This window comes from Eleutherodactylus coqui, chromosome 10 (assembly GCF_035609145.1).
Source record: "Eleutherodactylus coqui strain aEleCoq1 chromosome 10, aEleCoq1.hap1, whole genome shotgun sequence".
Classification (NCBI taxonomy): domain Eukaryota; kingdom Metazoa; phylum Chordata; class Amphibia; order Anura; family Eleutherodactylidae; genus Eleutherodactylus; species Eleutherodactylus coqui.
Genome location: NC_089846.1, coordinates 57,556,926 through 57,620,104, shown reverse-complemented (window position 1 = coordinate 57,620,104; position 63,179 = coordinate 57,556,926). Strand labels below are relative to the sequence as shown.

The 63,179-nt window shown below is 44.1% G+C and overlaps 2 protein-coding genes across 2 annotated transcripts in view; both read left to right on the top strand.

The window, feature by feature from the left end:
- The first annotated feature begins 21,908 nt into the window (after nucleotides 1-21,908).
- SKIC2 (SKI2 subunit of superkiller complex) lies at nucleotides 21,909-49,154 on the top strand. Its single transcript, XM_066581070.1, has 31 exons — nucleotides 21,909-22,004; nucleotides 22,401-22,464; nucleotides 23,970-24,091; nucleotides 24,444-24,553; nucleotides 24,839-24,956; nucleotides 26,459-26,573; nucleotides 26,668-26,742; nucleotides 30,093-30,146; nucleotides 30,438-30,613; nucleotides 31,300-31,434; nucleotides 31,584-31,729; nucleotides 31,865-32,011; nucleotides 33,063-33,147; nucleotides 33,228-33,334; nucleotides 35,517-35,663; nucleotides 36,630-36,723; nucleotides 36,854-37,066; nucleotides 37,202-37,312; nucleotides 38,013-38,124; nucleotides 38,252-38,370; nucleotides 39,971-40,108; nucleotides 41,585-41,722; nucleotides 42,252-42,356; nucleotides 42,439-42,595; nucleotides 45,094-45,220; nucleotides 45,332-45,542; nucleotides 45,650-45,760; nucleotides 45,866-46,084; nucleotides 47,637-47,777; nucleotides 48,089-48,301; nucleotides 48,825-49,154. The coding sequence occupies exons 2-30, from the start codon at nucleotides 22,452-22,454 to the stop codon at nucleotides 48,287-48,289; spliced, it is 3,747 nt and encodes a 1,248-aa protein (XP_066437167.1). The 5' UTR covers nucleotides 21,909-22,004; nucleotides 22,401-22,451; the 3' UTR covers nucleotides 48,290-48,301; nucleotides 48,825-49,154.
- A 7,733-nt stretch (nucleotides 49,155-56,887) lies between these two features.
- NELFE (negative elongation factor complex member E) overlaps nucleotides 56,888-63,179 on the top strand; it is an 11,293-nt gene continuing 5,001 nt past the window's right edge. The window contains exons 1-9 of the mRNA XM_066581069.1: nucleotides 56,888-56,968; nucleotides 59,004-59,101; nucleotides 59,776-59,845; nucleotides 60,417-60,562; nucleotides 62,001-62,075; nucleotides 62,167-62,204; nucleotides 62,349-62,557; nucleotides 62,952-63,096; nucleotides 63,178-63,179. The exon at nucleotides 63,178-63,179 is cut by the window's right edge and continues 53 nt beyond it. Of these exons, the coding sequence (XP_066437166.1) occupies nucleotides 59,027-59,101; nucleotides 59,776-59,845; nucleotides 60,417-60,562; nucleotides 62,001-62,075; nucleotides 62,167-62,204; nucleotides 62,349-62,557; nucleotides 62,952-63,096; nucleotides 63,178-63,179 (760 nt within the window). The 5' untranslated portion in view covers nucleotides 56,888-56,968; nucleotides 59,004-59,026. The remainder of the gene's footprint in view (nucleotides 56,969-59,003; nucleotides 59,102-59,775; nucleotides 59,846-60,416; nucleotides 60,563-62,000; nucleotides 62,076-62,166; nucleotides 62,205-62,348; nucleotides 62,558-62,951; nucleotides 63,097-63,177) is intronic.

Below are 63,179 nucleotides of genomic sequence, written 5' to 3'. Positions count from 1 at the left end.
CTGCAGCGTGCTGGAGGGCACTACGGATTGTGAAAGTGGCAGAAGGTAACTTAGATCATGGTGGTTATCACCAACACTTTCCTCAACCAATAGCACCTGCAGCCGTTGTGTAACATAATAATGGAATTAATGACAATAATGCAGAAGCAGAGTGTAAGGGTCCCTTTTACTAGTACTTGTAGATACCCACTGATTTACAACTTTCATAATAACACATCTGCATGTAAACAGGTAAATAGCAGTATATTTGTATATAAGCAGAAATGTCGGAAGTCTGCAGAGAGATTTAGTAGGAATCTACTGGCTGAACTGACTGCGAGCCCAATTGGATTTATCAGATTGGGGAGAACAGTGTTGAAACGTAGAAATGGCCTTAGTGCCGGGGACTGACCTGTGAGGGGCTATCCAGCCCTGTTATTTGAGTACAGTGACTGACCCCACTTTCCTAGGCTTGGCCCTGAGGTGCTAAGTAGCACTTTCACAGTTCCGGATTTAGATTTGCTTGCTCCAGGTCCTGAGGTGCGGCTGAGGACTCCGGATACATTCTGATACACTCTACACACTTCTCCTCCACTTTTCCCACTTTGTTCTGGGATTATAGTCTTTCCCGCCAAAACTCTCCAATAATAAGATGGCTTACGGGATGTTCTGTTGCCGCTCACTCTCTGGCACTAGCGGGCATCTTAGCAATCACTTGCTTGTAGTTTAGGCTGCTCACAGGATTCACTTTAAGTCTCTCTGCTCGGCTGCTGTATCATCAGCAACTTCGGCAGACTCCTCACGCATGTCCTACCCCTGTGGGTCTTCCTTAACCGGCTCTAGTAGACTCACTGTCTCTCTCAACAGGACCTTCTGTCGCTTAGCCAACCGATCCACTAATCCCAGACTCTGTATTGTTCTCAAACCACTGTCTTCTGACCAATTCTGTTATTTCTCTCATCTGGCAGACTGGCCAACGAGAAAAATCCCTGCCTGCAACCAATGGCAAGGCTCTCTCACACCCAATTGCTAGAAGACTTCCTTACTCATCACGGACACTGCTTAAACCCATTTCTGAGCCTGGGGTAAGTGCCAAAACTCCCTCAGTTTCTTATTAGAGATTTGTAATACCCTTCTGGGTCACTCCTTCGTACCAGAATATGTTATAATGAATGTCAAGAACTCTGTCACTTCTTAAAAACTTTATTGAGGATATGCTACATTTGCACTTCACTATACTTTATGACAGCCTGGTGGAGAACATTTTTTACACTGTATATTCTCATGCACCTGTCCAGCCCCTGAGCTTTATGCACATGGGAGGACCGAGAGTCCATATATACACCCGCCCATTTCGGGACAGTTCAGTTATTAGTAACCCTGTTAAGAAGATAGTACAGTGGTGAAGAAGAGGTGTAGCTGAAAAAGAAAGAAGAAACAAAATAAGGAAAAGACAGATAGTTAATTCTCTAAGATCCAAGAAAAGAGGAAAAAGGTGACAGATGCAACACCCCAGAGGGGTGACCCTGGGCACCTGGCTAATGTGAAGAGCTGGGAGGAATAAGTGCTGTTTCGTCATGGTGGCACTTACCAGGCTCTGGTCCCTGAGGGATGACACGCGGCCAAGGCCAGATCAGGATCGCAGCCCAGCTTCGACACTCCTTTGGCAGGGAGTGCCAATAAAGGGGATGGGGGGAGTAGTAATATGTATCACTCATGACGCCACCGTTCCCACACACTGTCTATGCGGCGGAGTAATAAATACAGAGACTTGTGTGCAGTACCTCCGGTCCCTAGGAACGGTTAGGGCCCTATATAACTTTTACTTGGTAATAACTTGGTATAACAGGTAATACAGGTACAATTCACTTTAAGACATTTACAGGCTACAGTTCAGAGGTACGGAGGATACACAGGATGAATATGCCCCTACAGTCCACGTTATCAGTATGACACCGCTCCTGGACTGGGAACACTCCGGAGGAGGAAGGGGGGTAGGGGTCACTCCACATACACTCTGGCAGAGCAAATACTAAAGGAAAGCTTAGCCAATATACATACACCCCACACAGCAGATGCATGGGTGTCTCACTAGAGTACCTCTGTGCGGTGATCCTTATGATGGACGGCCATACAGGAAAGCCTGTGGTGTGAAGGGGTACCTGTTTTAGCAACAGGGGTAGTGTGCTCTCTCTCTTTCTCTGTTGAAGGGACTCACTCCTCTCATATCCACATTACAGACGCTACAGGATGTCGCTCATCTTCCTCCATCTTCACCTACATGGAAGCTGAAGGTGCTTCCATGCAGCTCTGTGTTAGCACTCTGTAGCAGGCAAGATGGAAGACCTCTTCTCGCTTTCAAACACTCATATTCATACCTTCACTTGTACCACATGACAAAGTAAAATAGCTACATTCAGCAGACAGAGCTGACAGGCAATGATTTTATTACAATTAACCCTTCAGACGCTGCAGCTGTGCAACACACATACAAAAAATGACATGACAGGTTTGCACAGTGCACCCACATAAGACAATACATGTATGACATTTATGGAGGGGACCAGGATGGTGTTCTGGGTCACTACACAGATATGATGCATAAGTGTTTCACAGAAATACTAATAATAGGGGCAGTATCTAGGGTTTCCCCCTTTGTTACGAAAAAATATCGGCCATGGTTTTAAAAGGGGCGTGGCTTATTACGGCATATTATTTGACCTCTGGGCAGCCGGTGGTCTCTAGTGATCGCAGCCTTGCTGGCTGCTGCATCACTTGACACATTGGCCCCAGTTGAAATGGTAATCCCCACAGTGGCCCCAGTAGAAATAGCGACTCCCCACAGTGGTATCTTCAGTCACCAAAAGTCTGGATTTTGGATGTAAAGAAGAATTGGACTGTATTTAGACGTTACTTTGTTTTGCCTCAAAATCTCTGAATAACCACAGGTTCCTTCCCACTAGCAACATCTGCATTAAGCTACAGTAAATCACCTGAGAGGGACAGCATCACCATTATCTTTATTTGTAGCATGACTGGGTGGAAGTCAGAGTGCGTTGCTGCCCCTCACTTTGGCATACCAGAAATTGGTGTCACGAACTACAACCCCCATTACTTTCACTTGCAACATAGCACCGATTTCTGCCAAAACCCAGAGTGCAAAGTATGCTGCAGATTTTGGTGTGAAATACCCAAATCACCAAAATATGAAATGTGTGAACAAACCCTTAGGCATTAAGAAATGAGTGACATTAATGCTCATGCAATAGCATTAATTGGCACGCTGCACCTGCATGTTTAACCCTGCAATTGTAGGGAAAAACAGGAACTCTAGTGGCTACCACTAGCAAGCGTGCATTCCCACGTAACAGCTAAGATCCTTTTGCAGCCAGGGCTGGGCAGAGTCTCAGCCACAAGCAAAACTTATTAAATGGGAACACATCCTAATAGCACTCTAACCAGTAAGGGTGGGCTAATTAGTACAGTGCTGGCCACTAATCAATGCAGCTGTCCATTAGTTCACTAGTCTGCACTGGTGCATGGATCACTGGACTACTGGCCACTTAACTCTAATTACTGGCCAGCAGCCCAATAAATAATAGTGATCAGCAGCCCTTCATGGACTAAGCTGTGATTCACCCACACCAGACTCAATCACCCAGTAGCACAAGAATTGCAAGCAGGAGGCACAGTGCTTGCTGCTCAGGATGAAAGCAAGGGTTTCTGTTGAGATGAGCCTCAGCTTGGTTGACTGTGGGCTACTTTTTTGAGGAACAATTTGTGTTTTTCAGTGCTAAATTTTAATGTCCCACATAACGTACTGATAAACCTTAAAAAAAACTCTAAATGAAGTGAGATGGAAGAAAATTGCAATTGCACTTTTTTAAGGGATGGGGTCTTGTTTTAATGGCTTACTCACAGCAGCAAAAATAACATAACCTTAGTTTTTTGGTCAGTATAATTATGACAATACCAAATTCATATGTTTTTTGTTGTACTACTTTTAAAAAATTAAACTCTTAAAAAATACAGATTTTCGGCCACCATCCTTACTACTACAACTTGTTTTCTTTTTCCCTCGCTATAGCTGTATGAAGTCTCGTTTTTGCTAGATAACTGGTAGAATTTTTGGAGTACATAAGACTTTTTGATCATTTATTACATTTTTTCTCTCTGTGATAAATTTATATTAGCACTAGCTGATATACCCAGCTTCGCCCGAGTTAATTTGGTACTGGTGTTTATATGGTGTTCACACGGAAAATCTTATGAAGTCGTGGTTACTTTAGAGATACCGGGAAAAAAATATGTTCACCATTTTGCATAGTTCTCTGCATTACCCAGGAAACACCATGTGGAGGCAACCATGCAACATTTCCTTTATATAAAATGACATTGGGAAGTGAGAGAATTAGATTTTGTATGTAAAATTTGGACGCTAATTCTTTTGCGCTTAGAATTGAAAAATCGAGTTGGGACCCATTAGCTTTTCATATTTATGACACAATCAATGGCCGTGCCAAATTTCAAGTTTCTATGACATCGGGAAGTGAGAGAATTAGATTTCGTACGTAAAATGTGGACACTAGTTCTTTTGCGCTTAGAATTGAATAATCGAGTTGGGACCCATTAACTTTTCATATTTATGACACAATCAATGCCCGTGCCAAATTGCAAGTTTCCATTACACCAAGAAGTGAGAGAATTAGATTTCGTACGTAAAATGTGGACGCTAAATGTTTTGCGCTTAGAATTGAACAATCAAGTTGGGACCCATCAACTTTTCCTATTTATGACACAATCAATGCTCGTGCCAAATTTCATGTTTCTATGACATTGGGAAGTGAGAGTTAGATTATGTACGTAAAAATTTCAATGCTAATTCTTTTGCGCTTAGAATTAAATAATCAAGTTGGGACCCATTAGCTTTTCCTATTTATGACATAATCAATGCTCGTGCCAAATTTCAAGTTTCTATTACACCAGTGTTTCTCAACTCCAGTCCTCAGGACCCCCAACAGGTCATGTTTTCAAGATGGCCTATAGTAAGAACACTGGTAGCAATGTCTGAGGCACTGACAATAATTACATCATCTGTGCAATACTAAGGAAATCCTGAAGACATGGCCTGTTTTGGGGTCCTGAGGACTGGAGTTGAGAAACACTGTATTACACCAAGAAGTGAGAGAATTAGATTCCGTACGTAAAATTTGGACGCTAATTCTTTTGCGCTTAGAATTGAATAATTGAGTTGGGATCCATTAACTTTTCCTATTTATGACATAATCAATGCTCATGCCAAATTTCATGTTTCTACGACATCGAGAAGTGAGAGAATTAGATTTCGTACGTAAAATTTGGATGCTAGTTCTTTTGCACTAGAATTGAATATTCGAGTTGAAACCCATTTATTTTTCCTATTTTGGATATAATCTATGCTCGCGCCAAATTTCATGTTTCTACGACATCGGGAAGTTGGAGAATTTTTGGCGAGTCAGTCAATCAATGAGTGAGGGCTTTCGTCTTTATATATATAGATAGGGACTCACAAGATGTGAGGAGCCTTGACTATCAGCTTGTGGGCTAGGGTTTTTGGCCAGGGTCCAACTAGTGCCTCGCATTTATTACATATTATTCACATGCAGTGCAGCTTCTGGGCGCTGGGGAAGCCTAGGGTGGCAGTGCCAATGTGGTCCACTTTTTGAGGTGCAGAGCAGCCTGCCAAACTATTATGGCGTTATTAATAGGTTGCTAGCCTGCATGGTAGACTACATGTATCAGAAGATCTTGTACTTTGTATCTACTCTGTGAAGGAGTATACACCAAGCCACCCCCCCCCCCCCCCATATTAAGAGGCTGTGTGAGTGGCTGTTTCATTGGTGTCCAGCATCGGTATAATTGGCTCCCTCATTTGGCAGTTTAGATGCCTGCATGTTGACGGTATGCAGTGTCTGTCCTCTTGTATCAGTAAGAATCTGTCCGTTTTCAGTGATTGCAAAATAAAATAAACACACACTGATAAATGCAGGTGTTCGTTAGTATTTTGGCCGAAAGACACAGTCAAAGTTTACCTTGTTTAGAAAGTTAAAAGTACAAATGAAAATACTGAATACGTTTTTGGAATGTTTGATAGTGTTTAACAGATTAGCATTAATTGTGAAGACACGTCTCTAAGAATTACCAAAGTATTTTAGTCAGCTACATTTAGCTGCTATAATGTAGGATCTAAATATTTAATACCAGGTTAATTGTGGATACAATAATAAATAGGTTTTATTGCAGAAGATAATTTTTTGGAGGAAGCAAGCAATAATACCATCTGTAATTATCATTCAATAGAAACGTACAACATATTAGGAAAATGCAAGATACACCTTAATCCTTAACGGTAAGAAGACTAATTAAAATGCAAGAACAATGAAATTTGACAAAAAAATAATAATAATGTTTGCCACAATCAATCTGTGTTATTAATGGCTGCCTTGGGCATGATAAGCGGACGCCAATTTCGCGATATCGGGTTCTATCTTCGTTAACCGCAGTCTGAAGTCGGCCCTTAGACATATCTGAAGTTTGACAGTCGGTTTTGTCAGGAGCTGCTGAACCGCGCTGAAGCCCCTCTCCACTAAGTACGTAGACAGAAAAGCTAACACAAGCAGCTTAGTTTCCTGCCACAGGATTGGATAAGAATTCTTCACTTTCACCCAAAAACATTCATAGCCACATTGTTAAAAAAGTGCTTGGGCTTCGCTATTGTGTTTCAAGTCGATCAACTGCTCTTGTAATCTGGGATGAAATTCTCCTGTGTCTGCTGAAAATGGACCCATATTGGTATTTCAAGGGTATGCAGACGATGAAACCTAGTTTGCATGTCTTCTTTGTATTGTTTGAGCAAAAAAACTCTAAGTCTGCATCTTGAAGTTTGTCTCCATCCTCATGTGCAATTTCTTGAAGACTCGGAAACTGACAGAGCTTGCGTCAACTCAGGTTATTGGTATGAAGGTCGAATTTGGCTATAAAGGAAGAGATTGTACCTTTAGCCTTAATAAAAAAAATTCATTTTGTCTCCTTGTAGCTTTGTGTTGACCTCATTGAGTTTGTCAAATATGTCTGCGAGATGGGCAACGTCAAGACGTAGTTCGATTGCATCACAAAGGCTTGGGTAAATCGGCCAAAGAAACTTGACTGACTACTGTGTCAAAAAGTTTGTGGAAGCGTCGTAAGCACTTTGCTCTTGACAGCCACCTTACTTCAGAGTGTATTGAGAAGCTTACTTGGTTGGACCTTAAAGAATCCTAAAATATAACTTTTATTCTAATTAATTAAAAAGGTATAGAAGGACAAACATATACAAGTATTTACAAAAAGAAAAAGGATTGTTGAAAATAATCCGTTTAGAGCCACTAAAGCACTAAGATAACGAATGATTTGGTTAAGTTCCAACGGTGGGCGCTCAACCAACTAGTTCAATCAGTCCAGAATGTAACAGATATCTTGGTTGTTTACAGTGATTACAGCGCAGGTGTCTACCCGATAGCTGGGTGACTACTACAAAGAGACCTGGACGGTAAGTTTATCCCTACGCGTTTCCCCCATTAAAGGGTTCCTCAGGGGCAAAAAAATTGGATGATTCCAGTCGTAATGAACCGGATAGTGGCTTAGAAGATTAATATATAGAGAGATTGGCTTTAGTTAGACCAGATAGTGGCTAAAAAAGTTGCACATCTGAGTAAGAGCATAATAGCAATCCAAAAGACATAAGTCCAGATGAACTGGACGATGGTTAAAGATATATATATATATATATATATATATATATATATATCAGTTGGTAGATCCTAAAACAGACTGCAATTTCGTGCAGCTAAACGCTGAAAGGAATAGAGGATAGGCAATCAATCCCCCTCGTTGATAAGGACTAGTATGATAGAATAACAAGTCCTAATCTCAGTCATGCCGTTATATTCTAATGCATGTGATCCAAACTGAACCCTCCACTAAGATATCTGGAGTAAGTATGATGCCAGCTGGTCACTGAAATAAAGCTCAGCCAGAAACTAGATATAACCCAAACTGGATAATAACTTCTAGTACAGCTAAATAGCTAACGGCGCAAGCTAGATCCAAAATGAAAACAAAATAAATGAAAAAAACGGCGGCATGTCAGCCCTGGGGGTGGACTGACATTTTTTTTTTACTTCAGAGTGTAGGAGTAGACATTCGAATTTTTCATCATGGTCTTGACAGAGCTTGCGGAAAAGACGTTTGTTCAAAAAGCACACTTTTATCTTGTTAACAGCATTAATTACATAGTGCAGAGAATCATGCAATCTCTCACATGTTTAGCAACAAGGTGCTGGCGATGGATCACACAGTGGATTGTTATTATGTCAGATATAGCAGATTTTAAATGGGCTATAAATCCATGATATCGACCAATCATGGACACAGCTCCGTCAGTTGCACAAGCAAGTACATTTGTTAAAGGGATTTTTTTTTCTTGGAAAAAGTTTTCCAATTTTTTTGTATATAGAGGAGCCTTTCATGTTGGTGGTTAAATTTCTGGAAACAACAGTTCCTCCACTACCTCTTCATTCCAATTAATGAAACGAACGTAAACTAGCAGCAATTCTTCACTGTCTCTAACCATTGACATGTCAATTTACATTAAACTTCTGTGTTCTTTAAGATGTCCTAAAGTGTTTTTTCCACATCAGCAGCCATCTCGCCAATTCTTCTTGAAACAATGTAATTACTCAAAGGAATCGATTTAACCATGGCGATACACACTTCAGGCCCTAGCATAGCACTGACAATCTCTTTAACTGCGGGTAACACAAGTGTTTCCCCAATAGTATGTGATTTGCCACATTGTGCTATTAATACAGAGACTTTATAGGAAACAAGGAGGCCTTTGTCAGCATTGAAAGCAGATATTCCAAATAGCTTGCCTACAGTGCTGCGGTTCTCAAACTTTGAATTTAAACCTTGGAAAAATGAAATAGGCTTACGCATTTTTTCTGAATGAATTTTTGCAAGGTGATCACTCAGTCTGGAAAGCTTCATAGCTTAATTCAAAAATGCCTTTTCACAAACGAGGCACAAGGGAAGCTGTCCATTTGTAGGAGAAGGGATGAATCCGTATTTCATGTATTCATTCGAATATTGACAGCATTTCTTGTTCTCAGCCATTTTTATAAAGTATGCTTCAAGAATGCACTGCTTATGTCACTCTGTCATATAATGATGTATGTATGACTTTTATAATTCCATGACTCCGCTACAGATCAATCACACTAGATAACCTAAAGAACAACCTAACCCGCTGTATTCCATAATGCCGCTGATTGGCTGGAACTTTCAGTTGTGTGGGTCTCTGGGAGTTGTAGTTTATATCAGAGTTCTGAAAAGACACTTGGCGTCCACTAAGACTACAACTCCCAGAGACCCACACAAGTGAAAGTTTGAAGCGATTCTAGCCAATCAGCGGCATTATGGAATACAGCGGGTTAGGTTGTGCTGTAGGTTATTCAGTGTTATGAAGTGTGATTGATCTGTAGCAGAGTCATGGAGTTATAAAAGTCATACATTATATGATAGAGGTGCGTAGGGTGCACACAACTCTCATTACATGGAAGTGATTCATATGGAAATAATTGCCTCGGTTTTCATCGGTTTTGGATTTCACCGATTGTTTTTGGACAAATTATCGAGGCAAACCAAGGTATCACTTATAATTTTTAGAAAAATGCAGTTACTAGACGAAAAAAAATCAACAAAGCAAACACAGAACGCCCCCCTGCCGCCCCTTTTCGTTTAACCCCCCTCTTGAGAAGTAAAAATGCCCCCCCAGGGGGCAATAATGACCTCTTTGAGAACCACTGGTGTAGGAGATAAATACAGACCATCAATCAGCGGCTTATTAAGATGATTAATGGGTGGATGATAAGTTTTCTTTACTCTGCATTTTTTTGTTAGCTCAGTTTTTAAATACAGTCTTCAATAAAGCTTGCACCAGGATCTTCAGAGTGCTAGACTTTCTACATTTTCAACGTGCCCAGCTGAAGGTGAGCCTGTACACCAGAAGTATTCTGTGACTTGGACATCTGTCTTTCCACCTAGGGATGTGCCTGGTTCTTTGCGCTTTCCACTATCCTCTGGTATCTACAGGCTCACTTTGTTCCTCCAGTCCTGGTCATCGGTCAAACATCCTGGAAGGATCACCCTTTTTGGGGCAGGTGCTCTGCTGTCTGGTGAAGTGGTCGTGACAAGCAGTAAAACAATGCCATAAATAAACGCAAAGTTATGTGATCTTCTAATAATTTATAACCAGATAAAGAAAAAAATCCATTCACTGCGCTTCAAATGGAGATACCTTGAATGAAGTTCCAACAAAGGCTGTATTCCATTCAGGATACATTTAATTGGCTAAAACCAATATTATAAAACAGACCCTTAATGCGGTCCAACTAACAAAACAAAATAAAATCAATACAAATATATGCAACGCATTTCGGCGAAAAAGACCACCTTTCTCAAGCATCCTTCTCAAGCATTAATTTATGGCAAATGTGGATGGAATGCCAGAAGGGCACAACAAGTGTTTGGAAAAAAGTTAACCAACTTATTGAAAGAGTCAACCTGACAGGACAATTGTTGTTCATTACTGTGCCGGAAACCTTCCAAGATAGCGATGTCAACAATGCGGCTATGTAGTAGCAGAGTCAGCAGTTTTGACTTTCTTTGAGCAAAATCCCACATCCAATGTTCAGGCGGCAGCACAACACACCGGTTTTCCAAAATGCATCAGATTCTGAGGAGGAACAATTTGTTATCAGACTCAAAAAACTGACACCAGCAACTTTATTCTGGAGATATGGAATATCACATTATTTCTATGACTGACTGTTATGGCAGACAGAAAAACAACTGAATTTAAACAAACTTCATCATATGCACTGATGAGTCCATATTCAACCAAGATATAGTATTCAATAAGAATAATCAACATATTTAGGCAAGAAAGAACTCATGTGTTGTTAGGGCATAGTGCAACCAGTAACAAGTCAGCATTAACATCTTGCTAGGCATGCTTGGCCAACCACTAATCGTTCTTGTCCTTTATGAGGAAAGCCTCAACGGCGAACGATCTACAGTTCATTCAGCTAAACCTTGATGCCTTTATTGAAGAATTACCCCTTGTATAGTTTTGTAGGACATACTTTCAGCAAGATGGTGCAGCAACCTAATTGAGAATAACTAAATGGTGCTTTTATGGGCAGCATCATCGAGTGGCATGGGGGCAAAACTGCATGACCCCCTTATGCACCAGATCACACATCACTTGATTTTTATGCTTGTGGGACACTAAAGGGGATAGTTTATGCTACAACTGTGAAAATCATTGTCACCCTGCATCAAGGAATAATGGGTGCAGTTAGATGCCCACTGAATTAATTGCCACACAGTGCCAAAGCATTTGTGCACAGCTTTGCATTGCAGCAGCAGGACACATCAAATACTTGTTGACGTAAACTATTTGCTCTTCCTACACTTAAATCATGGAAATAGAAATTAAAACGTATTTTACGATTAGTTTTCACCTTGCTTTCATACATATAGTTTCCTAGCATAACACAACAGCAATGTGGTGAAGCCGACCTATTTGCCCCATCACAACATTAAAGGAGTTATCTGAGTTATGTAACAGCCTCTCACCGGGTCCCTCAATAACATATCAGCTCATACTTGCCCCTTTCCGCTTCCCTGCTGACGTCATCTTTAGGCCTCCTTCCCACGGACGGATTTCCGCCGCGTTGCCCGCAGCTATTAGGTTCTATTAAACCTAATAGCTCAATGCTCACGGTGCAGAATTCCATCACGGAATTCCGCACCGTGAAATCTCCCGACCTCACCCGCGGCATGCTCTATTTGCCGCGGGTGTACGCGTGGCTGGCTTCCATTGCAGTCAATGGAAGCCGTCTGCTCACGCTATCTTCCGCTGTAGCACAGCAGAAGATAGCGTGAAATCGCCTCTCTGCCCACCGCCGCCGCGTCATGTGACGCTGTGGGCGTGTCTTGTGACGTGGCCGGCGTGTCACATGATGCTGCGGCGCGTCACGCCGAAGCGTCGTGCAGGAGCGAGGACGCCGGATCCGCTGGTAAGAATGGGGTCTCTGAGGGGCGCCGTGACGGGCTTCGCCGCGGAATATTCCACGGCGGAGCCCATCACATTTGTGTGCAGCCGGCCTTACAGTCTACAGTCAGCCTAAGCCATCTCCAAACAAGCCGCTGCAGCCAATGACAGCTATATTCTATACATACTTTCATTTTATCCCTGCGCACAGTTTGTAAGCAAACTCTTACCACTACATTTACCTCGTCTTTACTGAAAGTTGTTAGAAGGTTTTTGCATTTTTGCAACAAATTTTTTAATAGTTTCAAAGCATACATAAAAATGTACGGATCCTACTATTTCATGCATACAGCTCCTCCTGTGTGTCCCCTTAATTACAGACTACAAACCATGTTGTCTGGTCCTGCAGTCCTCCATTGCCCCACTTCCTTGGCCCCCTCTAGTCTGTAGCCATGGAGGCACATAAGTCTGCATAGAAGCTATATACAGACTAAAAGAAGATGCATTTATAGTGTAACTATCATTTAATTATTTTTTTGTTTTAATCTAAAGAACAGACAATTTTAACCCTTTGCAATCCAATTTTGGATTCAGGGTTTCCTAGGGGATTTTCTCTTTCTGCCATTATACAATGGTGCCATCTGCTGGCTAGAGCCAGTACTGCGGTATGGGACATGCTGGAGAGGCCCCTGACAACAGAGCGGCCAGTAATATGCAGTAAGATTACCCTGCCAGACGTCTTCCGATATCGGAGCTCTACAGCCTTCAATCAGAATGTCTTTAAATGTCAGACAGTGGATTCGAAAGGGTTAAGACTTTTTCTAATATATTTAACAGATTTAGGCTGATCTTAATAGAAAAATATTCTTGAACTGCTGACCCCTCCTATGCAGCTAAAGGCTGTTGCCAACAACTTTGAAGGGAAGTTTGTGCTTGTTTAGCATGCGTCCCCCACCAAACACTGATTGGCTCCTTCCATTTTTTTTACATTTTTTAACAAAATGCCATCTGGTACCACCAGCACTTTTGGGTACATCCTCCAGCTCCAAGAGTTATGTCTCACCCAGCCTGACTGATGAAGGGGCCTACCCCGAAAAGTGTATCTGCTGGTTTTAATTGATCTAATAAATGGAGAAGTTGGATACATTTTATCCCACTGTCTGTCAGAATTTATTGGAGAGCAGCGCCTAAATACCAGTATTGCATCTCCACTCACTCTGGTCAGCAAGACACCACAGCAGCAAGTGTTCACTTGAAGACCGCTAGCACATATTTATGTGCGTTCAGTGGATTCAGCAACCAATAAGCTTGCATTGGAGAAGGGTTGAAATTTCATATACATAAAGTGAGGGAAATTATATCTTTTATGATTTAATTTGTATTTCAGTCTATTTTCGGCTATGTCTGCAAGCAGAATGTTCTGCAGCGTAAATTCCTCACACAATGTTAATGCAAATTTTAACGTTGTTTACTATCACCTGAGAAAAAGACAGAAAGCCACCAAAAAGCAAGAAACACGAGATTAATATCAGCACAATGGAGCCAGCCGAGAGATGTGTCATCAGAATGTGATCATTCGTTACACTTCAAGGGAAAATCAGTTTAAACCAAATAAATGGATGTCACTGAGTTTGGCTTTGTAACACCCCTTTCTTTATCAACTTGAAACCTACCCATTTGTCTATAAAAAGCTGTGTTATAATACAATAAAACAGAGAATCGCTTGGGTAACACATCGCTTTATGTTGTGAGATGGTTTTTTGTCAAGTGTGTACCAACCACTTCTAATATGGCACCCACAGTATATCAAACAGCACAATTGCGCTAACAACGCTGGCCAAAAAACTTTATGTAATCTTACTTGTCAACAAACAATATTTCAGCCATGGTAAATGCTCCTAATAACTCATTCAACAAGTGAACAACAATTACTGGACGTAAAAGCACACAGTCGTTCATATGCTTTAGCGACCATTTCAAGCAACCATTCAGGCGATAGTTATCTCATGTAAAGAAACCCTGATAAAACATTCTTATATCCAGACAAGTGCCCCAAAGTTGTAAAAGGCTGTAGACACATAGAGAAGAGCCCTCACTACCCCAATACAGACTTTCCCCAGCAACAGCCTTCAGCTGCAAAAGATGGAGCAACAGTTCCAGAGTGATTTTCCATTAAAAGCAGCCTGAATCTGTTAAGCAAATATATTAGAAGAAGTCCCAAAACAGATTTTCCTTGGATTAAAAAAAATGTAAATGACATGTTGTAAAAGTGTATATACCCTAACATGCGAATGCAATGTGATTTTTTTTTTCTCACCAATTGGAAACAAGGGGCAAGACTTCTGTAGACTTGCAGAAAAATAGAACATGTTGTGAATTTTCTACCTCGCAGTGAGAGAATAATCGTACATGTAAATAGATCCATTGAAAACAATGGGGTCTATTTCAGTTCGAGTCTCTCATCACGGGAGACTTACTCATCTGAATGCATCCTAATATTGTTCATTCAATCTCTGCAATGTCAGTTTGGTAACTTAATATTAGTTGTGAAACCCCATAGAGTAAGAGGGGGAATTAGTGTGAAGGAAATATACTGGCCTAAGCATGTTATGAAATGCGTGTGATGAAAGGAGTTGAGGTAGCTAACTGCTAACCATGTTAGCAAGAGATACGATGTGCAGGCCTCAACCTTGAAAGACTTTGGCTGCCCTGATAATCCATATGGCACAGCGGATGTGTGTGTTGGCCCGCAAAGGACTTGCAGAGACTCTCCCTGAAGCCTGCCACCTCCTTGTAAGATATTATTCTAAGTTCACCCACAGCCTAGAGTTAGTATGTGACCAAATCAACTTTTGCCTCCCAGTTTAAACTAAGTTGAAATCACACCCGTATTACATAAACACCATATTTATTGTACTTTTTACATTATATATTTAATTATGTTACTATAATTTTATACTGTATGTTTAAGACTGCTTTCATATCTGTGTCGGGAGTTCCATTTTCGTGCTCCATTATGGGAGCAGGAAAGGGAAATTCTTCTGACCGAAAGGATTCAACTTATAACGGAACCAAACAGCACTGAATGGACCCCATTGACTTTAATGGGGTCCGTTTGGTTTCCACTCAGCTGTCCGGCATTTTATCAGACAAAAAATTCACTGCACGGCTGTAGAGGGATGGGAACAAATATAACACATAAGAATAACATGCTAAGTATGGGTTCTGGTACCAGTCGATCCTATGCTGGGCCCATGTCATGTCACAGTGATGGGCCACAAAGCTTCAGTAGAGGACAAACCTCTTCGAAGCCTCCGAAAGAAAGCCCAACACTATCAAGTGACACCGACATATACACTTTATTGAAGGAGGCATAACTTCACGGTCCTAGGCACAAATGCCTATGGGTCCTCTCAGACACCAGGGCCTGGGTACAACTACACCCGCTGTAGCTATGCCCCTCATTAGCTATAAATCTTAACAGTAAGCATATACAGTACTATACATAGTGAGTTACCTTTGCATTGAGGTTTCTCTTTATCATTTGACACTGACCATTGGGGAGGCACTCTTGTGAGTAGGACGGGTGTGAATAATTTCCCTTCGGGCAGGTGTACTGCACCTCGCTGCTACATTCGTCCCACTGGTCAGAGTATAATCACCACTGGCAATGACTAATTTATCAAGATGACATTGAGGGTTAGGGGCCCCAATGGGCACTAAAAACAAAGCCTGAATGTCTTGTATGGAATAAATAAAGAAGATTTAATACCATGTACTAGACTTTCCTGAAACGTTCCAAAGCAACTACCTTGGTTTCCACCATCAGGAGTGGGTTTCTGTGTATTCATCCATACCCTCCTCCTCCAGAGTACGTTTCTTCTCTTCCTCCTATTTTAAACAGAGTTGATACTTGTATATGTGACTCTTTTTTTTTTTTTCTTCAATTTTTCAAATTTGCTTTGTTCCATACCCCTGGGAACTCCTTTGCAGTTCTTTGGATTCCATGCAGCTCTCCTTCACTGGATTGGATGCCTAAGGCATAAGAGGGTACCAATAAGACACAAAAACCAGGACTTCAGGTGTGGCGACTGGTTATCCCATTTACACTGGGTCCAGGTGCCCACACCAGGTAAGTCCAGAATACTTTGAATACTTTTAGTATTCTCAAAGGTGCTTTCCTAATTACTCCACTAAAAACAAAGAGGGATGGAATTAATGAAGAAAATACATTCCAAGAACAATCCGCCGTATTGCTCACAACAGATAGTACATTCAATAACATAAATGACGTGAGTGGTGTTACAGTTTATAAAGGAATTAAAGGGGTTGTCCCGCGAAAGCAAGTGGGGTTCAGCACTTCTGTATGGCCATATTAATGCACTTTGTAATGTACATCGTGCATTAATTATGAGCCATACAGAAGTTATTCACTTACCTGTTCCGTTGCTAGCGTCCTCGTCTCCATGGAGCCGTCTAATTTCAGCGTCTAATCGCCCGATTAGGCGCGCTTGCGCAGTCCGGTCTTCTCCCTTCTGAATGGGGCCGCTCGTGCCGGAGAGCTGCTCCTCGTAGCTCCGCCCCGTCACGTGTGCCGATTCCAGCCAATCAGGAGGCTGGAATCGGCAATGGACCGCACAGAGCCCACGGTGCACCATGGGAGAAGACCTGCGGTCCACCGTGGGTGAAGATCCCGGCGGCCATCTTCGCAAGGTAAGTAAGAAGTCACCGGAGCTATCCGTTTTTTGTTTTTTTTTAAACCCCTGCATCGGGTTTGTCTCGCGCCGAACGGGGGGGCTATTGAAAAAAAAAAAAAAACAGTTTCGGCACGAGACAACCCCTTTAATATAAAAAGTCTGGGATGTTGTAGAAGAAGAAAATGTTTTAATAAAGAGCAAAGACCACATTTTGGTTGGGCACATCTGAAACAAGCTTTAGTGGTAAGCCAATTTTGTAATGTCAAATCAGAATTGTTGTATAAGCTACTGTAGTGGCCCAGTACATGCTTTCCTGGCCCCCTCCATAATGTCATAGATGTATCATCTTGTGTTTATGCACTGTGCAAAGGTGTCTTGTCATTCTGTTATGTGTATTGCAGAGCTGCAGCAAATGAGAGTTTAATTTCTGGTGTAAGCTGACTGTCTGGTAAATGTATCAATTTATGTCCTGTCACGTGGTATGAGAGAGGTTATAAAAGTGGGAAGAGGCCGGTCCATGTCTTTTGGAGTTGTAGTCAGGAGGTCCAGCTACATGGGGGCACCTTTAGCCCTCATGTAGTGAAGCATAGAGGAGGAAGAGAGGTTTTCCCAGCTTGGATGTCCATATGAGGGGGAAGGAGTGAGCCCCACCTAAGCAGAGCAAGAGCAACCATGAGTGGGTGCTTGTCAAGGCCCAGTGCAGAAGTACTATCTATGTCATAATTTCCTACGCGGCTGTCCGGAGCTAGTGGATCATCGCGTAGAGGTACACCTATTTTGTCTTATACACCTGGGTGTTCTGAAGTCTGGATAACTGGGTGGAGGTACTCCTAAGTCTATTGTTCACGCATGTGTGTTCTGAAGTCTGGATCACTGTGTGAAGGCACTACTGTTCAAGTCTATTAATTTCCTGCAATATCATTGCTCTAAATTGTGCCTTGTTTTGTTGGAGTTTGCCAAGTAAAGTTTATTCCAGGCCCTGACCATTCCCAGGCTCCTGAGGTACTCTATTACTATCTGTGGCTCAATTATTTCCCCGCTGGTGGCATCCCCCGTGACAAACTCTCCCTGTTCTACCATCTATTGGGCATCCCTATCCTAGTGGTGTCCAGAAGAGGCCCAGCGCTGCTCTGGCCTTGGCTGCGTGCGTCCCTCGAGGAGGGAGTGTGCAAAGTGCCGCCGTGACAAGCCAGCATCCTGCCCCCCCCAGCTCCTCAGTGTATGCCATGTGCCTGGGGTCACCCTACAGGATGCTGCACTAGAAGCTATCATGTTGCTTACTGTACATGTTTTCTTGGCGACCAATTAGATAACTGGCTGGAGAATTTGGGTGAGGGAAATGTCCTGCATAAGAATAGGTATATTTTTTTTAGTATAATTTGTGTAATGTAAGAAAAATTCACACTGAGGCCTTAGTCAGACGGGCGTTCTTTCACGCGATTTGCGCATGCGTCCGGCGATTTTATAAAACCATTGCTTTGCAATGATATCGGACACATGAGCGCTTTTTATGCGCTCGTCCGATAAATTATAGAACAGAAATCGCAGATCGCACCTATCTGCGATCTGCAATTCCTGTTCTCTTCTCTATATGCGCTCAATGGGGCCGGCGGCAGCAGCGCTGACCCCATTGAGAACATATAGAAGACAAATCATTCTTCTCTGCCACAGCTGTAACAGCTGTGGCAGAGAAGAACGATGTTTGCCCATTGAATTCAATGGAGCCGGCAATACAGCCGGCTCCATTGAAAGCAATGGGCTGCCGGCGATCGCGGGATGAATTGTCGGGAAGGGCTTAAATATATAAGCCCTTCCCTGCAATTCATCCAGAAATGTGTAAAAATAAAAAAAATATATATATTCACCTTGTCCCGGCAGACGGAGTTCAGCACGGCCGTCCGGCACAACCTTTCAGAAATGACACAACACTCTAGTTTCAATGAACATGCCCTTTTGGCTCTAATAGACTCTCCTACTGGGAGATTTTAACCACATGAGGAGGTGGTAACTCTGTATTTGTAATAAGGAGTTGCCAGAGGAGGGCTTCCTATAAAATGTAGTATTAATTGTCTTTCATAAAGGGTCTCCAATAAGGAAGACATCAAGAAAAGAGACAGATAGAAAGTTGCTGAAAAGTAAAAGAGAGACCAAAACTATTATTATTAAAATAGGTAACAAAATCAGAAACCAAACTTGGGTAATCCAGCCAAATAAGGAGGTCATCTATATATCTCCATACCAACAGATCTTTTGTAGGAACGGGTTACGGGAGGCATATAGACAAGACTCCTTCCATAGAGACATATAGAGATTAGCGAGGGATGGAGAGAATGATGAGCCCATCGGGCAACCACAGCCTGAAGAAAAAAATGTCAATCATAAGAAAATTGTAAAAAAAAGATGTAACATGTACTCTTTTGAATCATCTGAATAATGTTGCAGGGGCAAGGATGGGTTGACATTGGAGCCTCAGAACATCAGAAGGGAGGACAGGTCATCAGTAGTATTTTCCCTGGAAAACCCCTTTAACAAAGCAAACCTTGTCAAACCATTCATATGAAATCAGCTTGTGAATGTCCATTTAATTTAATGCTAAGGATTTCCTGCCTGGCTTCAGTCCAGAGCTCTGATGAATCAACTATTTTCCACTGATCTTTGTAATGTAACCACAAAGGATTAATGAAGGAGATGTTTCCTCATTCTTCAGAATAAATGCCATCAGCTTATTCTTTGCAGCTAAAGCCTCCCTCCCCGTTCCTCTGCTTGCAAGCTGTTTTCGCTGGTTCCCTCTAATGGACTTTCCCTTTCGTGCAATCACATCTCAGACACATATCAAACTTTTTTTCAGTAATGTAACTTATAGTAATTTACATGAAAACTTGGGGTACATGTATCAAAGCGGACATTCTATGTATAACATGGCATATGCCATGATATCAGTTTCAATTTATGTCCAGGACGGCTATTTGGCTCATATTGTGGCAGATTCGGCCCTGAACTGTTTACTCTGCTGGCAGTGATACTTTCATAGTAGCTACCTGCAGCCACTACTAGAGGGAGCTTGCTGCAATGGCATAAATACAGCTCCCATGGAGTTCAGTATTAGCTGTAGAACTTCATATGCAGTAAGCGCCTCCTAGTGGTGGCTGAATACAGCCAAAATTATAGAATTTATCAAGTCAGAAAAACTACCTTGTAATACATTCTAAGGCTTCTTTCACACGAGCGCACATTGGCCGGCTGTTTTTACGGCCAGCTGATATACGCTATGTTGGGGGCGAAAAAACTAGTGAACAGGCGGACAAATCGCACCTGGTCATATGGCCTGGTAAGGCAGACGCAAATGAGCTGACTTCACCAGGCCATCTCCCATTTCCCCTCCCCTTCCCCGTGTAGGCTCACCTCTCTTCCTCTCTGCTCATTCTGTGCAATGGGAGGGGGTGGAGCCCATGTCCCACCCCTTGTCCATAGCCATCAATGGGAGGAGGTGGAGGGGATCGGCACTTAGCTTCGCCCCCTCTCATTGCACAGAACGAGCGGGGAGGAAGAGAGGTGAGCCTGCAAGGGGAAAGGGAGGAGAACAGAGGGAGGGAGTTTAGCAGTCACGCTGCTAAACTCCCTCCCAGCTACGGCCGCTGCCATGGGCTCCCATAGGAGTCCATGCAGTGGCCGATGTATTCTGTCCCAAAACATGGTTCCAGGACTATGTTTTGGGTCCGACATAAAAATGCCCGGTGCTATATTGGCCTGGCCGGGCGTTTTTACGTCTCACAAATACGACCATGTGATCTGATCCATTGGAATCCAATACATCAGATCAAAGCCCATATTGGCCAGCTGTAAAAACGGCGGGACGATATGCATTCGTGGGAAAGAAGCCTTAAGGTTAGAACCTTTTTTTTCCTTTGCTCTCGTCATATGAGGGCGGTTTTCTTTCTGTGTCGAGTTCCATTCGGGGTGTATATACCTTACAGTATTACATTTTTATGGGGAGAATAGTACAAGAAAGCAGCATATGGGCGATTTTTTTTACATTGTAAATTTTGCAGAGTTCACCAAGCATACAAATAATGTGTCACCTTTAGGCGTCCTTCACAAGAGCGTGTGCGCGTGCGTATTACGCCTATTGTTTTCACGTGGAAGTACATAGCTAGTACTTGCATACTTACTGTGTACCTTCAATCCCCATAGCCAATCTTGGCATGTATCCGCGCATAATACGCACCAAGATAGGTCATGCCATTTTTTTTTGTGCACGTATTTCATGCACATCGTGTGAGCGGCACAACAGTCTTTGGGATAATAATACTGAATATTACACAGGCAAAAGCTGCACGTGTAATACACTGCGCACATACGCTACTGTTACTGCACCCTCAGGCTAAGGCTACACGGCCACATGTGCTGCAAGAATAAAAGTCTCAGAAACGTTTCGCAATGCAAAAAATTATTATACACTTTTGTTTTAATTTCACCATATTCTGACAATCACTTTTATTCTTCCCCCTCCTGAGCCATGCCTGCTGTTCACTCCACAGCCCACCACGTGGTATCTACTTCACCCCCCCCCCCTGCGTCCTCAGACCTTCGTTCTACAGCATGCATCTCCTATAAAGCGGCCTGTTCTAGTCATGTGACTTGGGAATGTCACATGACCTCCTGACGTCATACAATCTTTACTAAGAAGATTTAGCCAATCATTGCAGCAGCCCTTCACATTCCCCATACAGGCGGCATATTTAGGATTTCAGCCGCAGTTCAGCAGCGCTGCTGAATAGAGCCACCTCATTGGCTCTTCGGCACCACGTGACTACACAGCGTGCACGCAGATTGCCTTCAGCCAATATGCATACAGGCGACACGTTACTTCCGCCATCCATTTGCGTCATGACGTCAGAGCTTTCAAGCCGCCTCGCTTTTCTACTGTTGTCACAGATAACTCAGTTACTAGAGGAAAAAGTGCTCATGTCATGTGACATTTGTGCGGCGGCCATTTTGTCGTGGGTAAAATTCCATTACGCTGTAGTGAATTGGCTCCTTAAACATGGCTTTTATTGAAGACACTTTTTTAGAAACAATTTACTTCTTCCATTCGCTGACGTCGGGGTCCTGTATGTCACAGATGTTACACCCCCCTCACTGATACCTGGCAAAGTGCTGACTTTTGTAGTGCAGCTCCCTGCGTGTGAATGGTAACTAACAATTACTTCTTATAATATTGAATTTGCATGCTGTGTGCTTGACCATGGCTTGTATATTTAGCATGTGTTCCTGTAGAAAAGACTATTTCCCATCATGTAATATGCATCTATGAATGCAAATAGCAATTATCAATATAGAATTGGGGGAATTGCCCCTAAATGTGTTTTTGCGAAGTCTGAAATTCGGTTCCCTGACTTCCCCATTCGCACAACCACATTCAGATGAGATTAAATGGATCGACAGTCGATTATATGGGGTGATAAATGTGCTGGAAGAGAATGTCAGCCTAAAGAGGCCATTTGTCCGCATGACTTCATATTGCAATAAAGTTGTAGATTCAAAATGTTCCGCAACTTTCTAATATACTTTGTGTTTCGATCCCTCAGCATTTTCATGATCTCTGATGCAGAACCTTGTATGAGCGGCCGACATCTACGATGAGTAAACTAGGTAAGATTACAGACATTGAGCTTATGTGATCAAGGTGTGGAACTACAACTGCCAGGATGCCCGGGAAGCTCTGACTGTCTCCAGTGGAATACAAGTTTTCCATTGCCCTATCTGTCTGTGCTGTCTAGTAAAGCAGAAGTACTGCAAATCATATGAAGACTTGCTGGGACTTGTAGTTGGAGAACATCATTCATCTTCACTTTGATTAGAGACAAGGGAATTATATACAAATAAAATTGTAACAAACCCTCAGCAGTGGCAGCGCATGTGTGGTCAGCTCTTCATGGAGGGTTAGGATGTACCCCGTTATGGGGGGGACTGCTGAAAGTCCCAGTGGTTGGACGCCAACAGATCAGCCATTTTTAGCACATCAGATTTGGGGTGCAATCGTAGAGGCGAGAAAACTATGCAAGTTTTGTGCACTGCGATACGTGTAAAACGTGCACAAAAATACAACCCATTATTTGTAACCTGTGTATTTACACGGGTGATTGTAATCTCGCAGCAATAAGGGGAGACGGAAAAGTCGCAGGATGTTCTAGTTTTGTGCAAGTCTTGCATGAAAATAGAACATGCAGATGGGGGGTCTCCTGCACATTGTATAGCTCACAGACGGGCTGTCCGTGTGATGTGAGTTGCGCGTGAGAATTTTGGGCGCGAGTTGCTGTCGCCCCTGTGTGAATGCACGTAAGGCTGGGTTCACACGGGGTGGAAATTCTGCTGGCATTTTCATACCTGAGACTAAGCAGCAAAGTGGACGAGATTTGCAAAAATCTTGTTCACATGCTGCCAACAAGCAATCAAAAGCTGCAGCATGTCAATGTTATCGCCGTTTCTGCTGTGGGCTCTCTTCTCTCTATGGGGAGAGATTTCCGCAGCGGAATACAGGCGGAAAAGCCGCTTCAAACCTGCACCTAACGCCGCAGGTTTTGAAGCAATCTTTCCACTATGGAAATCTTGTGGAATTTCCGTGCCGTCCTGCTGCTGACAATTCCGCGAGATTTGCCTTCCATGGGAACCCGGCCTAAAGAAGTTTTTCCACTAATGACATTTATCCACTGCCTACAGGAAAAGGGATAAATGTCTGGTCGCTGGGATCCAACTATTGGAACCCTCCCCACCACCACCAGTGATTTGGAGACTGGGACCCCCGAATGGCCCATGTGAATGGAAAGGTGGTGAGCCTGTGGGGTCATCTCACCAGTCATACCTGTGGGACAGAGGAAGATAGCTGAGCGCATCGATCTCCCTCTGTTTCATTGAAGCGCATGGAGCAGTGGTCACACATGTACACAACCACTCCATTCACATGGGACATAGATTCCAGGATTTCTAGGGGTCCTAGTGGTCAGCCCCACAGCGATCTGATACTTATCCCCTACTATGAGGACAAGGGATAACTATTATTAGTGGGAATACCTTTATAATATTGGCAATATTCTAGATAACAGTGAAATGGATGCTGAGTGACCTAAGTGTAGTAATCACATGATCTTAATCCCCAGATCTCTCATCTGTGGATCCACTGGATCTCCCGCTCTCTATACTGGAGGTTGGCATTTCTGGGAGATTGGAGCTGATCACTGATGCCCCGAACCCGAGAGGCTCCACTTTTCCTTTATCAGCGGTAAGTCCATTATTCAACCACAGGGGCTTGTTCACACTAGTCGGTTATTTTCAGCAATTACTGTCACCTGTTGCCACCGTCAGTTTGACCATAGACCAGAACATACCCCTGGGGTGGTTTCACACACTGTGCTTGTATGAAAAATGCCTTGTTTATTTTGTAGGGGTTTTTTTGCTGTTTTTTTTTGTTGCAAGAATTGTAGTGCCCAAATGTTAGCTGTAGGGCAAGGAGGAAGTAATAAATGCACTACAAACACCGCAGTGTTCTTTTTCTGCAACCTTTTTTTACTTCTTGCACATAAGAGAGTGAGATTCAGTCCTAATCTCTACATAACCCCATCTATCTGTTCCAGGTTCCTAATGGGTTACCCCCTTATGATGTGGATCTGTCTTTTGAAGTAATTGAGAAGTATCTTGCTGACCCAGGATGGCTTTCTATCCATGACTTTGACAGAAGCCAGAGGTGAGTGAACATAATGGCTAGAGATGTCATCTGCTGGATCCCGATGACACTAGTGCACCTTCTGTTAACCTGCTGCGTACATCTGCAATATACTACATTGGTATGCATGGAGCAGCACTGGGTCCAGTCCTGCGGTGTAATCGTTATTTCAGTGACTGCCTCCTCCAATCGGTGGCGCTATCATTGTACTATAGAAGGACTAGACCCAGTGTTTAAGGACTGTGGGTTCCAGGTTTCTCAGTAGTTGAGGTTCAGTAGAGACAAGTTATCTTCTTTTTCTCTCAGGTCTTTTCCTCGAAGTAAGGATGTTGGATCCCTTTATCACATGGATATCAGCGCCCCACAGACGGAGCTCAGCATGGAGCGAAATGCAGCAACTGGGGAACTTCGGGGGATCAGTGAGGTACAATGAGCTCAAGCAATAATACAACAAATCAATTCTTACACTGGAAAGACGATATGTTGGATATTCCTGCGCAATATTTTCCACGCTATATCGTGTACTACACTTTGTATAAAGGATTCTTAGGGTATATTCACATGGGGTGGAAATGCTGCAGAATGCCCACAGTGGCAAATTAGACAGCATTTCCACAACCAAAATAAAGACAAAATTAGCCGATTTCAGAGGATCCAGCGCTACCCTCGCCTCCGAAGTGTTTGCGCTATCAGTGCACTTTTTCACACAGTACCCGATGGCCTCTAGTGAGCGCAGTAGCGCTGGTCAGGTGATCGCACTTCCGCATTACCTGACTAGTAGTGTGGCGCGTTCAGGGTGAAGTGCACTAAGGCTGGGTTCACACAGGGCGGATTCCCGTCGGAAATCTCGCGATTTGGCCGCAGCAAAAACCGTGAGATTTCCGCCGAGAGAACCGCCGTGGTTTAAGCCGCGGCGGCTTTGATGCGGCTCGGCCGCATGCTTTTCCGTTGCGGCCGGCGCTCCCATAGAGAAGAGCGCGGCCGCGATGTAAATAAACAAAAAAAAAAAAGTAAATAGACATGCTGCATCTTGCCGCAGCCGCGGTTTCAACCAGATTTACCGCAGCGGATTAGCCGTCCCGTGTGGACGAGATTTCTGAGAAATTTCATCCACATGGCTGGCTAATCCCGAGATTAGCGGCTGCGGGCGCTTTTGCCGCGGGCGGATCTGCTGCGGCAAAACCGCGGCAAATCCGCCCTGTCTGAATCCAGCCTAATAGCGGGAAGACTTCGGAGGTGACGGGAGCGCTGGATCCTGTAAAATCAGCTGAGATACGCAGCAGATCTCGCGTCAAAATCCGCACCAATGATGCAGATTGTGACTCTGTTTTTGATGCGGAAATGTTGCCTAATTTTCCAGTGTGGACATTCCGCAGCATTTCCACCCCGGTTAACATACCTAAAGTCTTCAACGAGAAACAAATGTACTTTTGGCCTGAGATAAACCCTGCTTCAAAATGTCATTGTCTTATCTTAAAGCCATCAGTCGCTGCACTTAAGCTAGTCCGAACTTGCAATGAAGTGCTTTAATGCGCCGTAGGAAATACACAATCTTACAATTAAGCTGATTGAAACGGATGACTGCTTAGGTAATGGGCAGCGGACAGGGTATACTGAGCTCCAATTTACATACGGAATTAATCTGAAGAAAATTTTGATTTCGTATGTCCAATACATGACTTATCCTGAGTTCTATCCTGTATGATACTACAGAGCTGCAATCGCTATTCTGCTTGTGGAGTCAGTGAGTCCCAGGTATCACTTTTGCCCAGTTACCCTTTAAGTTTCTGGGGGACAACCTCTGTGGAGGCTTTAAGTTACCCAGCAGCTGAATAGCATTTGCAGTAAGCAGTACACGTTATCGTACAGATGTTTCTATGTAGCAGCTGATGGTAAATAATGGATTATTCCCTCCTCGCTTGTCAGGTCACCATCGGGCACAGCAGCCTCTCTGCTCAGAACTCGCTCTCTCTCCGTCGACCCCCGGGGCCTCCATCACAGTCTGTTAAGGGCAGCACCTCTAACTTTCCTTTCTGGCCTGGTAAAGTATCAAAAACCGAACACATGAAAGCTAATTGTGTTGTAACCTTTAACATTATACCTGTCATTTTCTTTACGCCATTTCTCTTTCTCAGGGGGAATGGATGAACCCACTCTTGAACAGATAACGGCTGTGGGGGATGAAGAAGAAGCGCTGGACTTTGAGAAAGGTGTTTCTTCTTGCTTGTACTCTCCTTTATTGTGAAGAGGGGCTATTTTGAACACTAAGGTCATGTTTATACGCGATTTCACCTCTAAAAACTGCAGAAGGTGTCTGTAACGAAGTCGCAGGTTTCAGCAATGTATTTTGCCTTGTGAACGTGTGGAATTTCCAACATGATTCCATGCAGATCCATGTTAATAAATGAGTTTACACTTCTTAACATGGATCCATGCAAAATCTAATTGGAAATGACGCCATTCACAGCGCTGAATCCACAAGCGAAAGAATTACAAAACACACAGCAGAAAGGCACGGTTTTCAGAGGCGGAATCCACATGGAAAGATCTGCAGTGGATTCCACCATCTGAACATGCCCTTAGAGGCTGGTAAGGACATCCGTGCGACAGCAGCAGTCTTCATCATACATGACCGTAATAGACATGCTTGATACTTCACCTTCTGCTGTGCAGTTCAATACAGTCTATTGTGCCCTGTTATCAGCCATTTCATGCTGGAGGGAGACTGATTGTAGTGTTCTTCTGAAATGACTGAGAAGAGGTCCTTAAATACCCCTGCCCCCATGTTAATTGCTACATATCATATGTATATTCCCAATTCAAGAGTAATGGAATACAGGTTTGCTGTGAAACTTTCTAGAACATCGTAACAGAGTGTCAGCTTTTATACAGATCTGGTACTTCTCACAGCTGAGGGTCTGTAAAAATTTTGTTCTGGACTTCAGCCTGATATGTGTTATGCTTGGTTAAGGGCTCTTTCTCACAAGCGATGCGGTGTAGGCGCGCCAACAAACAGCGGCTATTAGGAAAAAATAGTTTTCCTATGGAAACATTCAGACGAAGGAATTTTAGCTTCACACAAAAAGCACTCCGCCAATAAAAAGGACCCCAGCGACTGAAATTCAGCAACTCTAAGGCTGGGTTCACACGGAGCGGATTTGCCGCGGAAATTCCGTGCGGAATTTCGCCGCGGCAAATCCGCATGCGGACGCTAATCCCGAGATTAACCAGCCAAGTGGACGAGATTTCTCAGAAATCTCGTCCACACTGGACGGCAAATCCGCTGCGACTAATGCATCAGAAACCGCCGCTGCGGCGCGGCTTTGCCGACCGCAGCCGCGGATTCGCCGACCGCAGCATGTCCATTCTTTTTTTCTTTCCGCTGCGGCCGCGCTCTCCTCTATGGAAATCTCGCGGGATTTGCGTCGGGAATCCGCCCCGTGGGAATCAAGCCTAAATCCCTGCTGCGCGAAAAGTGAGAGAGAGAGAGACTCACTACCCAAGGCAATCCCCCATAGCAAGGAGAGAGGGGTGGGGCACATCTCTAGCTCCGCCCCTTTTCTCTGCTATGGGGAATTACCTCGGGAGTCCCCGCTAGCGCTGCAGGGTGCTAACAGGAGGTTACAGCAGGTTACAGTATTTAAAACTTGCTGTTCGGGACATCAGGGCTGCTGCCGCGATCTCTCTCGTCTCTGAACTCCTGAACAGCAGCGCTGTTTTTCTGCACCATACAGCTCCCAATTGTGTCAATGGGTGATTGTAGTGCTTGTATGCACAAAATTCGTCTATTCACACGCTTTTGTGTGCAGTTAGCTATGCTTTTTTGACATGCTGAATTTGGGTGCGTGTAGGTCTGGAGTGTAAAAGAGCCCCTAAGCTGAAGCCTACTACGCGTGAAGAGACTTATAGACCATGCAATGCTCCTCTTGGAAATTTGGTATGCAAATTAGAGATGGTATCTTATCTCAGCAGCACAGCCTATTAGAGGGTAGCTTTCCTACAAGTAAATTCCCAGAAAGCTACATTCTAATACGTGGCACTGTAGAGGAATTGTAACATCTCCATTTGCATCCCAAATTTCCCAGAGGAGCATGCATGGCCTGTAAGTCTACTTACACCTTCTAGGTGGTCTTCACAAGGAGAAACTATACCCCCCACCTATCCATCATATATTTCACCTATAATGTGAGCTTGTTGCTTCTGAGGGGTCCAGGCTAGAATAGCCCATGTGGTCTGCGCCGGATATTATCTGTGACTTGAAAGGGGGACAGATTAGTGTTTGTTCCTCAATTTAAGACCTAGTGGCTGCAATCCTGCCAAAAGAATTATTGTAATTTTTTTTGTGGCCAGATTATCCCTTTACAGTAGCAAAAGTCTTGGAAGGAGCATTAACTTGTGGAGTACCTCTTTCCATAACTACTGATATGAGTATAAAGGAGTTGTCCACTTTGGAGTTACAGAAGTTGATCACAGGGTGTCCTGCAGCTGGGCCCCCAGCAATCATTTGTAACCTCCAGGAGCACGGAAGAGCAATGGTTTAATTTTTCTGCAGTGCCTCTACTCAAGAAAAGAAGTATTACAAGCTGCCTATTGAAATCAGTGGGCTGTCGGTGTAATGCAGAACAAACTGGGTCCTCCAGTGAGAGAGAAGCTCTTTGTACCTACTTTTTTTTTCTCAGGATAATTGATAGAGATGCCGATTGTGGACTGCTCTATTTACTATGAATGTTCTAATAAGGTAATTCTATCTATATCTATTAGGCTAAATTCCCACGAACGTATATCGGCTCGGTTTTCACGCCGAGCCGATATACATCGTCCTCATGTGCGGGGGGGGGGGGGGGGGAGGATGGAAGAGCCAGGAGCAGGAACTAAGCTCCCGCCCCCTCTCTGCCTCCTCTCCACCCCTCTGCACTATTTGCAATGAAAGGAGGTGGGACGGGGCGGGGCTAAGTGGCACGAATTAGCCTCTCCCCATTGCAAATAGTGGAGAGGAGGGAGAGTGGGCGGGAGCTCAGTTCCTGCTCCTGGCTCTTCCATCCCCCTCCTGCACATGAGGGCGACGTATATCGGCTCGGCGTGAAAACCGAGCCGATATACGTTCGTGGGAATGCAGCCTTAGTCTGAGCATAAAGAAGATACAAAGAGGAGAACCCAGTTTGTCCTGCATTATACTGATAGTGCATTGATTTCAATGGGCAGCTTGTAATACTTCTTTTCCCCAGTGAAGGCACTCCAGGAAAACAAAACACTTGCTGTTAGGTTCTCCCACAGGCTACAAATGATCACTGGGGGTCCCAGCAGCAGGAAACCTTATGATCAGCTTATGTTTGGGAATCCTCTCAATCTTACAGTTGCCATCAATGGAAAAGGGTTGTTCAAAGGAGACAACCTCTTCAGCTTTAATCATGTATGTCGCCAGGGTTTTTTTGATACCGTATTTACTGTTGGTGCCATCTTAGATCACTTATATGGGGTTTCTGTGAAAAAAGTTTTGTTTTGAGAACTAAAATTCTTGAGAAAAATGCAGATTTTTTTTTTTGTCTCTTTTCGATAACAGATTTACTCACTTGTCCTCCTGGTTGGAAACATGGAATGAACTTCAAGCAGCCAGGTATTCCTCAAATTTACTACTTCAATGCATTAACACTAATAAGCTTCAGCCTCTTTTGTAGTTATCTGACCCTGGGAAAGCTAGGTGACAACCAACATGACTACTAGTACAACTCCCATAGGAGTCATTACCCAACTTTCCCAGAATCAGATGGAGAGAGGGTAGTAATCCTGCATACTGGATGTACTATATAATATTGTAGATGGTCCTCCTGGCCTTACAAGTGATAATTGATGTGAGTGCTTGACTTCTGCTAATAATGATATAATAAAGTGCAATTCAATCTGACAGGGGGATTACAGCCCCCGGGGATCCTTCCCTTTGCCAGCCTGCTGGGAACTCTGGAAGATTTCACATTGGGAGACTCAAGCGAGGATGAAGATGATGTGAAAGCCAAAGAGAAGGATAAGGGAGCAAAGACAGAAAGTCTCCAAAGGAGCAGCAGCCTGGAAGAACTGGGAGTGGAGGTAATAAGCAGAGGCGGGTGGGAAATGTCTGCACCACAATCACCAGATCTGCTATACAACATCACTGTATATATAAGGCTGATTAACTTTAATACTTTGTTCTATTATCGTGATTCTGCCATATTTCATACTCAAGCTGCACTTAGAATTTGGCTTAGCTGAGGTCTTACAATGCACTGAAATCTGATGTATTGCATTTTCTACATTAACCAAAAGTGCTGTGTCTGTAGAAAGTCCATCTCCTAGAATGCAGATAGCTAGGTAAAGAGAGAGATGTGATTTGAGATGGATGGATACAATATAGATCGATCAGTGAATGATTGAGTTGGATGGCGGGATACAATATGGATGAATGGCTGATTATGAGTTGGATGGATACAATATAGATGAATGGATGAATGGCTGATTATGAGTTGGATGGATACAATATAGATGGATGGACACAAGATAGATGGATGGATAAAGAGATAGCTATTGACTTCATAATACTTTCTCTGTATTCACAAATGACACACAGCTCTGTAAAGAATGTCCTATCGCTACTGGCTGAGCCACATAAACTAGCAGAATGCCAGTCTGCTGCATCAAAGCCAATGAGTTGTTTTGTATTAGAAAAGACATTACTTACACAGATAAGTATGGGGGTCATTGCCAAGGCTCTTTACTACTCTTAATTGTTCTCTCAGACGGTTTCTAAAGTGGCAGCTCCACCTCCACCACCCCCTCCATCAGAAGCCCCCCAGGAGCAGTGGGCCATCCCCCTGAACAGTCAGTCCCCTGTAGAGGATTTCTACAAGCGTATTCCAGACTTGGCCTTCAAGGTAGGAAGTAGATGTGTATATTGTGATATGTGATTACAGAGCCCTCCTGAGTCCTTAATAAGAAAGTGGCAGACGTTCTCAGAATCCAGCAATGAAGCTGAATGGGCAGATGACTTCTTGACTGTGTTACAACATGACTGTCATTGCAGCATCCGTTTGAGCTCGATACCTTTCAGAAGAAGGCCGTTCAGTGCCTGGAGGCCGGCTCCTCCGTCTTCATTGCTGCTCATACGTCTGCAGGAAAGACAGTGGTAGCTGAATATGCTATAGCGTTATCACTCAAGCATATGACCAGGTCAGTATCTTGTTGTATACACTGTGCCATCTGCAAACATATTAGGTTGCCCTTGTGTGACTATACTGACCCCTGTCTGTCAGGCTAACAGTTCCTGTTCTGCTGTAACGGTGCTCACCTATGTTTTTCCCCTAGAACTATATATACCTCTCCCATCAAGGCGTTGTCCAATCAGAAATTCAGAGATTTTAGGATCACATTTGGAGACGTTGGTCTGATCACAGGAGATGTCCAGCTGTATACCGGGGCTTCATGTCTTATCATGACCACTGAGATCTTAAGGTAGATCGCCTATTGTATATATCAGCTGGCTCTGCTGTTGTGCCCTCTGTGTAACTCAAACTCAACCTTTCCAAGTCAAGACAGATGTAATTTCTGACATATACTCACATAGAGCCTCCTGATGTTTACAGCGTCCTGCAATGTGCACATCCACCTAATGAGCTAAGTGCTGGAGGACACGCATGCTCTCTCGCCCTCCTCACAGCTATCAGAGGGGAAAGGAGACTGATTCTGCTTAAAACATCTACCACCCAGTAGCACAGATTAGCAGCAGCCACGGGGTACATTTAAGTAAGAAGAGACTATTTTGTTGACTGCCAGAGGGTGGAGGAGACAGATTCTGCTTAGAACCCACCCACAGATTAGTAGAAAATTCAAGGGGCACACGGGGAAATAACTCATCTGACAGTTGTTTTCACCAGCTCTCCAATACACATGAACCTTCGCTTTTGCCAAATGTTCGTGGGTTTAGGGAACGAAAGGATTGGGTGTTAAAATTCAGTGTTTACCGATCCTTCTTTACCTCAATATCCTCTTTCAGGAAAAAGTTGAGCCACCCCGATCACATTATGGACTCCTCTGACCCCGCTGTTATTGACAGGTTCAGATGACTAAACTGTAATGTGTATGAGGGCCTAAAGAAAGAGATATATATTGGAGGTTGCCTTAGGGGAAGGAGACTGATTTGGGCCAGGGCTCACTCCTGTAAAAAAAAAAAAAAGACTAATGGCAGAGTCAAAGGAAACTTGTGGAGATAGGAAGGGACTATATTGTCAGCTGCCAAAGGTGGAAGGAGACTGATTCTGTCCAGAGTTCTCCCCCAGTAGCAACAAGCAGGACATGTGGAACGAAGAATCATGAAAAAGCTATTTTTATGCTAGAAACACTGCAAATTACTTTAAAACAACCATTAACAGCATTTCAGGACTTTTGGTATTAACATAATTTATAGAGTAAGCCCTTTAACTTTGTTTATGCATGCAGTAATAGCCAAATGTGAAGTTTTTCCGGTGGTCACCTCCAACTCCCTCTCTATTTCTCATCTTCCCAGGTCAATGCTGTACAATGGCTCTGATGTCATCCGGGACTTAGAATGGGTCATTTTTGATGAGGTTCATTATATTAATGACGCTGAGGTAAATGTTCAGAAATCGTAATCCTACTGAGGTGAGTTCCTCTCAGAACCTTACTAACCCCATTTATATGCCTCTCCCAGCGTGGCGTTGTATGGGAAGAGGTTCTTATAATGCTACCGGAACATGTGAATATCATTCTGCTGAGCGCCACCGTCCCCAATACCATAGAGTTTGCAGATTGGATTGGGTGAGTCGTTTTGTTACTTACAGTAATTATGGTGACATGATTAAATATGGCTGTACAGACAGCGAAATTATCTTCATCCTCCTGTGTGACCTACTTAAAGGGGTTGTCTGGAACTCTTACTATTGATGACCTATCTTCTGGAGTCAATTTTTTGGATTATCATGATCTCCTACATGGATGCTTGATTACAGCCACCAACCAAGTATATCAGCAGTGATCATGCTCATAGGAAAGGTCACCCAGCATTCCATACCATATGATCAAACCGCACTAAGGCCTCATGTCCACGGGGAAAATCAGGCCCGCTCCGGATTCTCCATGGAGAATCCGTAGCGGGTCCCTCCTGCCCCGCGGACATGAGCGCTGAAAATGAGAATAAATAAGAATAAACTTACCTGCCGCCCGCTCCGGATCTCCTTTTCGCCGCGGCGTCATCTTCTCTCCGTCGCAGCCGGATCTTCTTTCTTCGGCTCGGCAGATGTGCAGGATGACGTCGGTGACGTGCTCTGCGCATGCGCCGGCCCGAAGAAAAAAGATCCGGCCGCGACGGAGAGAAGATGGCGGCGAAGAGAAGAACCGGAGCGGGCGAGTAAATCCCGATTTTTGTCTCCCGCGGATCCGGACGGCTTCCATAGGCTTCAATAGAAGCCCGCGGGAGACCCACACGAAAATGGAGCATGGTCCAGATTTTTTCATGCTCCATTTTTTTTTTAAATCACTTTTACTGACCATCCGCGGGTATTTATCTACCCGCGGGTGGTCAATGCATCCCTATGGGGTGCGGATCCGCGTGCAGGAGAAGAGTTAGGCCTCATGTCCACGGGGAAAATCAGGCCCGCTACGGATTCTACATGGAGAATCTGCAGCGGGTCCCTCCTGCCCCGCAGACATGAGCGCTGAAAATAGGAATTTAAAAGAATTAACTCACCCGCAGCGGGCCGGGAAGGTCTTCTCTTCCTCACGGCCGGATCTTCTTTTTAGGCTGGCGGATGAACCGCGCGCATGTGTCGGGCACATCCGCCGAGCCGAAGCAAGAAAGATCCGGCCGTGAGGAAGAGAAGACCTTCCCGGCCCGCTGCGGGTGAGTTAATTATTTTAAATTCCTATTTTAAGCGCTCATGTCCACGGGGTCCGCTGCGGGTGAGTTAATTCTTTTAAATTCCTATTTTAGGTCTCCCGCGGATCCGGACGGCTTCCATAGGCTTCAATAGAAGCCCGCGGGAGACCTGCACGAAAATGAAGCATGGTCCAGATTTTTTCATGCTCCATTTTTTTTTTAAATCACTTTTATTGACCATCCGCGGGTATTTATCTACCCGCGGGTGGTCAATGCATCCCTATGGGATGCGGATCCGCGGGCAGGAGAAGAGTTAAAATCCGCTGCGGATTTTAATTCTTCTTTTGCCCGTGGACATGAGGCCTAAGGGTCTTTATAAAGTTGAGTGACATCCCCATAGGTGAAGACGAACATTACAAGTTTTCAAAAGGCGGACTCCCACCGCAAACAGCCGTGATTGGAGCTACCTTTGATTTGTCAATCTTGACCGTGGCATGTAAGGTGGCAGTTGGAGGAGGAGTGATCCTCCATGGTGCGAATAAAGGCCCCCAGGGCTGCCATGCATTTAACCATGTTGAGCCCTGCCTGTGGCCTGTTATGAAGCTTAAAAGGGCCGTCCAGTGATAGAAATATATGGCTGCTTTCCTCCAAACAGTGCCACCCTTGTCCGTGGGTTGTGTCTGGTATTGCAGGTCATCTCTAATTCATTTCAATGGAGCTAACCTGCAATACCAGGCACAACTCTACGCACAAGGGTGTCATTGTATTTGGAAGAAAGCAACTACTACAATACACTGCAATACTTCAAATTACAGTAAATTGTTGAAGCCTCAGACATTGCCACAGGTGTAGTTGCTATAGGATATCCTGAAAAACATGACCTGTTGGGGTCCCTGAGGACTGGAGTTGGGAAACCCTGGATCAGGCACATTGACTAGACTCTAGTCACATATTACAGCGCTGTCCTAATGGAGATGAGCTAAAAATCAGCCAAAGAGCAGGAGCTGAGGAAAAATAACTAGCAGATTATCTGCTATAGGTACTGATTTACACGTTAATTTTCAGCTCCTGGTTGGAGAGTCACTTTAATTATTTTAAATGCTACTCTGCAATAATCTCTTACAGGAGAATTAAGAAGAGGAAAATTTATGTCATCAGCACAACCAAGAGACCGGTCCCATTAGAACATTATCTGTACACGGGAAACAGTCAGAAAACCCAGAATCAGTTCTTTCTGCTGCAAGATGCTTTTGGAACCTTCCAAACCAAGGGGTAAGATCCGCAACTACTGATCACTGTAAAGGACTTTTAGGGTCAATGGCCCACGGACGGATTTCTACCGCATTTCTTCCGGTAGAAATCTGTGCGTGAATTCCACAGCTATTAGGTTCTATTAAACCTAATGGCTTTCTGCCTGCCAATGCTCACATGCAAAATTCTACCGCAGATTTCCGCGGTGGGAAATAAATCACGGCATGTTCTATTTGCCGCGGATTTACGCCGCAGGAGGTCTCCACTAATGGAGACCACGGAATTCCGTGATCATCAGCAGGCACTTTTTTTTATTTTTAATTGCGGTATTCCCGTGGCGTAAATCCCCGGTCCTATCCCGCATCACTCGTGGGCATGAGCCCTTATCTGCATCTGGTTTTATGAGAAGGCATTAGTTCAGACTGCATACCTGAATGTTGGGCTTAAAGGAAACCTATCAGATTCCTATCGCTACAGGCAGACAGCGGTCTCACTTATGCTGATTTGTGAAGTAAATTTTTAAAACTTGCATCTTAAAGAGAGCAATGTGCGACCCAAGAGGAGTCTGCAGGGAGACATGAATATTAACGAGATGCATCAGACACTGATTGACAGGTCTGTCCTGAGCAGGTGGTTGGACCAGATGACCCTGGAGGTCCCTTCCAACTCTACCATTCTATGATGATGCACAGCAATACAGAGGGACCTGTCAATCAGTGTCTGGAAGGAGAAGGTGCATTAATATTCACAAGCCACACCAGACTCCTCTTGGGCCACGCACTGCTCTGTTAAACCCCTTAGCTCCACAGGACATATATGTACATCCATCAAATACAGGCTGCCATGAATGGTGCTTGTATCCTGCACCTAAGGGGCAGTGTTTTATTTATCCGTTGCTCTGAAGATTTAGTATCGGGCTTTACATTGGGAAACAGCTCATAATGCATTCGCATTCTAATAAAAAGCCCTTCTTCTCTATCTCTACAGATACTATGCTGCAGTGGAAGCAAAGAAGGAGCGCTCATCTAAGTACTCGCAGACATTTGGAGCCAAACACCCGCATGGAGGTGGAGCAGGACATGTAAGTGACATTGGAAGTACACAAGAGACCATAGAACTGTGGCGGACCCCGACAACAGATCTCACATAGCTGGTCAGTATTGTAATATGCTGTTATGGTGAAGGGCTAATGGTCGCATCTGTCCCCGTAGGATAAGGGCACCTGGCTGTCCCTCATTCAGTCCCTGCGGCAGAGGGACGCTCTACCTGTTGTGGTCTTCACATTCTCCCGTACCCGCTGTGAGCAGAATGCCACAGCTCTGACAACAGTAGACCTGTGTACAGCGAACGAGAAGAGCGAGATCCAGACGTATTACAACAAATGTCTGAGTCGGCTGCGTGGGGGCGATCGCCAGCTACCACAGGTTTGTACTGTCTCCAATTTTGGGAGGCATTGCCTATAGTCACCTGCTGCTAAACATTTGCAGTCAGCTGTACTGAGGTACTAGAATTCCCAGCATGTCTAGTGAGATAAATGGCCATGTCTATGATGTCTGCAGGTGTTACATATGCTGGACCTCTTGAAGAGAGGAATCGGGATCCATCACAGTGGGATCCTGCCAATCCTGAAGGAAGTGGTGGAGATGCTATTTAGCCGTGGACTCGTCAAGGTAAGTGTGCGGAGTTTGCATATAAAGAATTATCTGTGGGGTTTCCAGTCTTAAAGTCCTTTTACACAAGCTAATTATTGGGTCTGAGTGTTCCTACGAACGCTCTTGTGCCAAATAACCAGGCTGTGTTAAAGGATGGGCGATCGATCAACCAGCGAGCAAATGCTCATTCATCAGCTGATGCTGTCATTTAAATGAGCATAACCATGCCCGCTGGTCAGATGCATGTCTTCCCGTGTAAATGGGGAAATGCGCAGTGAACAATGACGGCTGTATGACGATGAACAATCATGTTAATCATTGGGCGTCCTGAAAGAGCAGATAATCTGCACATGTCCATAGACAAAACAAGCGCTGAACGACAAGCTCGTTATTGGTCAGTGGTCGTTAGCGCAGGCAAACTATCTGTCCAATGTAAAGGGACATTTAAAAAGCATCTTTCTTTCGCTCTGCATGTGAAGTTCCTCTGTTATTGCTCCTGGAAATGTCTGAATAAATTGACAACTGGGTGTCAATTTATTGTGTAGGGCACATACCCTTTTCAATAGGGTATGTGCCCTACACTGTCTAATACCTACAGCACTGAATGGACAGTGTCAGATGATGCAGTGAAGGGTAGTATCTGCTTGTCAACGCCATAACGGCTTCAGTTCTTTGTAAGTTTGCTTGCAGGGTAATGGCTTGTCTTTCTGCTCCTCAGATCCTGTTTGCTACTGAGACATTTGCTATGGGGGTTAACATGCCAGCCCGGACTGTGGTGTTTGATTCAATCAGAAAACATGATGGTACTAACTTCAGAGACCTGACGCCAGGTAGGTTACATCCACTTCTGCTGTCATTGACGGAGGTGGATAATGAATAGCATCTGTGTGGTTGTAGATGTTGGGTGATACTGCAGCGCTGAGGCTCCTCCATAACAGCCAGTACTTCTTCATACAGGAGAATATATACAGATGGCTGGACGCGCCGGACGACGAGGCTTGGATAATACTGGGATGGTGATAATATTGTGTAAATCGGATGTGCCCGAGATGAGTGATCTGCACAAGATGATGATGGTGAGGATGAGGGGTAAAAAAAAGTGAATGATATATGGATATGAGAGAGATACAGGGGATGTATCAAATTAATGGAAACGTCTAGGACTGCTAATGCTCTTGGTAATGCATGCAATAATACGGACGTGGACCCTGAAACCCTGTCTGCTGTTAATGTGTATTGTCTATGCAGATGAACACTAAAACAGCAGTCGTTCACCCAAATACTGCATTTTGTATTCTGGATCATGCAAGATCTCCAAAGTTACAGACTTTCAGAGAGGGCAGATTGTTGGTGCCCAGCTAGTTGGGCTGTTCTGCATGCGTATATTATAGTACGCAGGATAGAGCTCCGATGTTGGGGGCTATTCTGCATACGTATTTAACAGTATGCAGGGCAGAGCTCTGATGTACATTACATTGGAGCGCTGTTCTGCATACTGTGATCTACATATGCAGAACAGCCTCCGACATCAGAGCTCTGCCCTGCATAGTGTTAGAAACATGCTATACACATTGTATGCAGTTATAGGATACTTCTGTATTACGGAGATAGATATCATTAGAGAAATTACAAATAAATAGTCTTCTAATAATATAAATGTATATAATATCAATATACATATATTTACAAGATTATTACAAATGATCTTTCCGATGTGAAAGACTCAAAACTCATGTTTAAATTTTCAAAAAATTGCTAATAAAATCATCATGACAGGTCATTTTTATGTGTATCTGTTGAGTAATTCCAAGGAATCCACAACACGCTTTCCCACCCAAAATAAATAAGAGCTGGGGTGTGTGGCAGGGATATTGGATTGGAAAGGGTTAAATAGCTTGAAGATGAGGTTCAGCATCTTCTCTGTCCAGCAGAGTCACCAGACCTAAACATCATTGAGTGAGAACACGTTGTCCTCCACCAACACCCCTACCGTGGCTTGAACAGTTGCATGACGAGTTGTCTAATATTCCATCAGACACCATTTAGCACTTGTACAAGCCCATTCCAAACCGAAATTGGGCTGTGTTACCTGCCAAAGACGTCCTACAAGTTATTACTAAAAATACCATAAGACATCAAGGTATTTCCATTATTTTGATAAACCCCTATAGGTGGATAGGTAGATATTGACACATTTTATTCACGAAGGAGGGATGTGAGGGGATTTCTGTGGATGGATCCTATGTCCCGTATGCTAATATAGGATCTGACAATGGGAATGTTACTTTTATACATGTGAATGTATGAAACTTTATAATTTGTAGATATTCTGAAACTGTTCCCCCCCAAAAAATATGTAAAATGTAAGGCTGTGTAGGAGAATGTGGCTGCAGCTTCTCTCTCTCTGGGACTGCATGCTGTGAGAGGGGAGATGGAGCAGCAGTGAGGAGGGATATGATTCAAGGGAAAGTAATGCATGCACCCAAGCGATGCACAGGAAGGGATGGAAACCCCAAATCTGCCGATTAGCCACAGTCTGGCTCTACTCAGAAATACAATTGCTTGAACTGGGATTGGGATTTTTTTTTAGATTGATAGGTACTTTTTCACCCTATTGTGTCTTTCTCAAGAAAATTATTTTCACCCCTCCTAATTTTTCATTGCTCTCCTGTCCAGGGAAAGCCAACCCAGCTGCACTCCCAGTTCCGTCTTACCTACTCCATGATCCTGAATCTCCTCCGCGTTGAAGCTTTGAGAGTAGAAGACATGATGAAGAGGAGTTTTGCTGAAGCCCGAACACAAAAGGATAGCAAGGTGAGCGCTTACATTTTGTGTGATGTCATTACACAGCTCCTGACAATGCCTCAAAAGTCTAGATTATACTTGATGGTTCAATTGTGTAAAACATTAAAGAGGTTTTTCCCTTTAAAGACATTTATGCCCTGTCCACAGGATAGGGAATAAATGTCTGATCGCTACAGGATCGACTTCAGCGATGTGAATGGAGCAGCCATACGAATACATGACCACTAATCCATTCACTTCTGTAGGATGGGGAAGTTTAGTAAGTGCATCAATTTCCCACTATGCCACAGAAGTGTATAGAGCTGTGGTGATATATGGACACTGCCAGTGCATTCAGATGGGACATTCCGGTTATTCAAATTACTGCATTGCTGTGGGTCTGACCACTGGAAGCCCCAGAGACAGAGTTCTCTCCATCCTCAATGTCGCTGTGTCAATGTAGCAGCCGTTGTGTACGTGACCACTGCTGCATTCACTTAAATGGTATGGAAGAAGGTTGGGTGTATCGATCTCCAACCGTCCCAGAGAAGTGGTGAATGCTGTGGTGATGGCACGTGCGCACGGCTACTCCATTCACATGGGGCATTCAGGATGCTTAGATCTCTGCATCGATGGGGATCCCCACTGTCGAACCCACAGCAATTGGACATTTATCCCCTACCCACAGGATAAATTACTTTAGTGGGAAAACACCTTTTAAACTTTCACTAATCTTATCACCTGTAGGTACGGAAATGACATTAATCTGATAAGTGAGAAGACACCACGCAGATATAATAAGTTATGCTGTTTATATTAAGGATATTTCCATATATGTGACACATAGCAGCAATTTATGAAGACATGTCAAGGGTATTATGTCACACATCCACTGTTCTGTGTTTCTTTCTTTGAAATATGAAAATGCAATAAAAAAGAGTTTAAAAAAAAAAATCTGATAAGTGATGGTCCAATGCAAGATTAACATTCAAAATACCTTATTTTATTTTAGCAGTGCCGCCCTTTTTGAGCAGCAGGTCTGGGTTCTGCAGTAAGCAATGAAGAACATCATACCAAATTATTGGATTTGCACTTTACATAACACAGTGTATGACCACAAGCTGTTAGGATGTAATAGATATCGGGATACATGGGCCAACTATCAGCCGAAAAATCACTCAAACAAGCTATTTTGGTCAAAAGTTGTTCTGTGTAAACGCGGGACCCAACTGAATACTGAGTATGAGATAGCCCATTAGTCGCTTTTTTTCAGCTTACTGAAACAACGTGACTAGTGATTGACTTTTCGTTCAGGGTTAATAGGCTGTTGTTAATCTTTGAACGACTGCCTGTTCACATTGAATGGAGGTGGTCAGCTGGGAGAAATCTCCAGCGCTCTCCGCCTCCATTCACTGAACAACTAACACTCCTGTGTGAAAGTGCAGGAGCCAGCGTTGTTCCATCTAAAAGTACCCTTCGATACTAATGCTAGCTTTTACTTTACAGGCCCATGAACAACGTATAAAGGTCCTCACCAAGACTCTGGGTGACATGGGGGACATCGATTGCTCCGGGGACCTTGCAGACCTTTATGACTATTTTGTGACGGTGCAGGAACTCCTCTGCACCAGGGAGATGTTGCAGGTAACATATGAATTACTCCACATTTTGACATGTTAGTGATGATGTCCTGAATGTTCATGTACTTGGCTGGACACTATCAACAACACGGTAAACAATCAGCGAGCTTGCAGACTTGTCTTTGTATATCCAGTCATAGCATCATAGTATTATAAGGTTATGGCTGGTACTGCATATGGGTCATGTTGACTTACCTGGAGTACCAGCACAGTTATACCCATATGCATGCCAGCTGTGCCTTTGATCTACCAGTGCTCACACTGATGGCCTATCTGATACATCCCTTTTACTATTATAATACTATACAAAACATAGGCCAGATTGGTAGTAGAATTTTCAAATCTGACGGATGGGGTGGAGAATGACACGGGTTCAAAGAGAAAATCTGTTATGCTGCACCCCCTCAGGCCCTGTACCAGGCACAATACAGTGATCAGTGTTGCTCAGAGGGTTCCTTAAAAAAATCTTTGATAAGCTATTCGAAGAGCTGAGCATACACTTGTCTTTAACTTCTCTGTGTCTCATTATCTAGAAAAAGGTGGTTGAATCCATCAATGGCATGAAGTGTCTGAGTGTGGGGCGTATCATCATCATCCATACGGAGTATTATCCCTGGGTGCCTGGAGTGATCCTGCAGGTAGGGTTTAACCTTTAGAACCACTATAGACTTAGGAACCTATATAAAGTACTGCAGACAGTCATTGTCTTTTGACTTTTAGGTGTCTTCAGATGCCACCAATAGGGTCTACACTACCCTGGTGCTGTGTGAGAAGAAGCAGGATGGTAAGACAGCCTCTGTGGAGCGAGGGGAGAAGGAGGACAAGATGGCTCCACGTCCAGATGATCTATTAATGGGCAAAGTGTTCCGACCCGAGGGTAAGAAAAAGCAAAAAGTCAGTTACACCAGTCAACACTACGATTGCTACTTTATCATGGCTGAAGCTTCCTGGTATGAAAGTTAGATCTGTGACCCTTACAAGCTTTCCACAGATCCATTTCAGTGTGAATCCACATTAGATGGGAAAATGCAGAGATCTGAACGACTTCCATCGAGGTCTGGTCAGCAGTGCTAGACTCGCTGGGGCCGGGATTTTACTGCCAACATTGTGGGGTTCTCTCATGCAGCGGTGTGGAGAGTATACAGAGAATGGTGTGATCTAGTGAAAGGGGATCCTATGAATGTAACTTATCACTTAAAGGGGTCAGAGGAGAATGTCAAGAATTGTTGTGACGAACTAGTGATTGCAGCTGAAAAGCTTTTGGTACTTGTGGGTTAAAGGGGTTGTCCCGCGGCAGCAAGTGGGGTTATGTACTTCTCTATGGCCATATTAATGCACTTTGTAATATACATCGTGCATTAAATATGAGCCATACAGAAGTTATACACTTACCCCCTCCGGTGCTGGCGTCCCCGTCTCCATGGATCTGACTAACGCTGTCTTCTCCTTCCATTAGACGCGCTTGCGCTGTGCGGTCTTCTGTTCTGTTGAATGGAGCCGCTCCGGCGTGCTCACGCCGCACATGTCTTCTGCGCATGCGCAGACCAGCTCTCCGGCGCGAGCATGCCGGAGCAGCCCCATTCAACAGAACAGAAGAACGCACAGCGCAAGCGCGTCTAATGGAAGGAGAAGACAGCGTTAGTCGGCACCATGGAGACGGGGACGCCAGCACCGGAGGAGGTAAGTGTATAACTTCTGTATGGCCAATATTTAATGCACGATGTATATTACAAAGTGCATTAATATGGCCATACAGAAGTGCTTAACCTCACTTGCTGCCGCGGGACAACCCCTTTAACTGACACCACTTTTTTAATATAGAATAATATAAATATTTATGTTTTGAAGAAACAAAAAGTTTAAGAAATAAAGTGTTTGGTTTTTTTTAAATGCATATGTATTGGTGAAGCATTTAGGAAATTAATTAAAGTGGTGACAGATAACCCACAAGTACCGAGCTCTCTAATGTGTCCTAATGCACAACTCCTCATTTCTCAGCATGGATGGGGTACAACATCAGGCAATCCGTTTCAATGCCATTGTGTCTAACAGAAATAGAAAGTAGAGACTCCAGTGGGCAAAGGAGCAAAAAAAACTGTATCACTGAGCAGCGGAAAAACATCGCCTGTTCAGATGAATTCAGATCTCTGTTGCACCATGCTGAATCAATGACCCCTTACTGTCAGATGGTCAGAACATGTGGGCATCTACCTCATCCTTCCTGTTCGCATGGGCCGATATTCCTGCAGAAGGATTTCTTTTACCACCTAGGGGAATGTACGCTCATAATGAACTGCTGCGCTTCTGAAGGCCAACGAAGGTCCAATGCGCTACTAGATGGGGGTCTCTGATTCTGCATATGGCATTGTTTTTGCTAGATTGCCCTAATTTTTGAGATAATGTGTTCTGTTCAAAAACATAAAATGCAAATAATGTATTGGGTAAAAATGCCATGCACCACTTCCAACATTAAGATGTACATGTAGAACAAATGTCTGGAAGGGGTTAAAGAATTAAAATACAGACCAAATCCTCTGTATATGTCAGCAGCTACAGGCTGTATATAAGTCAAATTATTTAACTGCTACCCAATATCTCAAAAACTAGAGCCAATATGGCCACACTAATGTCATTTTTGGGTTCAAATAGGTCTTATTAAGTATATAAATCAGACATTGTTTAATTTCTGCATTAATCATTAAAACATCATTTAAGAATTTCGTAAACATTTGAATGAGAGGAAAGAGAGAAGGGAGGGGTGAGGGGGGTTCCGGAGGAGGAGCGTGTAGATCTGGCGAAGCTTGGTAAGGCATTTAGTTCTAGTGATAACTTCTTCCTTCACATTCCCTCTGCCTCGTTTACCCTTGAAGTTCACGGTGCAGGGACTTGTTACGGTCCCTGTCGGAATAATAATGGGTGGTTCTCCCTTCGGATAAATGAAACTTAAACAACTTAACATACTGGGGGGGGAAGTGGGAACTGAGGAAGGAATGGTGTGTGTGGGGGGGGGTAGGGGGGGCTAATGTCATTTTTGGATTCAGCATTCCCAAAGTACTCTACACTTCTCCAAACATTGGTAACTACAAAAAAATAGTTAGGACATGCTCACACCAGCATTTGCAAGCTGTGGAAACTTCCCATTGTTCTTCCCATTGTCCACTGGTTTATGATGGAATCTGCAACAGAGCATCCTGACGGAACCTCCGCTACATATATGAACGAGGCCTTAAATGCGGCCAGCTTACAGTATTTTGTGGTTGGCATGGAGTTTTGGCAAATCCTGCCTCAGTTCCATGATTATATGGAGCTTGACTATAAATCTATATGTATGCAATGTCGGCTAGGGCATTCATTTGTTTGCCCCTCCCACTCTAGGGCCTTGTGACTACAAGCTTCTGAAACTCCGCTCCTCAGAAATTCTTATGTTAACTGGGAAGACATTAAGGGTCCAAGCCGATAAAGTTCTGGACGATGCCGTCAGGAGCCAAACGCCTCGCTTCAGGTAATTGACCTAAGAGTCGCCATCACTGAGCAGTGCAATTCTAAAAATATTCCTCCACTTTGTGGCCATTTGTTGACTTTTGACCAATATTCATTTTTCTTATGTTCTCAGAAATGACCCTCCAGGCCCCGCTGTGTCTGCTGTGACACAGGAGCTGTCTCGACTGGCGGACTTGCCCCCTGGATCACTGGCATCGCTGTGCCCTGTAAATGATCTGCAGCTGAAGGAGCTGGAGTTAGTGGAAGCAGTCAGCAGAATCAAGAGACTGGAAGGAGCCTTACGAGGATTCAGCTGCCCAAACAGCCCTCGTTTTACCTCCGAGGTGATGTCATCACTACCTTTTATTCACAATATTGTCTCTTTCCTCTCTCGCTCCAGTCCTGCGTGAGTATTTTGCACTCATTACTCCATCCTTTTATTCCCTTTTAGTATTTCCGACTGGAGCAGCGATCACAGGTCATGGATGAGTTGGATCGTCTCCGCTTCCTGACTTCTGACCAGTCATTGAGCCTCTTGCCAGAGTATCAGCAAAGAATCAATGTAAGTCAGTTGAGGTTGATGGTCAGGGGTCAGCAGGTCCGATCTTGTTTCAGCTACCAGAATTTGCAGCTAACATTGTATTTTGTCCCATCTCTGTGATATCAGGTCCTGCGCATCCTGAAGTATGTAGATGATGGCGGAGCAGTACAGCTGAAGGGCCGTGTGGCTTGTGAGGTCAGCAGTCATGAGCTCTTAGTTACAGAGCTGGTGCTGGATGGGGCTCTCTCACCCCTCAACCCTGAGGAGATCGCTGCTCTGCTCTCTTGCCTTGTTTTCCAGCATAAAACGCAGTGTGAACCACGACTCACTGATACACTAAAGGAGGTAAGACCAAAAGTGACTTGTACAATAGTGCTGCATCATTCGCTGATACTAAAAGAAAGGAGTTCTGCCATCTGTTTATCGCTTTGAAGACTACAAGTGTCTGTGGGGATTTGTGCTTGAGAATTTCCACAATCTAATTAATAATGCTGGCGCCCATGTATCGGAATATAGCTATAATAATGCTGTACAAGAATATAACTACTATAATACTGTCTCCTATGTACAAGAATATAACTACTATAATACTGCCCCCTATGTTCAAGAATATAACTACTATAATACTGTCTCCTATGTACAAGAATATAACTACTATAATACTGCCCCCTATGTTCAAGAATATAACTACTATAATACTGCTCCTATGTACAAGAATATAACTACTATAATACTGCTCCTATGTACAAGAATATAACTACTATAATACTGCCCCCTATGTACAAGAATATAACTACTATAATACTGCTCCTATGTACAAGAATATAACTGCTATAACACTGCCCCCTATGTACAAGAATATAACTACTATAATACTGCCTCCTAGTTATATTCTTGTACATAGGAGGCAGTATTATAGTAGTTATATTCTTGTACATAGGAGGCAGTATTATAGTAGTTATATTCTTGTACATAGGGGGCAGTGTTATAGCAGTTATATTCTTGTACATGGGAGACAGTATTATAGTAGTTATATTCTTGTTCATAGGAGCAGTATTATAGTAGTTATATTCTTGTACATACTATAATACTGCTCCTATGAACAGGAATATAACTACTATAATACTGTCTCCCATGTACAAGAATATAACTACTATAATACTGTCTCCCATGTACAAGAATATAACTACTTTAATACTGCCCCTATGTACAAGAATATAACTACTATAATACTGCCCCCTATGTACAAGAATATAACTACTATAATACTGCCCCCTATGTACAAGACTATAACCACTATAATACTGCCCCCTATGTACAAGAATATAACTACTATAATACTGCTCCTATGAACAAGAATATAACTACTATAATACTGCCCTCCTATGTACAAAAATATAACTACTATAATACTGCCCTCCTATGTACAAAAATATAACTACTATAATACTGTCTCCTATGTACAAGAATATAACTACAATAATACTGCCCCCTATGTACAAGAATATAACTACAATAATACTGCCCCCTATGTTCAAGAATATAACTACTATAATACTGCCCCCTATGTTCAAGAATATAACTACTATAATACTGCCCCCTATGTTCAAGAATATAACTACTATAATACTGGCCCCATGTACAAGAATATTACTACTATAATACTGCCCCCTATGTACAAGAATATAACTACTATAATACTGCCCCCTATGTACAAGAATATAACTACTATAATACTGCCCCCTTATGTACAAGACTATAACCACTATAATACTGCCCCCTATGTACAAGTATATAACTACTATAATACTGCCCCCCATGTCCAAGAATATAACTACTATAATACTGCCCACTATATACAAGAATATAACAACATCTACTCTGGTCTTACCCGCAGGGTGTGAAGAAGGTACGCGAATTGGCAGAACGGTTGGCGCTGACTCAGCGTGAGTGCGGCCTCCGGGAGTCTGTAGAAGATTTTGTTGCACAATACAAGTTTGGCCTGACGGAGGTGGTGTACGAGTGGGCTCGTGGCATGGTAATGAGCGAAAGGAGGTTTTCATATATGTTAATCATTGAATAAGGAAGCATTCTGCAACTTTCTAATATACTTAGTGTTTAAATTTAGCACAGTTTTAAAGATCTCTGCATGCTGTCAGTGAATAGGAACATTCTGATTTACACCCAAAGACTGAAAAGCTGTGTGGACCTAATACTTCCCACAGCGGAGAGTTTGTTGCTCTTCTCTCCAGGTTACACAGTAACTAGGGTGCTGCAGGTTGCAGAGCTCTACATCGGAGGATATAATACAGATTGCTTCCTCCTCACTGTATTTACCTTCATTTCCAGCCCTTCTCTGAGATTATGACCCTGACAGACATTCAGGAGGGCCTCATTGTGCGTTGCGTGCAGCGTCTGGATGAAGCTTGCCGGGATGTGCGCTCTGCCGCTCGACTTGTTGGAGACGCCACACTCTGTGCCAAGATGGATGCCGCATCACAGCTTATCAAGAGGGATATAGTCTTCGCCGCCAGCCTGTACACACACTAAAGTCTTCATGAGGTTAATATTAAATATTTTATTGTGCGGGCGGGGATTCCTTAAAAATCCTATTGAAATAATGTGTCCATGAAGGAAAACTCCACTTAGTTTAAAGGGGTTTTCAGGGACTTTGATATTGATATGCCATCAATATTAGATCACTGGTATTCGGACTTCTGGCACCACCATCGATCGGCTGATTGAAGGGGCCATGGCCATGGTTAATTTGCATTTTCTTCATTGTTTAATTGACACAGCGTCGTACTTTTTGTAGTGGCTGTACTTTGTATTACAGCTCGATCTCTTTCATGCCGTGAACAACCTAAAAACATGATGTTCTAGAGGTAGTAGTAGCTTGTACTAATCCTGTATTGTAACCCAGAGCTGCATTCACAATTCTGCTGGTTGTCATGGAAACTGTCAACAAGCTTGATGTCCGACACACCCCTAACAGCTTACTTCATCTGCAGTCATGCAGTGGGATGTTCGTTTTGTTTTTTTGCTTTTTCTTTTGTAACCTTCCCCTTTTTCTTGTTTTCTGTAGCATGGCAGAGGCTTTCAGGACTGAAGAACCATTAATCGTCCAGCAGCATGGCAGCGTATACAGAAAGACTACATGGAAAACACCTGACCACACCTCCAGCGCTGCGGCTTCTGTGGATCAGGGTTGTCGTTTAACCTCTGTGAGGTCTTCCCCGAGGACAGCATTGGGGAGGTGTCTTTTCTTCCCTAGTAGGACTGTGACTTGGGTGGAAAATAGAGACGCTTCTATCAGGTTATGCGGTAATTGCTGTCACATGTAGTCCCCGCCGCTCCGGCCATGGCCTTATTGCTGTTAATTACGGAAATACATGAAATAAACCAGTTAATGGTCTTGGTTGTTATTTGTCTCATTGTTCATTACATGGCAAAAGAGTCCATGACATTAGACCTGCACTTGACCAATGGAGTCTCCAGTATTGCATTTCAGACTAAGTCAAGACAATGGAGCTGAGCTGCAGTACTAGAATTGACCCATGGACAAGAGTGGAGCTGTTTCTGGAATATAGCAGCCATATTTTTATTAATCTTATTCAATCCCTTTAAAGGGCTAAATTATCCTTGAAAAGGAAATCTAAAAATCGACAAAAAAAAAAAATCACTGAAAACTGCCATATCCTTACTGATAAAGGAGGGCAGGCATATACACCGCCTATCCCTTAACATGCAGACAGCCAAATGAGGGAGCAAATACACCTGTGGAGGACACCGATGAGACAGCCACTCACACAACCTCCTAATATTGAGGGGGTGGCTGCTTGGTAAATACTCCTACACAGAGAAGTAGATGCAGTGTGTCAGACCTTCTGATACATGTAGTACATTATGCAGGTTTGTAAACTATTAGTGACCCCATATATAAATCCAGCAGGCTGCCCTGCACCCCAAAGGTGAACCACAACGGTACTGGCACCTTGGGCTCCCCCAGCGTTCATAGCCTCATTGCATGTTTCTGGAGCTGAGCTGCAGTACTAGATTCGACCCATGGACAAGAGAGGCGCTGTTCCTGGAATATAGCAGCCATATTTTTTTTAATCTTGTACGACCCCGTAACACTACAGGACGTACCGTTACGTCCTGCAGCTGCAGGGTATGCATGAAGGGAGATCATGGGGCAATCTCACCCCATACATCGCGGCTGTCTGTTGTTTCTTACAGCTGACAGCAACAGCTCCGATAAGCCGCATGTCTGATCGAAGCTGTTAACCCTTTAAATGCCAATTCTGACCGGTGTTTAAATCCCCTCGACCGACGTTCGGGGCCCCTGTACAGCCCCCCCAGCGATAAGATCGCGGGTTGCTGTGTGGGCGTCATGGCAGCCGGGGGTCTTCTTAAAGGCCCCAGGGCTGTCATAGCAGAATGCCTATCAAGCCATGCCTATGGCATTACATCATACTGCAGGAGCGATCAAAGCATTGCAACGTCTTGTTCACTATGGGGACTAAAAGTAAAAGTAAGGTTTTTTTTAAAGTTTACTATTTAAACAAAAAAAAATCTGTTTTGTTATATTTATAATAAAAGAATCTAAATAATAAAACACAAATATATATTTGGTATCGCTGCATCCGTAAAAATCTGATCTACAAAAGAAACACATTATTAACCCCGCAGGGTTAACGTCGTCTGAAAAAATAAATAAAAAGCGATCAAAAGGTTGTATGTAGAGATGAGCGAGCATACTCACTAAGGGCAATTGCTCGATCCAGCATTGTCCTTAGCGAGTATCTCCCCGCTCAGGAGCAAAGGTTCGGCTGCCGGCGCGGGTGACAGGTGAGCTGCGGCAGTCAGCAGGGGGGAGAGAGGGAGAGAGAGATCTCCCCCGCAGCTCCCTGCCTGCTGCCGGCAACCGAATCTTTGCTACCGAGTGGGCAGGTACTCGCTAAGGGCAATGCTCAATCGAGTAATTGCCCTTAGCGAGTATGCTCGCTCATCTCTAGTTGTATGTATTAAAAAATTGTACCAACTGAAACTACAGGATGTATGGCACAAAATGAGCCCTTGCACAATTATGTAGACGAAAAAATAAAACCGTTATTGCGGTCAGAAAATGGCGGCAGAAAATAATTTAAAAACATTAAATATCTTTTTAAAAAAATAAAAGTTGTATAGCAAGAAAAAAACAACTCTATGTTTTGGTATCGTAGTATTCGTACTGACCCATAGAATAAAGATATCAGGTCATTTTTGTGGCAGTGTGTACACCGTAGAAACAAGACGCACTCAAAGATGGCGAAATTTCATTTTTTTTTTCTATTTCTCTCCACTTAGAATTTTGTAGAAGTTTTTCAGTACATTATATGGCACCATTAAAAAATACAACTCGTCCCGCAAAAAACAAGCCCTAATATAGCAACGTCGATGGATAAATAAGAGTTATTTTTTAAAAGGCGAGAGGAAAAAAATCTGAAAAAAAAAGGGTGATGTCCTTAAGAGGTTAAAGGGATATTCTCATTTTAAAAAGTAACAGCTGATCATTGGGATTATGCCATTACTTTGATTAGAGTAGGTCCAACCTAAGACCCTCACCGATCCTGAGGGCTATTTCAGACGACCGTATATCGCCTTGGTTTTCACGCTGAGCCGATATACCGTGTCCTTGTCTGAAGGGGGAGAAGGATTGAAGAGCCAGGAGCAGGAACTGAGCTCCCGCCCCCTCTCCGCCTCTCTCCACTATTTGCAATAGATGGGAACGGAGCTAAGTGACGGCGCTTAGCTCCGCCCCACCCCTCCCATTGCAATTAGTGGCGAGGGGCGGGAGCTCCGCTCCTGCTCCTGGCTCTTCCATCCCCCCCTCCCCTGCAGATGAGGACACCGTATATCGGCTTGGCTTGAAAACCGAGCCTATATAGAGTCGTCTAAATAAGCACTAAGAGTGAAGTGGCAGCTGCAATGGATTAGGGGGAGTGTTGAATGCGGCTGGGCACAGGGCTGCAGCATAGCTACATTAAAGTGAGGGGGGGTGGCCGTGCAGGGAAAAATTAAAAGGGGGCTACACTACGCAGTGGAGCTATTGTTCTCTTTGTATACCATTCCTTTATGCAGTAGGAATTGGAAAAACCCTCCCAAAAATGTCACTTTTTATTGTAAATTTTGAATTCATGTCATGTAAATATATTTGGCGCAGAACTTGGTCGTTTAAGTACATTTTTAACCCCTTAATGGAATTATTTCTTTTGGACTTACACACCAGTAAGTTTTTCTAGTAGTAGTTTTATTTTTTTTAGTATTTAAAGCCTTCTATAAGGGGGAACAAAGTTTTACATTTTTTCGCTAAAAACATTTAGATGCTGCGGTCAACAATGACTGCAGCATCTGCAGGGTTAAACTTTGAAGGGGGGGGGGGGACTCAATCGGAGAGCAAATGTGCTCTCTGACTAATGGGCTTGGGGGTGATAATATGAGCAAAAACTCACATCACCCCTCCCCTGAGGCTGGATTCAGACGACCGTATATCGGCTCAGTTTTCACGCCGAGCCGATATACGGGGTCCTCATCTGCTACTCATTGGGGTTGATTTAATAATGCACTTACATCATATTTTTTTACAAAATTTTGGGGTGCAATCAATGATGCAGGGGTGTGTAAGCCCAGGCACATGTTACAGGTCTTAACCTCTTCATGACTATAGCCTAAAGAAACATTATAGGGGGAGGAGGCAATTTGAAGCGGGCTCCAGTGCCAAGCCCATTCCATACTCTGTTAGTGTCAGCCGTGTTCAACAGCTGGCATTCACAAGCATGATCTGAACATTTAATCACTTAGATGCATTAAACCCTGACCGCAGCATCTAAGCTGTTAGTGGGGAGGAGCCCCCTCTCACAGCTGTGAAAAAGGCTGGTTTACAGCAAAAACATGTCTGGCCCTTTAGAGGTTGTCATGTCTCTGTTTTAAAACTAACGTTAATAAAGAAGATTACCCCACGTGAAGCCGACTTTTACTGAAACTTTTTTTGCACATTGCTTGCCCTGCTGAAGCTGGAGGCTTAAGTCTTGAGTTCCGCTGAGGATCTGCATCAGCCAGCTGGAGGTCCGTTTGAGAAGCTGAGCCAAACGAACTTTCTTTTTCTATTTGATATATAGTGCATGAAATAACACAATTAACAAAAATACAACTCCTCAAAAAGAAAGCCTTATATGGCTACGTTAGCGGAAAAATAACATTATAGCTCTTGGGAGGTGGAAAATGAAAAGAAAACATGAACAAACGAAAAAGCTCTAGTCTTAAAAGGATTAAGGAGGTTTTCCAGGATTCGATGGTTCCTTTCTTTCATAAAGACTGCTCCACCTGACAGATGTGGCCTGGGCCCAGTGTTGTGCAACCTTTTTATAAATGATATGAAGGAGGAAATTGAGAGGAAACTGAGTAAATTTGCTGACGACACAAAGTTAGCAGGGAGAAAGAGGATTCAAAAAGATCTGGACAAGCTTGAACAGTGGGCGGCGACTAACAGAATGGTATTTAACAAGGAGAAATGCAAAGTCCTACATCTGGGCAAGAAAAATGAAAAAAAAAAAAAAAGCCCATACAGAATGGGAAGAATTGAACTAAGCAGCAGCACATGTGAAAAAGAGTTGGGTAGACTAATAGATCATAGACTGAACATGAGTCAACAATGTGCTGCAGCAGATAAAAAGGCGCAATCAATTCTGGGATCTATTAAGACAAGCACAGAGTCTAGATCACGTGAGGTAATTATCACCCTCTACTCTTCCTTAGGCAGCTTTCACACAGCCGAGAAGGTAAGGTGATATTTGTGTGTTGCAAGATGCATGGTTATGAACCCCATTCTTTTGTTCTAACTTTTCGCATTCCTCAGAACTAGAGATGAGCGAGCCTACTCGGCCACGCCCCTTTTTCGCCCGAGCACCGCGATTTTCAAGTACTTCCGTACTCGGGCGAAAAGATTCGGGGGGCGCCGTTGGTGAGTGGGGGGTTGCAGCGGGGAGTGGGGGGGAGAGAGAGAGAGAGAGGGCTCCCCCCTGTTCCCCGCTGCTACCCCGGTGCCGCCACGCCTCCCCCAGGCGCCCCCCGAATCTTTGCACCCGAGTACTGAAGTACTCGAAAATCGCGCTGCTCAATCGAGTAATTACTCGAAACGAGTAGATTCGCTCATCTCTACTCAGAACGCATTACCCATTGATTTCAATGGGAGCTTTAATGACTCGCAGGCCGTACGATGTGCATGTGAGTGTGATGCGAGGTTTGCCATTGAAATCAAAAGGAAACTCTTCGGATCTTCTAGAGGGATTGGAACTTCACCGATGAGAGGCGGTTTTGCTTAAAAAAATACCCTGCATCTGTGGGTACCTTGCATGTTCACAAGTGCGATATCGTGCCAAGTTACATGGCCCGATATCGCGCTTGCCCGTGTGTGGGTAGCCTTAGTCAGACCTCATCTGGAATACTGTGTCCAGTTCTGGGCACCCCACTTTAAAAAAGACATAGACAAACTGGAGCAACTTCAGAGAGGAGTTACCAAGATGGTGAGCGATCTGCAAATCATGTCCTATGAGAAACGGTTAAAGGATCTGGGAATGTTTACCTTGCAAAAAAGAAGGCTGAGAGGAGACTTAAAGGGGTTGTCCCGCGGCAGCAAGTGGGTCTATACACTTCTGTATGGCCATAATAATGCACTTTGTAATGTACATTGTGCATTAATTATGAGCCATACAGAAGTTATCAAAAGTTTTATACTTACCTGCTCCGTTGCTGGCGTCCTCGTTCCCATGGAGCCGACTAATTTTCGGCCTCCGATGGCCAAATTAGCCGCGCTTGCGCAGTCCGGGTCTTCTGCAGTCTTCTATGGGGCCGCTCGTGCAGAATGCCGGCTCCGTGTAGCTCCGCCCCGTCACGTGCCGATTCCAGCCAATCAGGAGGCTGGAATCGGCAATGGACCGCACAGAAGCCCTGCGGTCCACGGAGACAGAGGATCCCGGCGGCCATCTTCAGCAGGTGAGTATGAAGACGCCGGACCGCCGGGATTCAGGTAAGCGCTGTGCGGGTTGTTTTTTTAACCCCTGCATCGGGGTTGTCTCGCGCCGAACGGGGGGGGGAGTTAAAAAAAAAAAAAAAAACCCGTTTCGGCGCGGGACAACCCCTTTAATAGCGGTCTACAAATATCTGAAGGGCTGTCACAGTGCAGAGGGATCAGCCCTATTCTCATTTGCACAAGGAAATACTAGAAGCAATGGGATGAAACTGAGAGGGAGGAGACACAGATTAGATATTAGATAGTGAGGGTGATCAATGATTGGGACAGGTTGCCACGGGAGGCTGGACAGACATCTGTCTGGGATGATTCAGTGATCCTGCATTGAGCAGGGGATTGGACCAGATGACCCTGGAGGTCCCTTCCAACTTTACCATTCTATGTAGAGTGCCATTTCCATGGTGAAGCGATAAAGGGTAGCTGTAGTTAACCCTCTGGCCGCAGGAGCCGTTGATCCTAGGTCTGTTTTTCCTAACTCCAGTCCTCATGCACCCCAGCAGGTCAGGTTTTCAGGATCTCCTCAGTATTGTACAGGTGATGTAATTATTGTCGGTGCCTCAGGCATTTCCACAGGTTTTCTTACTATAGGATATCCTGAAAACAAGACCTATTGGGGTGCCTTGAGGACCGGAGTTTGGAAACACTGCTATAAGTTAAAGCCCTAAGGATCTTCGGTGACATCATATGGCCTCAATTTCCAATGGCTTCCATAACATCGCCATGGCCAGCCGTTGGATGATGCAATTGCTCAACAGTCCATGACTGAGCTGACATCCTGGAGAACACAAGCAAATTGATAAAACAGATAATTTTCAGGTAAACGCACTGGGGCTTATTTACTAAGGTGGTTTCACATCAGCGCTGGGGATTCCACTTTCCTCCTCCGTTCAGGGAGGAGGAAAGGGGAATCCCTGTGGCAAACGGTTCCATCTGAACAGAACCAAACAGCATTGGGCGGACTCCATTGACTATAATGGTGTCTGTCCAGCTGGACGGCTTTTGGGTGGAAGAAAAAGTGTTGCGTGCAGAGCTTTTTCTTCCGGTATTTTGTGCCGGATCTGCGCTGAAACCTGCCACCGGAGATGTGACACCAGCCTAAGGGCTCATGCCCACGAGCATATCGGTAGAATACTGTGGTCTCCCTGCAGCGGTTTACCGATTGTGTAAACAGCAGCCCTGACAGCAGAGACCGCGTATGGCTGTGCGTGGCCGCGTATTACATGCGCACTATGACTCTTTTTTTAATCCCTGTTCTTTCACACGTGCAAACTTAAGACAAGTCTTAGGGCTCCTTCACGCGATCGTCTTATTACAGCGTATTCCGCTGCACCGATCTGCCGCTGGCTCCAAGCCGCCAATCACACATCTTGCGTAAAATACGTGCACAATAACAATCACATGTTCTATTTTGGCCCATATCACATGCGCATACCCGCCAATATAGTGCATAGCAATTGGCGGCCCGGAACAAGTATGAATGTCTGTGTGTACTTGCTGTGTGCCGCATAACCGTCATATGCGGGTGACACGCAGCCAATTACACTTATCTGCAGCCGGCCTTAAAATGCTAAATATTTATCCCCGAATGATAAATCTGTTGAATTTTAAGACTATCTGGTCAAAGTTAAGACCTCCTATTAGTTGCTTAGTTTACGCCAAACATTTCACCAAAACTTTGGCGCAGTTTACAACAGTTTGGTGCAGCTTAGGCAGAAAGTGTCTAAAATGATAAATGTGGCGCAAGCACGTGATTTGTGCCAGAAATCTGCCCTATTTTGAATAGTAAATAAACCCGACTATATGTGCGTGATACACTGCAGGGGCGGTTGCTGAACAGTTATAAAGCTGCTCAAGTTGCCGCATCCCACAGGCGCTAAACTACATTGCAACGAATAACGATACATACGGCGCCCCGTACATTTCCAGCCAATCACAGCCACGCGCTCCTGCCTGTTGATTGGTCAAAAGGATTGTAGTGTGGCGGAAGCGATTTTAGTCACGTGATCAGCGAAGACAAGTTGGGGCGGAAGTGTGTGATCCGCATACCGCCGTGATTGGTTGTTAGACGTCGCTGGTTGGCAAACGTGACGTGTTGGTTGGCACTCGCCGGAAAATTGACGGTGACGTTTAAAAAGTGCGACTGACATTTAACAACAGAGGTAAATACTTTATATGTTGTCTTTCGCGCTCGTTCCAACCGACTGCGGCCGCTGTAGTATATACTGTGGGTGTGCTATGGAGCCGGTGGGGCCGAGTCATTATAAAGGCGTCTTCATACATAACATTGTTTCTACTTGAAGTAGCTTTCCGGTTTTATTGTTAATAAACTGCATCGTTGCAAAAGGAGAAGTTGCACAGCTTTCTCATGTTGTTTGTGTATTGCGTCCTCTGCTTGCTGTCAACAAATGAAAACCTCTTTCTTAGGTCTATATTCACATTGGTGTTGTTTATTTGGCTGTCCTCAGACTGTTCCATCAGAAATGCAGGATCCGACACTTCAAGGGGTATTCCGGGTACTTCATGTTTCTTCACGTTTTCACCCAACCACTGAATAGGTGAAACTAATGGATGGGTGGGGGTCCAACTGCTGGGACTGCCACTGATCCTGAGAACGGGGAACCTGTTTCCTCTGCCCTCGCTGCGTCCCCCACAGTGAAGAGGAGATTGAACGGAGCGGCGGTCACTTTCAGTAACACTGCCGGAGATGGCTGAGAACAAATAACAATGGAGTCGTTCACATTTCCGTATTTTGTGCACAAATTTCAGTCATCCCAAAAAATTATAGAACCAGTTCTATTTTTCTGCGTACCGAAGTCCCCATAGAAGTCAATGGGGTGCACAAATGCGCACGCATTATGAAAGGAGACGTGTGAAATACTAATTCCACTGGAAAAGAACACATCTGGAACTAATTAGCCATTTCAATCGGTGTTTCTTTGTCGCACACTAATGAACAAGCCTGCAGGCAGAAAAAGTGCAGAAAAATACGCCGATACGAGTGCAGAAATGTTCAGTAATGCAATTGTGCTTATGCTTAAGTGAAGCCGGCCCACTGACATGAACGCTGTCCAGCAGACCCCATTCACTGTAGTTGGGTCCATCTTGCTGTCCGGCATTTTACCCAACACAATAGCGTAGCGAGCTGCGCTATTTTGTCGTGATGTTGCCCCCCGGTGCTGTGACAGAGCCTCCAACACAGACATGAACAGTCTTACATCCAGATGTTGAAAACCTGATACTCTAATATAGAGACAGGGCTTCTTCAGCATGGCGCTGAGTCACTGTAACAAACCTGCCGCTGTGTCAGATGGATAAGATCTAGATCGGATTTCAGCCTATAGAGGTAAATATAATGTTTCCATTTGCTGGCAGCTAGCAGAGGTCTTGAAAATGGTGAGAAAGTAACAGCGTTTTCCCCATTATTAAAAGTGACCTCATGATGCAAAGACCCTCCATCCCTTGTTGATCAGTAGCGATCTGACATCTGTGATCGCTGCCGATCTTCAGAATGCAGTGCTACAACTCCTTCCAGGTTTTTTCCTGTACAGCAAGCTACTCGTCCACCGACTGCCCAGAGAGCTTGGATTAAAGGGGTTGTATACGATCTAAAGTTATCCCCTATAAATAGGATAGAGGATAATTTTATGATCGGGGGGGGGGGGGGGGAGCTGCCACCAATCCCAAGAACAGAGGTCCCAACGATCCCCACATGAATGGAGCGGAGGTGACAAATGTGCACTGCTGCTCCATTGATTTCAAAGACCACATTGCACATTGTGGCGTAGGAGCTCTCGGCAGTCTCTGGGAAGAATGGAGCAGCAGCGCATGACCTCCACTCCATTCATGCAGCGTCTGTCAGAACCTCCGTTTTGGGGATTCCTTTGGATCCCAGCGGTTGGACCCCCACTGATTATAATGTTATCGCCTATCTTGTGGATATTCTTAGATAGGAGATAATGTAAGATTTTGTTACAACCCTCTTAAGCTGTATTGCAGTGAGAAAGTTTTTAAAAAGTTGAAGAGGCTTTTGTTCCTCCTTGGTTGGAGTCGCAGATGTTGGACCTCCACCTGTGTTAATGTTATAGCAATACGATGTGTGTGAGGAGAACACCCATGTAATTATGTAACAAGTTACAGTGTTTTCTTTGCACCTATCTATATATAACCCTCTGCCCCCTTTTACTTCCTCTTCAGGTGTCTCGCTCACCCTAGGCATCATGGTTGCATTGCCACCCGTCCTGACAGAAGAAGAGGAAGCTCTGCAGAGGAAATTTGCCAAGCTGAAAAAGAAGGTTTGTTAAAGGGGGATTTCCCACTGAAGACATGTATGTCCTATCCACCGGATAGGTGATAAGTATATGATCGCCGGGGTCCAACCACCATAACCCCCACTGATCCCCATGTGAATAAGGCAGCAGTGTGCATGTGTGATCATTGCTTTACTTCCTTCTATTGGACTGAGGATACTTGATGCCTTCGGCTATCCAAGGAGTTACATGTGGCCATCCTGGTTTTATGACTTCATAGTCTGACTAATCTGCCCATTAATTGATTGCCATCAGTGTTATTGACAGCACCAAGGACATTAGCACTTAATCTGTGGTCGATTTAACGAGTTCTTCCCATCTTCTGTAATGTCATATTGCTAGGATATGTCATCACTTTATTATTGGTGGGGTTAGATCTTTGGGATTTACTTTTGTAAAATGGGAATACCCTTTGCAGATGCTAATTGGCTGAGCTCTGTGATTGGCTGCAGCAGCCTGTGACATCCTGTTCACAGGCTGCTGCAAACTGTAAACATTACATTAGAGGAGAGACCCGGAGTGGCAGCACTGGACACAACAGGGAGCCGGGAAAGATGAGTAATCGCTGGTTTGTTCTTTTTAGACACAGCGAACTTGTTGAGATATTTGAATAAGTCGGACAACCCCTTTAATTCTTTTTGTTGCCTTTCTCGTACCAGAAAAAAGCCTTGCTGGCTCTGAAGAAGCAGACTTCCACCAATCAGACAAGCCAGGCTGGCATTAAGAGATGTGAGTCAATATCCTATATTTACTGTTAGAATATAATTGATTGTACAATATAAAAAAGAGCCTGTTTTTTTATCCCTTCAGAAACAGCGCCACCCTTCATAAGTGGTCGTGCCTGGTACTTCAGCATTCAATTTAATGAGGTTGAACTACAATACCAGGCACAGTTCATAGCTAAGAGAGCCGCTGTTACCATTTTTTCCGTTTCTTCAACTCTAATGGTCATTTTACATGGGCAGATAATCTGCAGGTGCTAACGACCACTGACTGGCAATGAGCATGTCGGTCAGCGCTCTGTGTGCACGGGCAGATATCTGCTTTATGGGAACTTCCAATCATTAACATGATCGTTCGTCCCCTTGTAGCTCTCATTGATTTGCTGCACATCCTCCCTGTTACACGGTCACATGTGCAGCAAACCGTTTTATGCTCACGTAAATGACACAATCGGCCGCTGATCGAGCATTTGCTTGTTCGTCAGCTGATCGTTTCTGCTTTTACACGACCGAATGATTGGTCCGTGTGAAAGGACCTTAAAGAACATGTATATAATTTTATATGTCTCTTCTTTCAGCTTTATCAGACCAACCAGCAGTAGACACCGCCACAGCGACAGAGCAAGCCAAGATGCTGGTGAAGACCGGCGCCATAAGTGCTATTAAATCCGGGACCAAAAACAGTGGATTCAAACGCTCTCGGATGCTAGAGGGCAAACTCAAGGTGACACCTATATCTTAAATCCTACCCCAACGCCAAGTTTTTTTTTTTACGGTTGGCTGGTCTATATGGGGCTCTGACAGTTTGTAACTCATTGGCACCCATATATCCTAAATGTACAATGCCTTAACCTGGGTTGTGAACCCGTGTATAACCTGGGCTTAAATCCTCCGCTCATGTTGCCAAGCAGATCCAGGTTTGGACCAATTAGTGAATTCTTCTGGACCCAGTGATCAGATGACAGGTCATCTGACTGGTGTTTCAGACAATCCCTTTAAGTACTGTGCAATAAAAAGACCTGCAACTCTGCAATGTTGAAAAAGGTGAGGGATTGAAGCACGAAAATCATTACAGCCTGTTGTCTGCGAATAGAAACACTTCAGTCTGGAGGATGAGACACCTGTCTAAGGCTTCTTTCAAACGAGCATCAAAATCGCTCTGAAGGTGGCCGCGCAAAAAAATTGCAAGTATTGCTGCAGAAAATCGTGTGAATGGACGATTTGCTGCAAACAAGTCCCGAGCTGCAGCAGCGTTTTATCATCCTTCACGCGGCTGGGTGCGAAGTTTTGCCCAAAAAATGCGCTGCTGCTCTGAATTCCCTTGGTTGGCAGAAATCCTCCTAATGATTAAAATCGAGGCACCTGTCCTCTTTTCCCCGGTGTTGCCCGCTGCTAAACTCCCTCCCCCTCCCTTTTTTGCAGCTCCCGTTGGAGTCTATGGAGGCTCCAGTGTTTTTCGGTCAAAAGATAGGGCAAGACCTGTATTTTTCCACGGCAGACAATTTCAATAGCTGCATTCAGTCACTGATGTCCTATCTTTTTAGGCACAATTTGTTTGCGCGGCTAAAAATCGTTCATCTGAATGATTCCATGGAAAACCATTGGCTCTAATAGTCTCAATTTTTTACTGTTACTTACCCGCACAAAATCGTTTGTGTGCATAAGGCCTAAATGACAGTGCGCACACCTCTTACAGTGTGAAGGCTTCTACCCACTAGCGTTTGTTTTTTTGCAACGCTTCTATATCGCTGTGTTTTTTTTCAATGGGACTTTCTAATGCTTAAATTGCATCGCACAAAAAACGTTTGTGCTGCTGCGATTTTTGTGCAATTTGATTTTAACATTAGAAAGTCCCATTGAAAAAAACGCAGTAATACTGCAGCATTAAAAACAACGCTAGTGGGTAAAAGCCCTAATAGTGCACAACTGTTAGATATGATCAGGGTTTTTAGCCTTTGGATGTAAGTGAGAGTAGTCCTATTCACTGACAGCAATCAGAAATCTTGAAAATGGTGAGGAATTGAAACCCAAAATATATTAGGAATCTGCAAAAGTTTTCATTGTATGCTGCTTAAAATGCATTTACTTGAAGTGGAGCGCCCCCTTGACTACAATGAGCCTCCATTTGTTTGAGCTGCATTGACCCTTATTCTTGTCTTCAGGACCCTGATAAGGGCCCAGCACCCACTTTCCAGCCTTTCCAGCGAAGCGTCTCTGTGGACGAGGAACCGGCTGAGGTAAACTCTTTGGGAAATTCTTTTCTTTGCTGTAGAAACTGTCAAATCCAAGACACCTGCTCCTAGCACTTCTTCACTTATCTCTCTCCAGATCTCAAGGCGCAATCAAAGGAAGTCTCTCTATGAGAGGTGAGTCTCCATATTATTGAATCCTAAAATGGTAGAATTGGAAGGGGCCTCCAGGGTCATCAGGTGGATTCACTAAATCCTCCCATACCTTGTCTCCTCTGACCTTCCTGTCCTGCATTGACTGGTTTATTTTTCCCTTTTCAGTTTTGTCAGCTCCAGTGACCGTATGCGAGACCCTGAGAGAGAAACGGAGGACCGAGAGAGTGACAGAGAAGGCCGTCGCACAGCAGATCGGGAGCCTTATGAACGAGATCGGGGAAGAGAAAGAGACCGCGACCGGGAGAGAGATAGGGACAGAGACCGAAGTGATAGAGATCGAGAGCGGGAACGAGACAGAGAAGGCTTCCACAGGAGTATGTATTTGTAGGCCCTGACCTCAGGAGCTAACAATCTGAATTTCCCTAGCACAACACAGACCAAGGCCAATGTGAGATTAGAAATACATGAAGTACACAGGGCCACACGTTCCCACTGACTAGTGTCGAGGATGGCAGCTCCATTCAGTTGAATTGCGCTAAGCTGTAATACCAGACACAGCCAGTGTAGAAGAGTATTAGGCCATCTTTACCTAATCTCCTAAAACCATGTCAGCTTATGGTTCTTGAGTGTGGGAGAAAACTGAACCTCCTAGAGGAGCATGGGTGGAGGATATATAAACTCCATGTGGACGTTGCTAACCACTGCGCTGCCTGTATGTCATGTAATTTAACTTGTATGTATCAGATGAATTGTTCTTGGTACACGCAGGGTCCGATTCTTTCCCAGAACGCCGTGCACCCAGGAAAGGAAACACGGTGTATGTTCACGGGGTTGGCATGAAGAAGCAGATGCTAACAGATGCATTCTCCAAGTTTGGGAAGATCATAGACATTGCGACTGATCCTCCACGAAAGTAAGAGCACATTGAGACGTTTCTTCATAGGGCTGGGAAGATTGAGTAGGAGTAATTTTACCCCATATTTTGTCTTTACAGCT

Excerpts from the sequence above, each read along its gene's own strand:
- SKIC2 (XM_066581070.1), top strand. Across the intron at positions 37,313-38,012 it reads TTAGCCGTGGACTCGTCAAG|ATCCTGTTTGCTACTGAGAC; the intron begins GTAAGTGTGCGG and ends TCTGCTCCTCAG. Across the intron at positions 40,109-41,584 it reads GAACACAAAAGGATAGCAAG|GCCCATGAACAACGTATAAA; the intron begins GTGAGCGCTTAC and ends TTTACTTTACAG.